Raw genomic sequence first — 72,089 nt, 5'->3', positions numbered from 1 at the left:
GTGTGCGAAGCAGCTTGAGATAGTACCTTAGGCATCCCCTACGGCCATTAACATATTAGGGGCTTATGTGCAGTCAGACAGTCAGACCTCATCCAGAGCCAGCATTTGCAGAAAGGCTACACCCCAGAGCTGTTTGATAGAGAGTTTCAATAATGCACCGCTCTTCCATTTTAAGGGAGTTGCTTCTGGTGCTGAAACACTGAGACAGAATTGAATAAAGTTTAGAAATAAGACTCAGTTACATTCAAACAACAGAAAAAAAATGTGCTTACATCTGTTTGTATATGGATATGCACGTGGAGGCACAGCTTCAAGCTCACAAACACTCACCAGCTCCGGAGTATTATCAGTAAACAGGCAACATCGGCTGCCTGGATTTATTTTGTTTAAAGACTTATTTTATAGAAAGTCTTCTTTATACCCAGAACACTAACAATACAGTTACTGACAGAAATGATTCAAAAGCAAAAACAAAACACAGCATGTTTAAGAAAGCTACTGCTCTGAATCATGTAGCTTAATTTTTCCCTAGTAGAAGAAATCAAGTGCACTTTTACATCTGCGGCCTTAAAAAAAGAAGAAGAAGACCTAAGAAGAAAATAATTAAAGTTTAAAGGATGTGATCATATTTTTAAAACATTTGCAGTTACCCTGGAGGGGTAACCAATCTGAATCTACAAAATGTAAAAGTTAACTAAAAAGGTCTTGACAACTCTGAAAGCTTCTAGGATGTGTGTGTGTGTGTGTGTGTGTGTGTGTGTGTGTGTGTGTGGTGTATTACATATAAATTTTGGACATGGGAGATGATGTTCAAAATCAAAGCGTACATCTCACTTGAAGCTTATTTAATTCACTTTAACCTGGCAACTGAAGCTTAAAATTCACTTTGCCCCACATTCTTCTTTTTCCAGCCTCCTGCTGATAAGCCACTGTACCCCTTTTGAACTGTACTCTGGCTGTTTGCTTGGCAAATAAATGCTGTTCCGCCCTATTAAACCTTTTAGGTAGTTTCATCTTCAGATTTCTCAAATACAGAGCTAATAAGGAGTTGCTTTGATGCTGTTTTACTTTCAAACTATAGCCCTGAGGCGTTAAAAGGCGCAAAAGGTAACTGGAAAAGTAAATTGCCACAAGCAAGGCACACCCTCCCTTTCAAAACCATCCTAACCCTCCTCAGTGCACTGGGTGGCAGAGAAAATCGTTCTGTTCCTGTGTGGATCTAGGTTTCCTTTGGCAGCCCCTGGGGTCCTGAAGTGGTGCCACTTTACCAAGAGTGTGAGGAAAGCAGAACCACTTTTAAGTTTTAAAACACTGGAATCCCATGGAGTGCAGGGAAGACAGAGGTAGAGACCGAAAATCTTTCCAAAAGTTGTTTCTAGGCAAAACATAAAAATAAATAAAATAAAATCAGGTGGAAAGTAAAGATTAGGAATCTAGAAACCCCGACTTGTTTAACCAACCAATAATAACCAAAACTTTTGCATTAGACGTGTCAGCAGTGCTTCAGAGTCCGTTCACAGGAAAAACTATTTTCAAATCTCGGATTCAGATTACATTTTGGAGAAAAGAATCCGGGAGCACTCACGCTTGGATTATACTTGTTCCCCGACGCCCCAAATAGGCGTGTGTACACACACACACACACACACATACACAAACGCGCGCGACCTTAGTTTAATGTAAGCAAATAAAACAATTGAAACATATCTGTTTTATTTAAAATTGGGACGAAATCGCCTGTCGCTCAAAGACTGCCTGTCACACAGTCCTCATTTAGGTATGTTTTGGGAAGAAATGCAAGCCTCCGGGACATACCTCAGCACGGCGTCAAATGCACACTACCTGCTCTTTTAAATGCTTGCATTTCCATTGCTAACCCATAAAACGCGTTTTTAATGTTGCGCAAAGCACAGGACACTTGAGCTCCGATGCCAGCCTCAGAGCCCCTGGTCGAATCCAGCTTCTCTTTCTTTCTCTTTCTTTCATCACGATTTGGTAAAGTCTCATAAGTGATCAAAATTAACATAAATCATTATTAGTTATTAGGATTTGCTCTAAATTACACTGTGAATCTCGCACCAGCCCCATCTGCCGCCCCTGCTCTCGCAGCAATAGATTGCAGATAAAATAAATGTCCTTACCCCATTAGAAGGTTCCTGTCTCTGTAGCCAAAAGCCAAACAAAAGCAATAAATACCGGGCTTTTCCTCTCCACTATTCAGCTGTGACTCTTTTCATCAGCTCTTCCTCTAGAAAAGCTCAATAGCTGCCTGAAAATATTGCATTTTATATCACCAAAGGGCGATTAATATTGCATTAACTGTATTTAACATTTTTTTAAGCGCGAGTAATCTACAATGAGTTAGTTTCTGTTAGTAAGTACAGGGGTTATCAAAACTACTCCAAACCACTTAAGATATCTAATGAACGTATTATTTGTCTCACACGTTGTATTTTTTTTTTAAATAATGTTAGAGTGTACCGCGCGATGTTTGAATTGAAAGAAGTGGAAGAAGCCGAGCTAATGGTCTGCTTAAAGTATTCTGACACTGTCTGGAGACAGCCAGGTCTCTGCCTTCATTAAATGTTTATTGTCAACACTTGGCGGGGGCGGAGAGTGGGAGAAAGAGACTGGCGTAAGTGAATTTTCCACGGCTGGAAATTGTCAACACTTTGTTTTATTCTGATCCACGTCTACAAAAGTTTGTATACATTATGCTGCACTGAGGCCAGGCGTTAGAGTTATCAAACAAACTTTTGTTTGTAATTCGTTTTACTTACTCTGTGCAAGAAGTCTCTTTCCCCTCCATCCCTCTTTTTGCCAAGTCTCCTTCCAGGCTCTCGGTTAACCCCTCCCGTTTCCCTTCACCTGTTCCTATCCGCTTCCTCTTCTAAAATCTGATAGAAGTGACCTGCAGCGAGTGCGGGTGGAAAAGCGAGCGATTTTCCGCCCCACCCTAGTGTTTGCGGAAGACACGGGTCTCCACACTTTTGCTGGCCGTCTTCTCTCAGACCCGAGATTGTCAACCTTCGCTTTGAGATTTAAAATTCCACTAAATTCCCTGGACGAAAACCTAGCAGCCAGCCAGCCAGCCAGCCCTCCCTTCGCCCCGATCTAAATCCTTGCCTGATAAATTCAAATCTGTAGCAGGGCTTTGGTGTTGTTGAATCTTAGCAACAAAACAAAACCAAGATTGTAATTCCTCTCAAATCTAAAAGGTGTAAACCAGTTTTGAAAGTTTTACTGCGTTCAAGGTGACTGTTGATTTAGGAAACCTGGGGATGTGGGAACTATTTTTAAACTCTGTGATATTTCGATCTGTTCCCTTTTCTCTCAGAACGTCCTCAGAGGCGCTTAGGAGTGGGAGGAGACCTCCGGCAGCGCCTAATTTTGAGCTGGGGAACTGCAACGCTCTCTCCTAAGGGACTTGGATCGCTCAACGCGCATGTGCAGACTGGGCGCGCTCCCCGCGCGCTGGGTGCGCGCCAAGCCCGTCGCAGCTCTCGGTGGTTGGCACCCGCGGACTACCCCTGCGCACGCGCGCGGGACGGGTCGGGCCATTAACCCACTTGGGTACTTCTGGACCTGGCCCAATCCTGATCAGGGCCAACAGGCCTGTGGCTATCCAGCCCTCTGAGCTAAGAAGCGACCTCAGGCAACTAGAAGCCACTGGGTTGCGAATTTCCCAACAGGCGGCAGAGGGGTGCAAACAAGGCACGCCACAGTGGCTTAGCCGCAGACCCAAGAGCCGCGCACACGGTGGCGCTGGGACCCACGGGTGGGTAGGTTTTTCGGTGGGAGAGCGAGAACCTTGCATGGGTGGTCCCCTCCCCTCCTGGCTGCAAATTCGACCCAATCAGCTCTGCCTGTGGTTTAAAACGGTACAGGCCAACCCAACCACCCCGAAGTCCAAAAGTTATGTGGGGGAGACCAGTTAGTTGCAGACAGCAGCTGCTGAGGACTAAGCAGCCTAGCGAAGTCGCCTGCTAAATAACTCCGGAGGAGCGCTTGGCAGTTAACGTCCGGACCAGTGCCCCGCCCTACGGATCCACCAGTTTTCAGCGAGGGAATCTGGGAGGGCTGTCTGTCTCCCATCAAGCTGACTTGACAACAATTACGAAAGTTTTTAATTAGCTTCTTGTTATCATTCATTTTATTAATTTCCAGAACTCTCAGGCCATGAATTATTCAAAGGGCAAGCCAATCCTAGTGAGGCGGCCGCGCGTCCCCACCGCACGTGCCCGGCTGGACTCTGGTCGTGCGGCTCGCCAGCTGCCCTGTGAGTCAGCCCCGCACTTGAAGCAGTAGTGGCGTGAAGGTTTGATCAAATATTAAATAACGTAATTTTTGCGACAAGGCTTATCTCGCAGGTGGAAAAGAGGTCCCCGTGAGAATTAGATTTCGGCTGCTATTTAAAAAAAAAAAAAATCAATTAAGCTTGTGGTCTCCTTTGAAACAGCCGGCAAGGATTGTGTGGTTCTCACGGTGGGGCTGAGACTGCGGCTGCAATAACACCAATGACAGAACCATGTCAATAACAATCGTAATCATCATCTTTATTATCCCTCTGGCCACCAAAGTCCTTAGAATGGGATGAAGAGCGCTGGTTTTAGGCAGAATCAGAAAGTCCAATTGCAACTTTAGGGACACTGAAAGCCCCTCAAATCTAAAAGATGTTTCATGCAGGTGAGACCAAGAGAGGCCCTGTCGGTGCAGCAAGGGCCAGGGCTGAAGGACTGAAAAGTGAGTCTTCCCAGCTTAGAGTGCTCTGTCCTCTCCCGGTGAGTCCCCATGTAGGACCTGGACCCAAGTTGTCTTAATATCACAAGAAAGCAAAAATCGATACAATCACGGCAGTAGGTGCCTACGGTTTATTTATGAGTATAATCGAAATTGAGAGCAATTTCAGAACACGCATTAAACAAATATCTATTCAGAAGTTAGTTGATGGATCTTGAGGACATCATTTGTTAGACCCACAGAAGAAGCAGGACCCCGTGCTTGGACAGGGGAAAAGACACAATTTAAGATGCATGGATTGCATTAATGAGACAGATGGACTTAATGCTCATGTTTCATGTTTCTTTTGCCTTTCCTACTCTGCCGCCTGGATTTCTGGAGAAATTGAAACAAACGGAGCTCAATTCTCCTACTCTCTTAAACTTATTTTGAAATTATTCTTTAAAAGAACTCAGCATCACACGTTTTATTTCCACCCACTGACAGGTGTGGAAACTACTTAAGGAGAAGTTCCTTTCTACCAGAACCAGAGAACTTTGAAAGGCCAAACTATCTCTGAATGGCAAGCCTTTGCATTCTCATTAGGAGGATTTTTTGTTTGTTTGCTTCTTCATTGGTTAACTGTAAAAGAATAGTCTTAGTATTTCTTCCAGTGGTACACAGGTTCATTCAACAGAAAACAAAACATGTTTTTTTTTTTTTTTGCACAGTTTCCTACTGAATAAAATAGGAAACTCTGCAAAGCATGTGTTTTCATGATGTTTTATTAACATAATAGTCTTCTTTTTACTTTGTAAGGATTTTACTTTATACAAAACAAATGCTTAAATTCTTATTGCATACATTACCAATTATCATTTAATACAAATGTATTTGCCTGCAACATTTTCATTTGGGCAGATTTAAAAAAAAAAAAAAAAAACTTGTAAATCTTTTGTTTGTTCATTCCTGGCTCTCCAACAATGAAATCTGGTCATACTTTTCTATAAAATAATGTGATTTTCTTTACAAATGCATTTTATTAGAAACTTTGATGATATTCACGTCAATAACAACAGAAACAAATGAATCTTGATGGAAGAGATCTATTTTTAAAAATATCTCTAGTGCTTTTTTTTTAAACATTAACAATTGTTTAAAATTACAGTTTTTAAAATGTACTATTCTTTTTTTGAACATCACGTATTTTGTTTCACAGATTTGCCGGTGAAATTAAAAGATTTAGCTAAAATAGAATGACTTCAGAAGATATAATCCCAGATATTAAGAAGCTTTGTACATTTGGCATCTGATCTTGTCCCAGATCACCAAGAAATAGATATATTTCTGGTCACTCTGGAGCAGTAGGTGGCACACTAAATTTTCCCAATGAACAGAAGCATTAAAAGGGTATTTGGACAGATCAGTGAATGGTTTTTAAATTTATTAACCTCCAAAGAAAAGTCACTCAGTTACAACAATTTTAGAAGTGTTTTTTAGGCAAGAACAACAAATACAAACTCCAAATGCGGCTGTTCCTGAGCCTCAATTTAAATGTTTTTGAGTGCCTGGTCATTTATTACCTTCCACCACTCTGATAGAGTAATGTAGTTTAAGAGTTTCTTCAGTTCAAAGAAAAACTTTGATAAACACAGGCAATTAATATAGAATTCATTTTATTCAGAGCACCACTTTTCACATGAATTATATGAAAGTGAATTCTCATTCCGGGGCGGGGTGGGAGAGAAAAAAGGGGGGAAAAAAAGAAAGAAAAATGCAAACATCATTCTCACCCTTTCTCTTCTTTTGATCCCCCTTTTGATATCCTCCCCTTCACCCCACTTTTATTTCTTTATTTGTTGTTGGTTGAATTTTTTGGTTGAATTATTTGTTGAACGACTGCCAGGACTTGGCTCAATATAAACACAAAAATGCACCCAAATCATAAAACTGCTCTTCTTTCAGTTATGTTTTATTTGTAAGTGTACTAGGACACATCCCCCTGTTGTATTTTGGTGCACAAAAATGGTTCTGATAGAAGTGGGGGAAGAGGCAGGTAGGAGAGCAATGACATAACCAAGGAGAAAGCTCAGCAGACATACATGGACAGTTAGCTCAATCCGTGAGACATTTCAGGATTAACACTGGCAGTTTGTAACCACTGTGTGTGTGTGTGTGTGTGTGTACATTAAATAAAATATTTACAATAATCTTCCTTTTTTCCTTTTCCTCTAAATACAAGAATATGACAAGAATGTTGTGTTTTCAGTGGAAATAGGCAGTAGACTGTGAAATCACACTATCCACAAAACGGTCTACCAGAAAGCTAGCCCAGTTTAGTGCTCAGTTTCAAATGCATAGAATGTTTGCGCTGCAAACAATGATATACAACGTAATTAAATAAATAATGCCTAACCAGAGTGAGACCTAATTGTGTTTCTTTCTGCACCTTTCAGATCATGCATGATTTCAGTATTGTTAAATGGCAGGGGCTTTTTCTTCCTTTTCTCATTTGTTCTGTAATATTTAGTTATGGTTTAAGGATGGTAATAAACCATCTCCACATGAGATCCAAAGAGTATTTTGTACACAAAGGCATTTTACCTAACCACCTTTAACTGTCTCATTTTCCCCCCAATCCATCAGCAGCTTGGAAGGTACCTTGATTATTACTATGGAATACTATACATGATTTTCTATTTGAGCAACTGATAGTGCAAATTAAAGTTCTTGCTATCCAACATTTATCCCCAGTAATAAATGACTCTTGGTTAATAGTAACAAAAAGGAAACAGTTGTTCTGCTTTCCCCCAGGGGAACATGCAGACTTTTTGGAAACAAATGAGTTGGGGGAAGACCTTTAAATCTGTTTTCCTCTCTTCTGGGATTTAGGTGATTTTCTCACAGCCAAGTCCTGCCCCAACTGAAAGCAGAAACTTCTCAACATTTCAACGACTTCAGGTTCTCCAAGAGAGGAAGAAAGGGGACCTAGAAGAGCAAGATGAGCCTTATTCAGTGATGAAAATGGAAAATGAAAGTATCTTTCCTAATATTTTCTACCCCCCGAAGTCTATTTAAATAAATAGGAGGGGGACCTCCCCCCCCCAAAAAAAGCAGATAGTTTGAAATAAAGCACACTCTGAAAAATAAAAGGGCAAGCTAAAGTATCCTAAGTGTGTGTGTTGGGGGAGCTTATTTTGAAATAGTCTGTTTTCTAGATCTTAGGAACAAAAATTAAAAGAGAAAAATCTTGCTATAATTGTTTTACTTTACTAGAATAAAATATTTACTTCAGAGACCCTAAATTCTGCCTTTTAGACAGCTCAAAGACAGTAATTCTCACTTTCTAAGACTTTCACCAGTCTGGGATAGACCACATGAAAGTAGCCACTGTGTGGAAACTTGGATTCCACCTAAACAGCCTTTGGACCTCAACCCTCTTTGAGCTGTGCTCCCACTCTCTTCCCTGGAGTGCAGCCTTTGGAGTCTCCTTGGAACAGGGAAAATAAAGAGGATATGGACAGGCTGGAGGTGAGACTTAAAGGGAAAAATTAAACACGCAGACAGAATAACTAGCTTCCCTACCCCAAATTTCACCTTTCCTTTCGTTTGGTTTTCTTTTTTGACTCAGTTCACGTGTGTAGGGTTGGGGCGGTGGTAATATTGGTAGTGCTCTTTTTCTCTTCCTTGGGGGTAAATGAAGCTGCAGATTATGGCTCTCCGAGTTAAATTTTTAAAGCATTTTCTTTGCTTTTGTTTTTGTTTTCTTTTATTTGTCTAATTTTTGGTGGTTGGTAGGGGTTTTTTTGTTTTGTTTTGAGTTTTTTTTTTTTTTTTTTCTTTTCTCTTTTTTGTACATAGTTCCTTGGTCCCCAGGAGATTTTGATAAGTGTCTCTGGTCAAAAACAGTCCATTTCCCAACCCTTCCCGTGTCGCCCCCCCATCCCCCTGAACCATCCTGCTTCTTAAAACTCCCCTGCTCCAGCCTAACTTTTTTAAACCCCCATTCCCTTGCTCATCTAAATGCTCCCTCCTCCCCTGCTGTCTTCTTTCTCTACACCCAGCACTCTTGTTTTCTAGGCTGGGGGAAGGTAAGGGCAGAGATAGAGTGGGGCCCAGGAAAGAGCAGGGAAGGACTCCCCAATTGCAAGCAGGATAACGGACACTTCAAAAGTGATGGGAAGCAGGTCAGAGGAAAGCCCCCTGAAATGCTCCCTCAGCTTCTCCTTCTGCCCCACCCGGCACCACCCAACCCCCTCAGTAAGTGGCGGAGAATTTCATCCGCTTCTGCTTCTGTCTCTGGTTGCAAAACCACACCCGCACCACGTTCTTTTTGAGGTCCAGTTTCTCAGCGATGGCTGCAATCTTCTCAGACGAGGGCCGGGGTTGTACAGCGAAGTAGGCCTCGAGGGAGCGCTTCTCTGGCGCAGCGATGGAAGTCCGCTTGCGCTTCTTCTCCCCGCCGTTGAAGAGCTCAGGCTTGTTCATTTTCTCGCGCTGGGCACCCTCGGCTTCCTCTAGCCAAGCCTGAAGGATGGGCTTGAGCGCAATCATGTTGTTGTGCGAGAGCGTGAGCGACTCGAACCTGCAGATGGTGCTCTGGCTGAGCGATCCCACGCCCGGGATCTTGAGGTTGGCCAGCGCGGAGCCCACGTCCGCCTGCGTCACGCCCAGCTTGATGCGCCTCTGCTTGAAGCGTTCAGCAAACGCTTCGAGCTCGCGCGGGTCCGTGTCCGAGTCGCAGATCGACGCCAGGCCCGCTGCGCCCACCACTGCCGCCGCCGCGGACGCTGCAGCCACCTGCCCAGCCGCTGCCGCTGCTGCTGCCGCTGCAGCGCCATGGTGCGCGGCCGCTGCCACCAGCCCGGGGTGAGGCAGCCCGGACGGCATGTTCATGGCAGCCGCCGCTGCCGGGTGCGACAGGTGGCCCAGGCCGTGCATGTGTGGATGAGGGTGTGCTGAGCCGCCTAGGAGCCCGCCACCCGGGCCGCCGCCACCGCCCCCTGGGCCACCACCGCCGCCGCCGCCCCCGGGGCCGCCGCCACCTGGGCCACCGCCGCCCCCGGGGCCGCCACCGCCCCCGGGGCCGTCGTGGGCGCCTCCACCACCACCCGCAGCGCCCGCGCCGCCAGCTCCAGCCATGAGCGCGAGCGAAGGGGACGAGATGTGGTCCAGCAGATCTCCTGGCTCTAATGCCTGGTGGTGGTGGTGATGGTGGTGGTGGTGCGCCAGCGGCACGGTGGATGTGGACGTGCATGGCACGCTGTTCATCGTGTGGTAGGTGGCGTCCGGCTTGAAAGGGTGGCTCTTGCCCTGGGACACCGCGATGTCCACGGCCGCCAGCGCCTCGGCACGCGCCAGCAGTGTCTCGTCCAGGCTGGCGAAGAGGTTGCTCTGCAGCTGCAGGCGACACAAACCAAACCAAAAAAACCACAAAACCAAAAAAGCAAAAACAAAACACACACACATACACACACACACAAGCCGGAAAGCACAACAAGCAAAAGGCAAACACAAAGCAACCAAAATAACGACGGGGGTGGGAAGAGTGGAGAACGGGAAAGACGGAATGGGGGACACAAGCAGGGGAACAGACGAGAAGGGAAAGGAGCGTAAAGAAGGGTACGGAAGCAGGGAGAAAGGGTGACACAGGAGCACATTCCGGGAACGGGCGTGGGAGACGAAAAAAGGAAGGGGGAAAGAAGAAGAAGAAATGGAAATGTAACTCGCAGCTGGGGACCAGTGTCACACACCCGGGCACGCATAGAGACCGCCTTTCTGAGGCGTGAAATTAGCAGAGAAAGTGGAGGGAAGTCGAGAGTCACGGCCCCAGAACTCCCCACTGGTCGCAGGCGCTCGATACAGAGGCAGAGGCAGACCGGAACACAACCTTAAGCACCGCTGAACAAAACGTGCCTCACAGCGGGATTTCTCTAAAAACCCCTGCCCGCGATCGCCCGCACCCGGACCTGCACACACCAGCACCCGACATGCAGAGTCTCCGAGAGGGGGAGGGGGCGGGCGCGCGGGCCGGGGCCACGGGCGCGGGGCGCTTACCGGCGGCGTGGGCAGGCAGGCCCGCCGGATGGCCTCCGAGCTGGAGTGCAGCGACGGATACTTGTGCTCAGGGAGGGTGGGATGCATGGCAAAGTGTGGCTGCTTGCTGTTCATGGACATCATCTTGACGGCTGGGCATGTAATCCACAAACACTCCGAAAGTCCGCGGGAAAGTGTGCTCGCCGGCTCCCCCGGCCTCCCCTCAGAGGCTGCAGCCGCGGCGGTAGCAGCGGCTGGCGGCGGCCGCGCCGCAGGCTGCTGCTGCTCCTGCTGCCGCCCGGCGCTCCCCTGACCGCGCAGAGCGCCGCGCGCCGGCCTCGCGGTGCCGCTTCTCCGAGAGCTCTAGCCTGGCGCGCCGACGGGATGCACTCTTCTTACACCTGAGCCCCACTTCTCGCGACCGGCCCGGGGAGCTCTCGCGAGAGCTTGCGGCCCCGCCGCGTTGACAGGCATCAGCTGTCCGTCTAGCGCGCGCTCTCCCTTTCGGCGGCGCCGTGCGTCTGCACGAGCGCGCGCTCGTCGAACCGCTATCGACGCGTGGGAGCCGCTCTTATAGTGACCACCAGCAAGGACAGCGCAGGTGATGCACCTGTAGCTACCGGGGCATGCGCACTGCACGCCTCACCTTTCCATCGCGGGTCTGGAAAGATCAGAAAGGCCAGCTATTGTCTAAGGATAGCCACCTTTTAGGAGGAAGAGGAGATGCACGCACGCCCCTCTGTGGGTTTTTCCTCTCCCCTTGCAAGTCCTGAATATATGCGCATTACTTAGGTACACCTCTCCAGGATGCCTAACAAGCTGTTATATAATGTATACAGCTGGGCATTTGTATGTTAAATTATGCCCGCGCATTCTTCTGTACACAGGGAAAAATAACAGCACAGAAATGTGGAAGGTGCTGTCTTTTGCTGCAAGAAACTGTTTCTTTCAAGGTTTATAAATAGGTTCCTGGAGAACAGTCGCGGTGACAGACATTTGTTTGAAGCAGTCAGACGCTATTGATTTTCACATAATTTAATTTCTTCCGCATACTTTGTTGTTGTTGTTGTTGTTGTGAATATAACTGTGTCAGGCACCACCAGTGACAGCCACTTAGCCACTAGGAGCATGTGCTTTCTACTCGGAAAGGCTGTTGAAATTGTGCGTTTCTCTTATTGTTTGTCTCCTTTAACCGTGTACAAACCTACGTTTCAAAGGAGCTCCTAGTGATCTGAGGCTCCTAGTAATCAAAAGGAGAAAGTAGTTAACAGGGTGTACTTGGGATCTTTTCCTCTTCTCTCTTCTCCCTTCTCTCTCTCTCTCTCTCTCTCTCTCTCTCTCTCTCTCTCTCACACACACACACACACACACTCGCACACACTCATTCACTCACATTTTATGCTGGAAACTCCTGGAAAAGAAAAGTGCTTCAGAGAAAAGGGATTACATGTGGAAAAAAAAGAACTTTCTTTTTCATCCTTTTGTTTCTTTGCCTCTTATATATTTTTCTTCAATAGGAGACAGAAGAAAGCTAACTTATAGGAAAGCATGATTCAAACTATTAATTCAAATCAATCTGAAAGAAAAGACGCAATCTCTGGTGCAGCTTTTCTTCTTACTGCAAAATCAAGATCTAAGAAGAATAAATCAATTAGCCAACCTGTTATATGGCCCTCGTGTGGCATGCAGATCAAGAGGAGCTGCAGTTCAGGTGTCCAAGTCCCTGGGGACACAGCACTTGCCCGAGTTGATAATAACTGCCCAGATATTATCATATATGCCACAAGAGAACTGGAAGCAGCAAGGGGCTACTTATGGGAAACTAGATAAATAATCTTTCAAGTCTCTCACACACCAAGGAGGTCTGTATTTCCACCAAAGAGCAGATCTCATTTCTGTAGACCTAAATTAGCATTTCTGTGGATTTTCTTTCCTTGCATTAGCATACCCACTCACCTATTCAGAGTCCAAGAAGAGCCCATAGAAGTCACCATGGCTTTTTCTTTCTTTTCTTTTCCGTCCTCCCACCCCCTACCTTCCTTCTAGCCCACAAGGGAAGTAAGAAGAATGTTCACTTGCTGGTGTGAGAAGAGCCACTGCTCCATCCATTATGCAGTCCCCTAGGAGCGCTAAATGCAACTTTATCTTAACAGGGAATGGACAATGAGCAGACATAGCTGGAGGGAAAAAGTGAGTCCAATGGTCATAGTCACTCCAGGTGTCCAGACTTTAACCTAATCTTTCCTGACATCCGTCCTGATAGATCCCAGTACTTTCCTGTGGTGGGTAAGAAAGGGCCCCTCCCTACCCCTGACTGGGGGCTGGTTCCTGCAGCACGCTTTCCACCCCACCCCACCCCACATTCATCCCTCCCTGCCCCAACCCCCACCTCTCACCCCACCCCAGAAAAGTTGGCCTTTAGGGACCCTGAAGGGTACAGGGCAGACAGAAAAGCAAACAAGCATGGGTTTGTGGCCAGGTGGGTCCACAGATAGGGAGTCCCTAAATACCCCCAGGTGAACCTTGATTTACCCCTCTGACCCTGGGAGGCCTTTGGAGTTCACCATCCCACTACCACTCCTTTCCTAACTCACTTCGCTCTGGACAACTGGAGTACCTTCCCACCTTTGGGTGAGGCCAGACCTATCCCCTCTTTTTGAGGGGAAATATGAGGACTGGGTACAATCCTTTCTTTTCCTTCTCCCATGTATCGGAAGCCCACCTGGTCACATGTGTTTTTCCACCAAGGCAGCTGTAAAAGAGTTCTATCAAGCAATAAACGTGTTTAGGAAGGAAGAGAGGTCAGTTGGGGAAAACGAGGAAGAAAAGGCAGGGAGAGTTCAACAAGCAAGGGCTGATTGGGGTTTGTGAGAAGCTCCTTGATTGGGTCTCTTTCAAAAGGAGTTGGAGCAGTGACTCAGTGTCCTTGAGTTCAATCCCCAGTATGCCCCACCAAAATAAAGGAGCTGGAGACTGGGCAGGAGAGGTGTGCCCCAGAGATGTAAATTTTTTATTCCAGCCTGTTGTTTTTCTGAGACCAATTGTTTCACCTTCCCTCATTTACCTGTGACCTTACCTTCCTCAAATTCTTGCTGAACCTTAGTCTAGGCAAGACATTAGAGATAAGAGGTATAAAATTAAGGGTACCTGTCCTCCAGGAGGTGACAGTCCATGAGCATGAGGAAGCTACAGAAGAAAGGCATTTAAAGTACAAGTTAATAGATGTGATGAGAGGGAGTTGAACAGAAATGCAAAGTGATGCTTGAAAAGTTATCTGGCATATTCCTGGACCTCAACTCCAGTCTAAAGAGTGAGGCACACTGGTGGATTTTTACTTATGATGGGTAAAAGGAAAGGGTTTCCGGCCTGGACTCAGCTCACCCATATGTCACTGCTTTGTTTTCCTGGCTTGGCAACTGCTGTAACTAGTTGGCCCCTGCCTGTGCTAATGATGCCCACATGGGGTCTAAGCCTTGGCATAGATTCCTGGGCAATTTCCCCCCACCTTCTTGTTTAATGACCCACACAGATCTCCCTCCTCCCCCACACACCATCTCATAGCTTTACATTTTATCAAGAGAGGGATAATGAATGCACAGCTATTGATTTCCAAGGAATTTCCGCCCCCAGGGACAGGGAGTCTATCATCTGGATCACAGACACATTTCTTTCCCTCATTAATTAATTTTCTCCTCCTCTTTTGGCAGGCCTCACTTCACATTTCCTCTAGTAGCTCCCCTGTCCCAAGCTCAGGAAGTGAACTCATTGGCTGGAGTGAGGAAAAGTGGGAGAGGCTCTATGAAAGAGCGGGCACTGTACCTGTCCCAGGTGTACCAGTCCCAGGCAAGGAGGAGCCTGACAGCAGCTGCCCATTTGGTCTGCCTTTCTCCTTCTAGTGGGGCACAGGGAAAAGTTAGTGTTTGACACGACAGTGGGCTACCTCCCGCCTCTCGTGTTGAACCCTAATTTCCGAGGTTTAGGGAATGGGGTTTTGTCCCGGAAAATGTCGACCTAAGTGCACGGTGGTTGTATACATACAGGTGGAGGGAGTCGGACCCCACACTTGTCAGAACCTGAGGGTCTGATCCCACCTGTAGGCCCTGCTACCTGGGTCCTGGAGGCTGAAGCCTGGTCTCTGCTCTTCGCAGACTCAGAGTGTCACGTATTTCTTAGATATTGGCAATTTTGAAACAAGGCACTTTTCACCACTCAAGCTAGCGCCCACCGTTCAGAGGAAGCCCCAGAGCCCAGATACTGCGGACTTCAGAAGCCGCCTAGCACTGTTGGGGCAAAGGGAGGAGCAGCCCGATGGGAGGGGTTTCGGATCAAAACACTGGCCGCACTGGGGCTGTCCCGGCTACCTCCTGCAGGGACACTCTCTCGGAAGTGTGAAACAGAGGAGGAACTGGTGCGGTGCTTTCCCTTCGCTTCTGCACCGCCTTCCCAGGGTCAAGCCTGGGCTGCTTTCATCGTTCGTCTCCCTCATTGCAACTCTTTGCGCATCCTGGCCCGGTAGCTCCCCCGGTGATTGCCACTGAGTTCCTCACGGATCTCTATAGTGGCCCTCTGACCACCTCTGGCAGCCCCCAAGGCTGCTGGCGCCAACCCCACCGGGTGCCCAGCAGGGGTCTTGCCCTTCGTGGCCAACGTAGCCCCTAGCTATAGACTGGAGTCGCGCTCTCGCTCTCGATTGCTACCGGCTCTGAGATTTCCTGGAGGCCACTGTCCTACTTCTTTACCCCGCTCTGCCTAGCACCCGCAGCCTCTTGCCTCCCTGGTTCCCCAGTCCCGGGTGGGTGAGGTATTGGGCCTCTCCGGACCTTCTCTCCTAAAGACTCCCAACTCAGCTGGCAGACTAGGCTCCAGCGGGCGACATTCTCTGTTTTTTTTTTTTTTTTTTTTTTTTTTTTTTTTTTTGTCTTTTTTTGGAACTGGGGGGTCGAACTCAGGGCTTTGCGAATGCAAGGCAGACGCTTTGCCACTGAGCTACATCCCAGCCCTCCTCTGGCTCTTAAACTCAAGTGTAATTTCCGTTGGGGACATTTTCCTGGATGTGGAACACTCCACCCGGAGATGTCGCTGATGACCTTGCGACCCTGAGGATACCTCTCAGTCAAGTTCATTGCCATTCATTCTCTCTGCATTACTATATAGAGATCTATATTTATAAATCTCCACCCTGGTCTGTCTGTGCATATAAAACCCACCTACCTTGTGAAAGCCCTACCAGTGATGCCTGACATCTATGTCTCTGTCCTATCAGGGATCGGCCTCCCCTGCCTGCCAGTTGCCGGAAACACTTTCGCAGCTCAAGTGAACAACATTGTATCACTTAACAAGGCCACAGGCCCCTACGATTTAGGTCCCGAGAGGAGCAAGGGCTCCCCTGCCCCATCCGCGCCGGCCCTTTCAAAACTGGAAGTGCGCACAGATCAGAAAAGGAGCTGCCAGCCACCGCCCACCCCGGGTTAAAACAACAAGCAAATCTCTAGAACAGCCAGCCAGCCCGTGACCCCACGCGATCAGATGTTGTCTTCCTTCTCCCAGACAGCCGCCTGTGGGTCGCTCGGACCTGGACACTTGCACGCCTTGACTGTAGGGAGCTCTATTGGAGGAAATAGAAAGCAGAGGACCCCCACCCAGTCCCGCAGGAGTGAGGTTCCGAGGACCGAGAGGCGGGCGTCGGTCGCCCTCCGCAGGCTCTCTTCTGCCTGCAGAAAGATCCTCAAGAGGGTCTGGAAGCCGCGGAGGAAACCGCGAGGCAGCGAGTCCAAGCCCGAGAGTGCGGAGCTGAGTCCTGTCGCCCGGCTCTAACGCTGGCGGGTGCCGCCGCTTGCCGCCCCTCCTCCCCGCCGCCCGCACAAATCAAAGCCCCTTGCGAGGGACTGGGAAATAGTTGCCTTGTCATGTAACACATTGCCCTGATTTATTATAAAATTTTAACGAAATCATGCATATTTTAACAGCCTTTAATCACTGCATGAAAATTTAATTCATGGACTGTAGCGCGTTTAAATAAATGAAGTGTTAATTCATTAGGATTAATTAATTTGTTAAAGGATTGTGTGCAAGGTTAAGGTGGAAAGAAAACTCTTTGTTGGCTTCGCGTCTTAATCGTCAGGTTTCCAGAGTGATAATAAAATGAAAGGAAACCGCAGAACACGCGGTAGGAGTAGGGCTGGAGAGGGACCAGCTGAGAGCACCCTCAAAAGCGCGGGAAACTCCGGCTGGAGAAGCAAGGAACGGTTTGTGCTCAGAAGTGACTGGGGAGGAGGGGGCGGAGGTTGGGGTTGGGGGAGACCGTAATGGTGGCGGGAATCGGGGAAAGCTGAGTTCTTTAGGGTCCGAGGGAGAAAGGGAAGCTCAGAGATAAGCTGGCGGGACAGATCCCACCTTTTCACCAAATTGACCCCATGGGTAAGGCAAGGTTGCCCCTTCCAGCCCTCAGAGGGCCAAGCCTCGACTTAATGGACAGTTGATGGACCAGCCCCGCCACCTGCTAAGATTTTTCAGCGCCAGGGGAGTCACTGTCTCGCCATCAGGCCGCCGGTCCTGGCGACTAGGGCAAGACCCAGAGCCTCGGGGGGATTATGACTGGAGGAGGAGCAAAGCCCAATTTGCAAAGCTCAGGCAGTAGCAATACGGGAAACCTCATTCAGTCAGGAACCCAGACTTTAGGATGGGGTTCCTTCAGCGCTTCTGAAACCGCTGATAAAAAGGTGCCCCCGCCAGCATAAGACAAAAGTCTTATGTGCCCAATTCTTTACTCAACCTTCAGAGACCTAGTAAGAACAGCACCTCCATGAAGCCACCAGATTTCCTCACAGTTCAAGCTCTCTGCAACGTGAACACTCTTCTATTCACCAATGTCAAGAATCAAAATGGACTAGTCTTACAGGATCCCTTCTCTAAGTCAGATCCTTACCCTTTGTGTAAAGCCCTTACACCCACAGATTATAAACACAAAAAGCCCACCTACACACTTGGCTTAACCCAACTAATATTATTAGAGAGGGTCTCCTCCCTATTAACACAGCAAACCTAAGAATCTACCTTGTTTCAAAAAGTGGACTTGGCAACTCAAAAGTATTCTAGACTGTTTCAGCCACATTAAACTGAAGATCACCCTAGCCTGTGCTCTAGATGGATTCTTAAATATGCATCTTAATAAATGCTTCCTCGCTATGAGTGGGGTTCCGAGAATTAGGCAATAAATGTTCACTATGCACTCTGAGATCATTGCTTAAAAGGTTTTCTCTCTGCCAAGTATTATTAAAGGGATCAGGTTACATTGTGATAGGCAAAGGCTGTATTGCAGGACTTCCACAAATAGGAAAGACAGACCTTCTTATGAGGTTTTGGAAACTCTTCTAACAGGCCACACACCATAAACTGTTAATTTGATGCTCTCTACAAATACCATCCACAGGCACAAAAGTGGAAAAAAAATCTCTTGTGCAGATTATTACTTTGAATAATTGCAAACCATTCAAGTATATGGAGACAAGTTCCTGAAACATATAGTTCAAGATCAGGTGCTCTTGTTTAGTGGTACCTTTGTTTCAAACTAATGTAGATACCAAAGAGATGACAGGAAAGCCAAGCAGGTTTGAAATTAAGAGACTTGAGTCTACCATTTTCAGTTTTGTTTTTTTTTTTTTTGTCAGCTGACTAAACCAACAAAAAGGACATAATTTTTAGATGTTTTTAAAATTAAAACTACTAAAGGTCATGACAACAAAACCCTAGCATCTAGTTATATTGCTATAGTCAGCAATTTAGAAAAATTAGCCTCAAAAGCTATTTTTATAAAAACATGAAGTGATATCACTAATATACTGTTTTCTAGCATAACTTTAGTGATATTAGCCAATAGCAAAAGAAAATTTAAATTTATAAAATGTCAGAGTCATTGTGAATCTTTAAAAGTATATAGTTCCTATATGGAAGCCGAGCCAAACATATAGTTTCTATATGGAAGCAGAGCCAAGACCAAGGAACACAGGCCAGGCAGGAAATAAATGTCACTTGTAAAGAATACATGAACACTCTCAAAATAATTTTAAAGGAACTCTTGGGAAATTCAAACCATTCATCCTTTGTTTCCAAATATGAACTCACACACAGGAATAGAAGAGCATAAGCTCTGGAACCAGAGACCCATTTTTAAAATATGGTTCTATCCAATTTCAGCTGTGGTAACTAATCCTCAAGTTGCTTTTCTGTAAATTAGGGAGAACTACATCTCTGTCCTATCAGGGATAGGCCTCCCATGCCTGCCAGTTGTCTTCCAGGATTTAAGAAAAAGGATTAGATGAGATATAGGGGAGTAAATATTTGGTCTCAATGTTGGCTTATGTATATATAGAAGACATATTTGAAAATCTGCTAGACTTCCTTATTTGTCATGACATTAGATTATGGTAAAGACATAAAAAGTAAGCATATGTGACCAAATTCAAATTCTGTACAAACAGGAACAGCATAGGTTGATGTATGAAATATTGCTTTAGGAAGGATGAAGAGCCTCTTGAAGGTAAGCAACTGGGAAGCACTCTAGACCAACAGATTAGTAAATAAGGCTACACACTTAGATTTGCAAGACACACTATCAGTATTTGGACTAAAATACACATTCTTGGTTACAGACAGAGTGAAGCCCCTTTTTCTTAGTTCATTTGAGCTGTTATAATAAAATACCTTAGATCAGCTAATTTATTAATAGAAATTTATTTTTCACAGTTCTGAGGCAGGGGAGTCCAAAGATCAAGGCCACGTTGTAGAAGGGGACAAAGAAGCTCTTTCAGGCCTGAGTATTAACCCCATTCACAAAGGCAGAGCCCTCATGACCTAATCGCTTCCCAAAGGCCCACCTCTTAATACACTACCTTGTAGGCTAGTTTTCAACACATTAATTGGGGACGGGGTGGGGGGTGGGGTGGACATACACATACACTTAGACCATACCATCCCTACATCTACTGACAAAATTTTTAGATTTCTTCATTTGAGTTCCTAATGGATAACCATATTATCAAAGATATTTAAACTGCTAATAGCTCTGAAAGTATCCATTAGCTTTAACATATTATATATTAGCTTTTTCTGGTTGTTACTTCTGAAATTGGAAAGCATAATTCTCCAAATCATAGAAGTGATTTTGTTATATTTTTATGGTTTCATTGAATCTTGAGTCTATTACAACAAGGATCAGCATTTTTTTCTGTAAAACAAGGCAGACTGTACATATTTCAAACTTTCTAATCTATATGGTCTCTGTTGTAGCTACTCAACTCTACTGCTGTATTGCAAAAGCAGCCATAGATAGTAGGTAATCAAGTGAATATAGCTATGTTACAGTAAGACTTTATTTTAGAAACTTTGAAATGTGAATTTCATGTAATTTTCTTGTGTCATGAAATATTAATTCTTTGGATTAAAAAAAACACTTAAAAAACTAAAATCCATTTTTTGCTTATAAGCCTTTCTAAAATCTGGTATAGACCAGATTTAGTCCATGGGCCAGAGTTGAATGACCCTGTATTATAAAAAATAATTACAAATAAATTTTCCTGGTCTTTACAGGCTAATTCAATATCTGAGACATCAAGACATACAGTGCTTATGACATTCTTTATTCAATTCACATAGAAAAGCATGCAGTATTAATGTAAAACAATAAGGTATTAATGTAAAATGTTAAGTGCACATTAGATAAACAAGTCATTAGCATACAAACCCATTTTTAAAGACGTTTATAGGCATACCAAACATGTTCAGAATAATATACTTTTTCAGAGCCTAAATTAAAACTTGTGCTTAGCTCTTACCTATCCTTATCCCCTAAACTCTTCATTTAGAAAAGTTGTCCTACATACTAGCCAACTGAAACTTCTTTTTTAAAAGAAGTTTAAAGAAATATTTTTTTAAGAAAATAGAGCAAGCAAAAATGCTGCCATGCATTTCCACAAAGAACAGTAACATGCAAAGAAGAACATTATCACTATGAAAATCCCTCCCCTATGATATAAGTGGATCAAAGAACTTGGTAAAGAGTGCTTCTGTACCTATACATCTGGAACAATGAAGCTGTGATGTTGAAGCTTCTTCAAATTCAACCATGCCTTCCTTCCAAATTATGCTCAATTTCTGATTTTATATAGACACATATAGATGAGCATATATAAGCTACCTGACACAGAATGAATACTTTCATAGAGAAAATATATTCTTTCACACTAGCAGAACATTTTCACAAAAACTGGACAAAGCACAATTGTAAAAAATGCAAACATATATGTAAAATCTAACAAAAAGTAAAAGAACATTGGACTGAAGTCAGAGTGCTATTTCTTCATTAAGGCCTTGCATAAAAGATAGGCCATCACAAAACATAAATAAAGAGGAACACACAAATAACCTACACCCTAGAAAAAGCTTTAAAGAAACTCTTATGAGCAGTATGTAGACAATACTAAAAGTTTTACTTAAGAATAGAGTATTGAAGACAACTGAGCCTCATTAATAAGATTCTGTATCTAACAGTTAAATAAAATTCAAGGAAACAAAACCAACCAACCCAGATACATATAATATTCACTAAAAATAAAACAATCAAACAAAAACTTTCTCACTACTTTCTCAGGTCCAAAAGATATCTAAATAAAAATAAAAAGACCAAAGTCTTTTTCAAAATGAAATAAGTACAGTGGATACAGGTTAAGTTACCATTCTGACCTGGCATCTGATTAAAGATCATCAATTCAAAACCGTCTAGGACTTTTATAAAGGGAAAAAAGTAACTTTTAAAAATTTTTATGTTCCTTTCAGGATAAAACCACAAATAACACCTCCCTAATCAGTCAACTTTTGGTTGCTTTTGATGGACTGGCATTGGAAAGGCTGCTCTGGATTTTTCTTTTTGTTGACTGATTCACATTTTTATTCCTCTTTTCAGGCACAAAGGAAGTAGACCAAGGAGACTGAAGGTGGTTATGAAGACTGTGCATTTCTGAAGACGTCTTAAATAATGATGACCCAAACCTTTGATCTTCAAATAGTCGATGTGAACTACTTAACAAAACACCCTGGGAAAATTCTGTCTGAAACAAACAGCTTGGGGGTTTGATATCATTAGTTCCTGAATTAGAAGTAGAATGGAGTGAAAAATCTTCATTCATTTCTTGGTCTGATGGAGAGAGGAGAAAAAAGGAAGTAGGTTTCCATTCATTTCCATTTTCTAACTGATCAGTAGTTAGAGAACTTTTGGAAAGGTTTAGCTTAGTTCTTTCTTCCAGCTTTTCAGATTCTTCAAGAAATTCACTGCCTTGAGAAGACTTTGATAACCCATCCAAATCCACAGACTTAAAACCATTATTACAAGGGCTCTTGCTATTGTCTGACTCTGACATCATTGAATCCAACTCAGAGATTTTGTCAAGGTAAGCAGCATCCATTGATGCTTCGCTGGATGTTCTTGTCCGATTCATTTCAAAAGAGCGAATACAATTCAGCCTCTTGGATAAACATGAGCCTGACTTCTCACTCAATTTTAATGATATTTCTCCGACAGAATTTGCTATTGTGTTCTCCTCTGAATTTTCAAAATCCAAGCTTTGGGCATAGCTTGTGGAGCAACAATCCCAAAATCCTGTCTTTGGGGAAGTAAAACATTCTGATTTTTTTTCATTTTCATTTCTACTTGTATCATCTTCTGAAGAATCTTTATTACAAACATTTTGAGAATCACAAAAATCATCAAACACCAATTTTCTGAGATGGTTTGAGTGCTTTTTAGAACTTCCTGCTTTGACCACAGAGCTTTCTCTATTTTCTGGTGTATTTAGCTGAAGGCAACTAAGGGACAAAGGAGTACAAGGGGCTGGAAGATCATAAAGCTCTTCATCTTTAAAGGGTACACAGTCATTTGGTTTATTACTCCACTCTCCTTCCAAATAAGTATCCATACTTGTATCTGTCACATCTAACATTATTTCTACTTGTTTTTGGTATATATCTTTGTTCTTAGGACAGTTTGATTCTGTTTTGCTAGTGTTTTCCTGTCGGGCAGAACTGGTGTCAGAGATTCGGCCACTGGAGGGCTTTGCCAGGTGGACAGTAATGGAGGCAGATGAGCCAGGTTGCTTTCTGGCACTATCACCTTGGTTCTTCGATGCCACATCCTCCTCACTACTTTTGCTCCCATTGCCATCTGCAGAAAGCGCTCTCTGGCAAATGGAATCCATAGTTTCCTTCTCTTCACTTGAATTTTTTAGTTGTGCAACTTGAGATTCTAGTTCCTCTATATACTTATCACTCCGTTCCAGGGCTTTCTTGAGGCGATTGGTTTCACGTTCATACTGTTCTACTTTGGACTGCAGAGCAGCAACTGTAAACCTTCCAAACCTAGAAGGAATGGAAGGATAATTAATCTCATAGTTCAAGCTGTTTTCTTTTCAAAGTTTAAAAGTGCAAACTGTCCCAGCACATTCTAATTTCACATAACAATGACATTTCAAGCCACTTAGTGAATAGAACAAAGCTATACCAGATATTATATCTTCAAAAATCATTTCCCCACCTATGTACTAATAAGCATATGATTATAGCAAAGATCTAAAAGGATATTGTAGTGGTAGAATCAGACTACTGGTAAGCAAGAGGCAGAAACTCACTGATGATTTCCTTTCCAAGAACTAATTCTATCAATTCAGTTCATATATGCATGAAGAGTTATCCCCTAAAACAATGGCAAAGATTTATGATAACATTTGAACAGTGGTCCACATCTTGAAATATTTACATTCAATCATTTTCCTATTGTAGAGCAGTGTTTTACAATACATTTCTTATACAATGTCACCTTGTCAAACATAAAACACCAATTTGAAATTCAGAAACTCAGAAGTCTGAGGAGGGGTGGTTTTAAATACTTATTTGGACCCTTTCAATTACAGCCACCCTCTGTATGAAGATTTTCTGTGGCCTTTCTGAGCAGTAGGCTTTAATTCATTTCAGCTTTACTTATTTTTGGCATTTTACAATTTAGGATATCAATCTCATTTCTTCCAACTCTGAAATACAAAGTCAGTCCTTATGGTTCCAAAATAGTATGCATAAAAACATTTTTACATTTTCTGAACAGGAACATTGTGGACACGGACTAGAAAGAACATATCAAAAATTTACTCTTTTTACCTGGTATTTTTTCCCATTGTTCTGTCAAGAACGGGTACTGGGTTCAGCTCAAAAAATAACTTTTGAGCACCTACTATAGGTTAAGAGGTCTATTTAAGGCGGACACACACATGAATGAAACTATTCCAATTCCAAGGAAGAGAAAATATCCAGCTTAAATTCTATCTGACCACTAAGGAAAATTCTATCTTTCAGGAAACTGTAAGAAATGAGTAAAAAAAATAAGCCCATAAAAAGTATTTTTCCTCTACCAAGATTATTGTCAAGAGCTTCAATCAACTTTTTGATGACATATATTGATCCACCTCTAAGAATTCAGGGATGACCTGTTTGCCGGAAGGTATTTGAAAAGGTAACTTCTAAATTTTGTTTTTATCTTTGGGTTTATCTTTGTATCCCCCCCCCCCATTATAAAAATAATTACAATTAAGAAAATTTATTAAGTATTAAAAAAAAACTATAAAGGAACACAAGGAGCCAACAGTAACTGCACCTCCTAGAATCAACCACACATTTTAGACAGTCCATCACCATCTATAACCCCTGGCCCAATTTACTCCCAGTTCAGCAACAACATGATCCTTGCTCTCTTGTTACTAAGGGAAAAAAGCAGAGGCAAAAGTAAATATAGAATCATAAAATCTCAGGATTAGAAAGGGCTTTAAAAGACATGATTGCTTAATATTGATCTATTCACTACAATTAACTGTGAACTCCCAGGGAGAGTGTACTCCCTTCAACTTTTAAAACACAAAGCAAAACCACGGGCTTAACTAAAACAAAAACAACTACTAAAACAAGTCTCTCCATCTTAAAAGACAAAGTTTACTACTATGAGTATCTGGTTAAGTAAATGACAGTTTTTCCTCTTTGTTTAAAATGTGTTAGCCCATAAATGTACTTGACAGGTGTACTTTTGTGAGAGAAGTATTAAAAAGTGGACAAAGATTAAGTGTATTTCACAAAAATGTTTGTCAGTTATTGACTTTTTCTGGCATAATCAAATAACCTACATGTTTTAAAATGGAAAAACCATGTAGCATGTTTATTTAATGCAAACAGCAAAAGTGACAGCCTTACATTTGCTTACCAAGATCAAATTTGTTCTTTTTTTTTTCAAAGTGCAGTGTTTTAATAAAGGTATCCTCATATGAAAAAAAAGAAAGAAATCAAATGATTTAAAATTAAATCATGCTACTAGATAGTAAGTCAGATGTTACCAAAAGATATAGCTGGGAACTCACAGACCTACATAAGGAATGATAAATGACAAATAAGAATATTTTTCAATAGCAATGTCTTGTTCCAGGTTTTAGCTTGGAATGTCAAACGTATTAAGACACTATTTTCCCCTACATTGTTTCTTTTCTTCTCTCTCTCTCTCTTTTTTTCCCCCCTATGGTGTTGGGAATAAAACTCAGGACCTTGAGCATGCTAGGCAGGTGCTCCATTACTGATCCACATCGCCAGCCTTATTTGTGTTTTTAAGACATAACAAAGAATTCTGTTTGAAATTATTGATATCCCTAACCAAATTTTTTTGTTATTTCAGACAGAAAGCTAAAGTGCTATGAGAACTAACAACAAAGGCCAGCAACAGAATGCACTCAAGAGGGACAAGCAAGTAGGAGTCACTGATGGAGTTAGAAATGTTTTTTCAAAGCTCACTGTCCCTAATTCTCCGAAGCTCCACTTCAACACTTTACAAGTCTATAATACTTAGTGATCAGATCTTTTTACCATGCTAATAAGAGACCCAGGCTGGTAGTCAAACTGACAGAAATATGTAATGAAAGCAATGAAATCAATCAATTAATTAATCAGTCTATGTAATTTATCTGTTTTCTAGCTCCATAAGAGTAGAAGTTTTAAGAGAGTAGGGAATTTGACTGTCTTACATTCACTATTAGATCCCTAGAATAATTCCAATTACACAGCTGTCCCTTATTAAATACTTCTTCAATAAATGTTACTCTCCTACTTTCACATACATGAGTGCCTTACATGAAGATGGTCAACACCACAGAATAAGTAAGCCTAAATAAAGGTCCTTGGTCCTATTTTACATAAGTATTATGAGAGTCACTATATTACTAAACCACATGTGCTTCAGACATTTGACTGTTTACTTTCTTTTATTATTGACACCAAGGAAACCACCCCAGACTAACATATACACAGTATCTGCTTTTTAATTGTACGTTTAACATTCTATAAAGGTCCATCCAAAAAACTTCTGTTTTTACCTTAATAAAAGAATACCAGATGAGACTATTTTTTAAATATATTTATAATTTTTTTTGTATGTGGTGCTGAGAATCAAACCTAGTGCCTTGCAAATGCTAGGCAAGCACTCTACCACTGATCCAGAACTCCAGCCCCTCTCACAGACTTTGTTTTTTTGACAGTACTGGGGATTGAACCCAAGGCCTTGTACATTCGAGGCAAGCAATCTACCAACTGAGCTACATCCTCAGTCCCCAGATGAGACTTTTGACAGTACCTGTATTAAATTTGACAAAGGGAAATTTATCACATAGAAATAACATTTAGGGATACATACATGATGTTGTACCTCCATGGAATAACAGTTAGGATAAAAGCTTATCTTTGGAGCCAGGCATGGGCACACACCTGTAATCCCAGAGGCTCAGGAGGCTGAGGCAGGAGGATCAAGAGTGTAAAGTCAGCCTCAGCAACGGTGAGGCACTAAGCAACTCAGTGAGACCCTGTCTCTAAATAAAATTAAAAAATAAGGCTGGGGAATGTGGCTCAGTGGTTGAGTACCCCTGAATTCAATGCCCAGTACCTCCTCTTTCCAAAAAATATTATCTTTGAGTTTTAAAAAATACTCATTTATTCATGTTAATTCCAGATATTTCCAGAGTACATAATATTAAATGAAACAATGCCAAGGCAAGCCAGAGGGATGGTGCTGGGGATCAAACCCAGGGCCTTGTGCATACAAGGCAAGCACTCTACCAACTGAGCTACAACCCCAACCCAGCCAGAGGGATTTCTAAGATCATTTATCATAATTCCTTTTCCTGAGCAAGTTTCAAAATGGGGTATTTTTATAAACATTTCATTAGAGATCTAAAGACTTTGATTTTGAAAGTAGCATGAGGGCCAAAGACTTCATTATGCCACAGAAACACTGTAGAGCAGTTTGGGGAAAGCAACTTCCAATGAAGCATATTCTGCCAGAATCTACAAGTATCAAGGATTTTTTCAGCTAGCAATGCTAACTGAGGCATACATTCTGGATGAGAAACAAAGGATGAGAGTTTGCCCTTGTCCAAACGACTACAGAGGCACAAGATTGTTCCTTCCCTGCTAGAAGTAAAAGAAATTACAAGTCCTACTTATTTGAACTTTGAAACACTGTAACTACAGTAAGAGCATCTCTAAAAAAATATGCTTAAGACCACATTTTTTTATAGCTCATTACATAGAAGGAACAAGATATGATTAAGAGGGGTTAGAACAAATGAAATAAAAGAGTAAATGTCAGAACTGAGCAATTTATTTGCTTTTTGACTCCTCCATTTGAACTGAAGCTCCAGGAGTGCAGGAAGTTTGATTATTATATTCATTGCTAGATACCTAGAATAATTCCAACTATACAGCAGTCCTTTGTAAATGTCTTGAATAAATATCATTCTCATACTTTAAAGACACAATGCTGCTATTAACTAGTTGTGAAAGTGTTGCCTCTCTGATTCTTAACCCCAGCAAATTCATTAATCCCAGTGATTACCCAAACTACCAAACTTCAGAAAGTAAATGGCAGCATAATATTCGCATAGTTCTGCACCTTGCTCTTTTCATGAAATTAGTATATCTCGGTCATTTTCCATATTAGTTCAAAAAGAACCCTAAAGAGTTTATTCATTTATTATTATTTATTACTATTTTATTGGTCCATTATACTTACACATAATCACAGGATTCACTCTGATATATTCATATGTAAATAGTGCATAATTTGATCTGTTTCATTCTCCAAATCCCCTTCTCTCTGCCCTCCTCCCTAGGAATCCTCTAGACTACTGGTTTCTCTTCTATTTTCATGTCATTTTCTTTCATTCTTTTTTTTACTTCCACACATGAAAGAGAGAGGGAAAAAATATAATTCTTGACTTTCTGAGTCTGGCTAATCTCAATAAGCATATGCAATGGAGTTCCAGTCAGCTGGAACAAAATTAGGTCATTTGCAGAAAGACCTTCTTGAGGAACAAGAGGGACACAGGAGAAGTGAACCCACTTATTCAATTTCATATCATTTCCTTACTTGTTAGCTGAGGTTATAGTAAAGCAAAGTAAAATTAATCTTTGGATCTGAAACAGCTTTTGTGATATGATCTACCAGACAGGTTTTCAGTGCTTATACCCTTGTTTAAAATGGTTATAAAATGCACAGATTTTATTCACCCTGGTTCAGTTAATAATACCAGTCACCAAACAACATGGGTCAGTTTTTAGTTGTTACATTATATTAACTGTGAGTATTATATTAGGTAAAGTCTTTACTTCTGAATTTTCAGTTCATAAAAAAGTTCAGAAATAACAGATGGGGATCATGGTCAGTAACCAATCAAAGTTTAACAGTAATTGGTTACTGGCATCTACTATGCAGTTAACAGCAAATAATATAGTTGTGCTACTTCCTTGTCTTCTACTGAAAACCCATATGACATTAAAAATAGACAAGCAAAAGACAGAATTGGCCAACAAGATGAAGGTGTAGCAGAGAAAAAAAAACTGTTAAAGCTGGAAGTGAAATTAGAATTGAACATAAATGTAGTTATGAAGAAACTGCTGATGGTTGGAATGTTATGACAATGATAGCCCATTGTCTCCTTAACACATTCAAGAGATTCTAGACATGCCAGAGAAACTTAAAAGAGGCAAACTTACTGACAGAGTTGAGAAAAATAGTTGTGGTAAAAGGATAAAGATATCTAGAGGAAATGCAGACAGACAAAAACAAAAAAAAATCACATTAAGCTTGAAGAGATATTTTACTACATTGAGAGCAGAGAGGATAAAATGTTGGAAGTTGAGGGCTGGGGTTGTGGCTCAGTGGCAGAGCGCTTGCCTCGCACATGTGAATCACTGGGTTCGATCCTCAGCACCACATAATAATAAATAAACAAAATAAAGATGTTGTATTCATCTATAACTAAAAAATATTTTTTAAAAATGTTGGAAGTTGGTGCAAATGTAGGAGTGATAATTCATCAAAGTATCCAAAAAATGCCATCATATCATAAGTTATATATATGATGACAAGGCAGATCCTACTGAAATATTCTCTGTAAGTTTTATACAAAGAAATAACATTTTAATTCTCAATGTTACATAAATATTAGTGCCCTACATACTAATTTAACTGTATTTTCATGTCCATATACTATAATTGACAGTAAGAACTAAAATTTTGACAGATACTATTAAAGACCATCAAACAATTGTAATTTTACCCATTAAGATCTCTTTGCATGGTTTTAGCTTGCATTAATCATTTTGCATTAACCATGCAAAGTAACAATTACTTATAACAATTGTTAATATGAATGAAAACCAATTACATTTATGTGAGCCTCAAAATTTTTTTCTTTAAAGAGTTACCAAATTACTCTAAGAAAGAATGACCCATCCATAGAGTATATGTTATAGTACAGTTGCCTGTCTTCATAACTATAATTGTGTATCTTTTCATTATCTGACTTTCAGAGTAAGTCAATCAAGTGTCTTATTTTAAACATACAGAGAAGTAAAATTTCAGAGAAAGGAGCTTTCCATTGTTCCTTTCCCTTTCCTAAGTTATCCTCTGGAAACACAATCTCCCAATTAAGGAGATTCAATGAGTTCACAAACTCCTCTTTTTGATTACAAATAACTTGGGTGAGTAGCCTATGCCATGAGCTCATTAAGAAATGATTGGAGTGGAAACAAAATGAGAAGTTCTGGTACTAAGTCTCTGCCCTGTGAGTATGTGCATAGAGTGGGGGTAAGTAGGCACATTTTATGTAAAGGGAGAACTAGGATTGTAGGAAACTCAAAACCATATTTGGTGGTCAGGGAGAGGGCTCAAATGCCCTGGCATCCTTTTTATCTCATCTGCTTCGTATGAGTTGTTTGCACATTACCCATATCTATTTCATGCTAGTATATGTGTTGGCAGGGCTGGGGAGAAGCACTGTCTTTTAAACTACTAGTGAAGCTCTGGGAAGTATCCCATGTATTTTGATCTGCTGCTGAGTTTTATGACTAGACAATAATTCCTCAAGAGTTTTCTCTTTTAAAAATTAAGCATTCAGTTACAAAAATATTACATTCCTAATTGATCATATGTTGGTTCCACAAAAATGTTACATAATGAGGCATACTGAGAGAAAACAGAAAAAACATATTTCCCTCCTGGAAATTCAAGACAGAAAATTTCTGTTCCTTGGCCCATCATTCAAAAAAACAAATGAAGGGCTGTGGCTGTGGCTCAGTTGTAGAGTGCTTACCCCATGTGTATGAGGCACTGAGTTCAATTCTCAGCACCACATATAAATAAATGAATACAATAAAGGTCCATCAACAACTAAAAGATATATTTAATAAAAAAGTGAAATTTTAGCTGGAATTTACCAAGAATAATTATAACAAATCTTTAACAGTAATATAAAGACTACTATTGACAATGATATTGACACTAAGAATAGCAGCAGCTACAATTTATTGTATATATATTTGGAGTCAAATACATTGCTATAATCTTAATGCTTATTATCCCATTTAATCAACATGTCAACTTTATAAAGCAAAACCCATTATTATTTTAAATATAAGAAATGAGAAGCTTACAAAGGTTAAAGCTCTTGTTCAAAGTTATATAATAGGTCAAGTAGCAGGAATCCAAGTCTCTTACTCTAAATGCCACCTCCAAAACCATGTGACCTTGAGATCCCTTTTTAAGTAATATCAGCACCTATTTACACCTGATTTAACTTTGTATCACTCTGTATCAAAAGTATCACACTTTGTATCAAATTTTATTGAGCATGAAGTCTACTACATGCACAGTCAATAAAATAACATGTTGTACTATTTATTGGTAAATACATTTCTACTACAAACATAGAAAACAAATAAGAAAACTGTAGGAATACATACAGATAGGTGTGTATGAGATCAATAAACATCTATATACTATTTATGTTCTAGGCACAAACTCAAGAATATTTTGAAACTTTCACAGATCATTTATTAAAGTGGCCTTTCAGGAAAGTATAGCATTGACAGATCTCCCTGGTACATACCAACCCATATATTTTAACCAGAGATATGAAGACAATGGAACAAAACCATGAACTAAAAACAATGTACTTAAATGTGCTAAGTATAAGAACCTGCCTGCCTATCTCAGGGCTATGGTTATAGCTCAGTGGTAAAGTACTCGCCTTGCATGTGGAAAGCACTGGGTTCGATCCTCAGCACCACATAAAAATAAAAAAAGGTATTGTGTCAATCTACAACTATTTTTTTTTTAAAAAAGAACCTGCCTATCTCATAAATAATCAGTATGTATCATTAACTATAAGAAAAAGATACTTCTCATATGAAATGCACAAAATCATAAATAAAAATTGCAAGGCCTAAACATATCATAGGTTACTTGTCTCAGGATCTAATTTGGGAGAATAAAAAAGCACAAGCTATGTTATATTGCATGTTGGTTTTATCACAAAAAAAAAGAAAGCATTTCAATATTTGTAAGAATAACAAAATGCAATTTCTTTCTTAAAGACAAGCTGACATAAACAAGGAAAACAGAGTCAGGCCCTTGAAGTAGTTCTTCCCTCCACCCTCCAAAAGTCCTGTTTAAAAAACAAGGTAGAGTCTGTTTTTCAAGTTTTCAAATGGAAAGCAGCATTTAAAAATAACAGGTCATATTAATAATACAATTTTAAATGAAAATCTTTTGTTTATTTTATTAAGCCAACCATGTATTTGTAGTTAAGGATTTGGTGTTGAAACTAGCAATCCTTAAAATAAACGATCTGAATGGTGGGTGGCAAATGTGAACTGAAAAGGAACAGACTAGTCCCATTTGTGCTAAGTCTTTAATAAGGACTGACCTGCACACAAAGGACTTAAGAAAGAGAACTAAACTGTTGTTTCATGCTAACTACTCCTCTTCCCTGCTTCTGGGTTGACTGAGACTTGGTCTCTGTCTCTTTGGAAACTGTAACTGGTTAGTCTCTATTTCCAAGGCTTCTTTCTTTTCTTCTCTCTGCCCAGCACACTGGAGAAAGCTGCCAAAAATAGGATGCCTAACTCTAAGTACTATTTTCTTCACACTGCCTGTGAGATAGACTACATTTCTTACTGTGACTAAATTTCATTCTGTTTGGTAAATATATTTCATTTCTATTCCATGGAGATATATCCTAATTTTCTCTCTCCTCCAAAAAAAGATTGGCCTTGAAGTCTGTATGACATCAATGGTATCCTAATCTTTCAACAGGACAGAATATTAAAATATTCTATTTATTATTCTTTTACAGCACTACCAGGAGTAAAGGACATATCTTTTCCCAAAATATAATAACAAAAAATCTCAATAGTGTAAAAGAGTTTGACTATTATTCAGTAACAAAATCACACACAAAAATCCTCTGGACTGTTTGTTTATGCATTTTCCACTATCTAAATATACACATTCTATCTCATATGATGAGCAATCTGAAATAAAATAAAACAAGAAAATTGTGATGCAGCTTTCCTGTAATTATTACTCAGGTGAGTTATAGAGGACTAATGTGTGCTGAGGGAGACTATAAGGAAGGAAAACAAAAGAAACAGAAGTCATCCCTATTCTCAAACAGTTCAAAATCTGACAATCATATGCTTCATTATTGGCATGCACTGTAGGTTCCTAAAATATTTTATCAATACAATAAAGACAAGTTGATAGAAAACTGTAGTAACTGTCTATCCCCAATTAGCTGAAAATCCAGAGAAGGGCCCCTCAGGTGGCTGGGGGGCCTGAGCACAACTGGCTGTCACAGTCTGGCCCCAGGGTATCATCAGGCTCACGGACAATCTACAAGTTCCCCTTCCGGGAAAACCAAAGGGCATAGCTAAATCAGTCATCAGATCAGGCTGGGGTCAAATACCAGAAATCATCGTATTTGTCAAAGTAAAATCATGAAAAACAAAAAAAGGCCAGATAGGTCAAGAAGGGGCAATAGCCAAAGTCAGACCAGCAGTGCTGATGACAGAGAAGGCTGGAAAGGCACTGGCATGTCTTGAGACACAGTTTAGGGAGAACAGACCTGTGAACTAGAACTAGGCCACAGTTTAGAGTCAGCATAGAGACAGGTAGGCCAGAAAAATCTGGTAAAGGAAAGAGACTCACACAAGACCAGAGCTGTGCAAGGTCTTAAATTGCCTCCTCTGTTCCCTTTTCTACTTCACAATCTCTGGTACAATTTAGAGAGAAAAACTTCAGGAAATTTCTTGTTTTCTTTATTTGGAGAAAATGCTAGGAACCTCTGATTTTTTCCCCTCTTAAAACTTCTGTATTTTAAGCTTCAAGGAAACTCAAAATCTTAACAACCTGGTTAGTTCCCTGAAAGTGCTAATACAGACCATTAGAGTATAAGGGCTCCTTCCTTCTTCCAGGCCCCAGCGAAGGAATACACACACATAATACACACACACACACACACACACATACACACACACATATGTATTTTGTGTAAAAAGAAACATATGTGCATTTAAAAAATATGCCTCAGTGGCAGTGAGCTGGCAGATTACCTCGGCATGACAGTCATAAAACTGATCAGTATACAACATAAATGTTAAAACAAAGGTTATGAGAATAATCAGAAGAATAAAGTGTTCCCTCTGGAAAAATCATAGAGGGTCTCACAGATAAATGACAACTGGGCTAGATTTTAAAGGATGTTTATGAATGAAACAGGAAGAATGAAAAAATAAAGGCACTGGAGAACACCAAAGAAAGCAAGGGAAAGGCAAGAACAAAGATAGAAAAGTACAGCATGACATGGGAAATGTAAGCCCAGTAGAAATTCATCATGGCCACAGCAGAGAACAGAAGGGGAAAGCTTAAGAGGCAAGAAGGTTAAGCTGAAAGTGATTTAGTCAAGAGCCTTGTTTACTATACTAAGAAACTGGGCTTTAATATGCAATCAAAGGAGGGAATCACCAAAGGTTATTTAATAGATGAGGGAGATGACCAGATTCATATTATGGAATTCAGGCAACAATAAACTACATGCTGAAGGTTTACCATGAAAAAGAAGGGTAAGCAGTCAGAGCTTATTAAGAAACGCTAAGCATGAAATAACGTAAATCTAAATTAGTGGGAATAAGAAGAAATGGATGACAAAAGCTTTAAAAGAAGTACATTACAAAGAACAAACGAAACAACCAGATGTGGGTGAGGGAAAATGGTGGAAAAACATAAGACTGAAGTTTTTATTTTTGGGGCTTGGCAGAAGGAAGGAGTCCTTATACTCTTTACTAGATGAGTAGTGAAGTCAATAAGCAGGAAAAATAAGCAAGAAATAAATAATAAGATAATAAATAATCAATAAGCAAAAAAATAAATATTTTTTTTTGGGGGGGGAATAATGGACACAATTATTTAGAGACAGACAGACACACACACACACATACACACACACACACACACACACACACAATTACCCCCTCCTACCTCCATCTCCTTTATTTTACAGATTGTGCTAAGACACAGGATTTTCTTACATAGTATTTCCTCTCAAGAATATACTGTCCACATTTAACATAAAGAAAATTATGGCTCTAAGAGGATAAGTAGTGTATCCAAAGTCAAATGGCCCCCTTTCACAGAACTTAGATAAGAAAAGTTGAAATACTTTTCCCCAAAATGACAGAGATAGTAGGTAGACAGAGCAATGTTCAATCCTAGGGTGTCTGGCTCCAGAGTCAGTTTTCAAAATCAACACAATCTACTTATTAACCATGATTTTATTATTTTGGCATAATAATAAGACAAAGTAAGTAAGTAAGTAGAAATCCTGAAGGATAGGCTGTTTTCAATTGAATGATTAGGAAAGGTTTCTCTCAACCTGGTAACTAAAGATCTAGAAGCAGAACATGCTAAACAGAGGAAGAATACTTTGTTCTTCCTCTGTTGAATGCAGTATGTTTTAGACACAGAAGAAGGCCAGTAGAGCTGGACAGAGATAAGCCAGGTGGGTGAGAATAAGATGAAAAAGAAAAGGCAGATATAGATTAGCTTGTCAACAGTCTAGATTTCATTTTAGGAAAATGAGCAATTTTACGCAAGAAGTTTAAATAACTTGATCTAAATTTTCCTAAAATATGGTGAAAAAATGAATTAGGTAGAGCTAAGACAGAGTGGAAGCAGCAAAATTTGAATCCAGGCAGTCTATTTCTAGAGCTAAGCTATTTACCACTATGCTTTGTGATGAATTTAAGGCACAGGATATCTGGTGACAGTACAAAATAGAAACATGTATCTGTAGTTCAGAAGAGAAGGTACAGCCAAAGATTTAGTTTTATTTTACAATTCTGATATACAGATATACAGGTAGGTGAGCACTAAGGCCATGAGAGTAGCTGAGATAGTTCAATACAATACAGCAAAAAGGGAAGAAAGCTCATGTCATAATCTATGAAGTCTAATCTTAAAAGAAATAGTACTACTGTCTCAAGAGTATCTAGAACCTTTATTATTCCTTAAAAGAAGTTAGCCCACTGATTAAGACTGGTTTAAAATGACAAGCCTTGGGACTGCTATGTAGTAAAATGAGCTGGAAGCATGAAGACATTATCAAATCCAAAGATCTCACTAAAGACAAAATAACAGAATGCAGAGCATTCTTAAATATATATTAATAGAAAGAGAAGCCTTTAATCCAATTAAACTAATTTTGATAAAAATGACCTGTAGAGTTTTGTACATGAAGCTTTACATACCATACTATTAAGGTGACTTAGCAGCTGAGGGCAAAAACAGTTCCTCTGCTAAAGACTCACACCTGGTGACATGGGCCAATCCCTGCCTGGAGTGGCTAGTGAAAATATAAATAAATAAATGAATGAATAAAAATGGTATAACTAATAGGGAAACCTGGGAAATAAGGTACAACATTTTCAAATGCTTTTCAAATGCTTTCTAAGTAAATTCCTTATACCTCTTTGACCTAAAAAAAATCACTAACAAATGCCTAACCCCATCAAGGACAGATATATCCATGTTTCCTGATTCAGTTTTGGGGGCAGTAACTGAAGTCTAGAGATTCAAGGAATATGAGAAATTCAATACCAAACTGTTGTCCCTTCAGTTTCTTTTCCTTATTGACATTTCCTACCATGAGAAGGTGTGATACTCTTTTGACATTCCCTACAATGTTTAGAGAAGACGATGGTGGATGTAGTGAGTCCTGCTAGCTGCCATGTTAAGTGGGGCGATGACGGTCACAATGGAGAGAGATGAAAATTACAGCATTTCTTCTCTGATAAATTTGAGGAGGAAGCCTCTGTTTCCTGAGCAGTAACATGATGCATGTCTACTACTGAAGAGCTATAGAGACCACTTAGTACTCCTTTCAGGCAGAAGTTGTTTCCTCTTGTTCAGATTGCTTCCTCCTCACTGAAATCTCCATGCTTCAAAGCTAGTCTTAAGTCCTGCCTTTTTGATGCAAAAGGCATCCCATTTGCCATTTTCTGAAGTCATATCACTATCTTCTATTTGGCTTAATATTTGTTTCATGGCTTTTTTTTTTTTTTTTTTGAGGGCAGGGATTGAACTCAGGGGCACTCTACCACTAAGCCTATTTTGTATTTCATTTAGAGACTGTCTCACTGAGTTACATAGTGCCTCACTTTTGCTAAGGCTGGCTTTGAACTCCTGCCTCAGCCTCCCAAGCCACTGGGATTATAGGCCTGTGCCACCATGCCTGGCTTGTTGCATGTATTTTTTATCTCTTGCTTTCATTACACTACAAGTTTCCTGGACCATATTTTGGTGGTTTTAATTTTTAATTATAAAAATTTTTAAACATTCAGAAGTAGAGAGAACAGTATAATTAACCACCATATACTCATCTCCAACATTCAACCATGATCAAGATTTTTGCCTCATTACCCTTATACATACATCTTTTTTTCTTTTGCTAAAAGTATTCTATTGTACTTTTTTTTTTTTCAGTAGGCATTTCTAAAACAAAATATGGTGCCACAGACCGAATGTTTGTATCCCTCCTCCAAATCCTATGTTATATTACATCCCTAAGATGATGGTATGTGGAGTTACGGCTTTTGCGGGGAAGAACCATTGGGGGCCTTCAGGTCATAAGAATGAATTCCTGAAGAATGGGATTAGTGCCCTTGAAAGAGGCTCCAGGTATGTGAAAACAAAGCCAAAATATAGCCTTCTATGAACCAGGATGCTGGTCCTTATAATACCTCAATTCTGCCAGCACTTTGATCTTAGACTTCCAGGATGCTGAAAGTGTAAGAAATAAATTTCTATTATTATGAGCCACACAGTGTGTGAGTATTTTGTTATAGCAGCCCAAATGGACTAAGATCAAGGTATATTTTCTTAAGTAGCCATGTTAACTAAACCAAATTAACACTTAATTCCTTGATACCATTCAATATCTGTTCCATAGTCAAATTTACCCAATTGCCTCAAAAATGTTTGACAATCAGTTTGTTATTAATCAGTATCCTAATAAGATGGGTTAAGATGTCTCTTCACACTTTTTGCGGGGAGGTACTAAGGATTGAATCCAGGAGCACTTAACCACGAGATATATCCCCAGCCCCTTTTGAATTTTTATTTTGAGACAGTGTTTTGCTAAGTTGCTTAGGGCCTTACTAAATCAATGAGGTTGGCCCCAAGTCCCTACTGATTTAATGAAGAAATTTACTTATTTTTTCTATTAGATGTACCACATTCTGGATTGATCTGTATGTTTCTTCATTGTCTTAGGAGCTATGTTTTGCTTTCACTTAGCTAATATGTACTAGGTCCAGCTCATGAGCCTCAACTGTATAAAATGCAGTAGATACAACAATGAATACAATAACTATAGTCCTGTTTCAAACAGTTCAAGAAAGTAATAAAAACAAATGTTAATTACTATCAGCTGTGATATGTGCTAAGAAGGGAAAGTATATAACAATAAGAGAAATTATAGCAAGAGAACCTAACCTACTTTAGATGTCAGGAGGAGTATTTATTTTATATAGTTTAAAGCCCCTTGTACACTGTTAAGTAAAAAACAATAAGGACAACAGTATTTCTGGGTTGGCTGGTGAGTTTTCTTCATATTATTAGCTTTGTAAACTAAAAGATATATCACCATCCCTTGAGTTTTGAACATCAGACCCTATTTTCTAAGAGTCTACATCTTCAGCTCTTTTCATTTTTTATTTTGAGACATGGTCTTGCTAAGTTGCTGAGACTGGCTTTGAACTTCTAATCCTCCTGCCTCAGTCTCCCAAGATTACAGGTATGTGCCACTGTATCTGGTCAGACAATCAATTTCTAAGAAAGAACAGATGGATGTTATTGAAACCTAGAGGCATATGCTCATTAGGCTATCTACTACACTTTCCTAATAGGGTTTTTAATTTAAAGTTGAGAAAGGAAAAATGCCCAGACACATTTTAAGATTTCATATAATGGAAGGCATAACACAGAAAAGACAGTAGCAGAGGAGTTAAATGACAATCCAGACCTTCATTTTAAAGGATTATAATACAGTTTTTTAAGATATTAAAAACAATACCATCTACTTAAGACCAATATACATATTGAAGTCCCCCTTAATTTATACTAGATTTAAGTCTACCTGTTTGGGAAATAGCATCATAGTTGTTTGAGTGTCTTGAAAAAAAAAAAAATACATTCTGCTATGGACTGTGGACTGAAGTGAATACTTCCAAAATTCATACATTGAAGTCCTAAACCCCAAAATGACTGTACTTGGGAACAGTTAAGATCAGTGTCCTTATAGGAAGATAAGAGACTAGAGTGTTTTCATTCTTCTATCCCTACTGTAGGGTGTTTTTTATCCCTGTGTAGGGTATTTTTTTAACGGAAGCCTAAGCTGACTAACATAACTTCCTAATTTTTTCCCTCTCTACAGTATCTAAGTCTTAAAGCTCTCTCTTCTGTAATGATTTGTAGAATACATCTGTTCAACTTGTAGGATACATTAGAGACTAAGACCATGTGTATAAAAAGTATTCCTTTATATCTAACCAAGCAGACAAGAGAAAAAATAAGGAATTAAAGCATTTTCTAACCTGAGGGAATGAAATGGAAGAGTGATTTTTGTTTGCATTTACTCTCAAATTCTTGAAATTTCATATTCTTTTCTGTAAAACTAGGAGCTCTCCTAAGGTAAACCATATCTGGATATTTTCAGCTGTGGTCAGCTTCTCTCCGAATCCCACTAGGGTTTGGTGATGCAAAGTAAACAAGGCTATAAATCAAATGCAATGCATTTAATACCTCAATGCATTTCAAATTGATCTGGAATAGGGTCAGCTTAAATCATTTTTCAAGGGAAACTGTTCCTTTCCATGAAGGAAGTTAAAGATGGCAAATCCAAAAATTATAGTGAGTGGATTCAGATGTGAGGCTGCTTATTTGAGAATGGAGGCAAGGTTGCCTCAGGTGAGATTCTTCGGTTATTTATCTGGTTGAAGGCATGGATATTTAAAAACACATCCTTGTGGCTGGCATTACATCTGAAATCTGGTGGGCAAATTTTCAAGAAATAAAAGCTACAAACAAATAGCTTCTGTTCCATTCAGCATGCTGTAGGAAATGGCTAATGGACAAGCATTACTATGACTGGCAAGGCGAGCTGCCAATAAATGATAGGAGCAGAGATTCAAACCACTACATAGCAACAACATTTCCTACACTTATTTCACTAATTTGTCAAAGTAGGACATTATCTGAAGTGAAAAGAAAAAATGGGATTGGCAAGCACAGGGAAAGGAATTATTTAAAAGTAAAAACCTTGCTTCTTTCTCTACTGGTTAGTGATCTCTGCTTTGCATAATTATGATTTACTTCAACTATTTTCTGTTACCACATTAGACTTTACTGAGGGTAACTTTTCCTCCTGTGTAAATAAAAAGCAAAGAGTTATTTCTTGTAGGGTAAATGCCCATTGTTTGCTTATTCCTGTCTTATCCTTTTCAGAAGATATGAAGTTCAGTCTCACAATAGGCAGGGGGTGAGGGAAGTGAGAGGTATTGAGATTCCCCAGATTGGGCAGGGGAAATGGGGGAATGGGAGGAGGGATGGGAATAGGAAAGAGGGTAGAATTTTCATGTATGAATACACTACCGGTATAACTTCACATCATGTTTATAACCCAACCACAAGAATGGGAAGTTATACTCCATGTATGTATGATATGTCAAAAAACATTCTACTGTCATGTATGATTAAAAAGAATGAATAAAACAACAACAACAAAATATATGAAGTTCAGTGGTTGGATGAGAAGAAAGGGCACAGTTATGAGAAGCTGCGTCAGAGAAGCTGCCAGACCTTTCAGGCCTTATTGTTTTCTGATTTGCCATTTTTTTTGCCCTAGAAAAGAACCACAAATACTATCTGCTATCTCTCTACTCAATCTTCAACTCTTAACTCCTCTAACTCCAATAATTTTAACAGACTGTTAAGCAGGTCAATTTGTGCAATCTTGTATCTTCTAAAATGGGATAAAAACTATTCCATCATAAAGGAAGAATAAATTCACATTTATTAGCTTCAACTCAGTCCAAAATTTCAAGAAAAATGCCATATATTCTATTTCACATAAGCATTTTTGTGTAATGATTGAGAGTATAGACTCTGGGGATAGACCACTTGAGTTCAAATGCTCACTAGCTGCACAGGTTTAAATTAATCTTTATATTTCTGTGTCTCTATTCTCTCATCTGTAAATACAAAATAATAATAGTTCTACATTATATTCTGTTGTACCTGGTAAGGAGAATATACTATATGAACACTTACTATTACTAGGATTATTTCAGAAAACAACTGAAGGGCATTATTTTAATCTCATTATTTATTAGTACTATTAAACAGTTATCTGTAAAATCAAGTGAAAGCTCAAATAAAATAAGTGTTCTATTATTAATCAGATAAGAAAAAAAGGTAAGTATAAAATCCTTTCTTCAAAATTAGCCTTAACAAAATTAACCTTAACTTAGATTTTACTAACAAAAGCATGCACTTGAGTTTTGGAAGCAAGACATTCTTAAAGAGAGTAGAGTGAAAACCATGTACTATCATATAAGACTAGTCTGAAAGACTGACATAATCTGAAATATTGCTCTCTGAACAAAATACATACTTCTGGGGTGATCTGTTGTCAACTTCCGCCTTTAGTCGCAAATTCTCCCTCACCAGGCCACCGTTTTCCAACTTCAATTTTTTATTTGCCTTAAAAAAAAAAAAAAAAAAAAAAAGTTGAAAATAACTATGCACAAGCTAAAACAAAAGTTTCTTGTAAAATTTATGACTTGAGCCATCTGTATTTTTTAGAGCAATAATATCAGAAAACTGAATACTAGAACATGGTCTTTGGAAACTGAAAATTACCACTGAGAATAACATCTGAAATGGTGAACACAACTAAGCATTTTTAATCCATATTCCCCAAGCACTCTGCCCATCTACTATCCAGGAAAATAAACAAAACTATATTTTAGCTAGATTAAAGTCATTAAAGAACTATACTAATGGCAAAAATGTGGGTTTTTTTCTTTTTTGCATAACTGAACATTCTAAGCAAAGTAACATTACAACACATGCAAGTATTTGCAAACAAATGCTGAAGAGTTAATTCTTGAGCTATAAGACTGATTTCTTCATTGCTAGTTAAACACATTTTTCTAGGGATAAATAAAATATGATTGAACTATTTGCTTGCTTTCTTCAAAAAGGCTTTACCAATTCTCTGACTGACAACTTCTGAGATCCTTTTTTAAAAATGGGTCAATATTTTCTGATTCCATGAATTCTAGACTTTGATTAAAAAGAATAAAAAAAATCTCCCAAGTATGATTTCTTTTCTTGAATTATAAAATACCTAAAAATTACCTAAGAAGACAATAATTACTAGAAAAATCTAGAGGTTCAATATTGACTATGGACAACCTGAAAAATAGTGCTTTTAATTTCAGAATCTTCTTAAAGCCACTTCCTTTAAATTCCTTAGTCATTACCTTTGTGTATTCCAAACAAAAATAAGATTGCCTAGACTAGCAACCAAACTCAATTCACATGGCAAGGGAAATTCTCTGCCTAGAACATTTATATTCACAGTTAATGGATCACAAGAACAAAATTAAATCAAGAAGTCCTAAAAACATATTTCAAAAATTTTACCTATGCTTTTGATTAATTTCCAAAACTTCTGTATTACCTACCCATCTATATACAAATGTGCATTTGAATGTGCATTCTCACGAAAGAAGTAGGGCAAAAGACATTTGGGGGGTATAAAACCTAATAATACCCTTACTTAAAGTCATCCAGGTTCCTTTTGAGATCTGAGCACTTGCTTATCTTCATGGCTACACGCCAACCAGGACCATGGAGGGTTAATTCTTTAAGTGACTGATAAACACTATTATTGCCCCTCTGAAGATATAAGAAAAGCCATTTACTTCCTCATACATATAGACAATGAATTAAGCTTTCAAGTATAGCACCATAAGGGGAGCACTTAGTGAATGCTTTCTGATGATGACTACAGCTTAAATTAGAAACTCATTTGATTTTCTTTCCTCATATCCAAATCCTCATACTGTATCACTATCATTGTTTCAAGGTCTCTCACCAATTCTGCAACTCTCTTAATATTTCTCATTATGAACAGGATAGGATCTTCAATTATCAGAGAGTAATGAAGACTAATAATGCAGCTAACTATTCTGCATTATCAACACTGGTTGGGTAATGATACTGCTCTCATAATTCAAAAGTTATGCAGTTCAGGAAACATCAAGAAAAAGTACACTTTGCTCATTCTATGAAGTATTTTATTTTGACTCTTTTATACCCCATATTTGATCTGTAGTATTTTATTACTTTATAATTTTACATTTTTGTCTCTGCACTCCATATTTTCTTATTCATTTTGCTCTGGAGATCCTCCTGCCTCAGTCTCCTGAGTTGCTAGAACAGGCATGAACCACTGTGCCCAGATGATTTATGTATTTTTTAAAAACAACCCCCACACCATTCTGAGCTCAGAGTAGTTCCCAATCAGAGATTCATGCTCTAAGAAGCATTTGTTGCAACATTTAAAAATTATGAAAGAGATCCTACAGATCACACTGATGGCTCAAGAAAAGGTATGGAAGCTAAAGGAAAAATTACAGATTGAAATATGTAATTTCTCAGCTATAATTCCTCTTGTCTTTTTTTTTCTTTCCTTTTTTTTTTTTTTTTTAATGGCAGCATGAATTGAACCCAGGAGCACTTAAACACTGAGCCATATCCATGGCCATTTTATTTTTTATTTTGAGACAGGGTCTCACTAAATTGCTTAGGTTCTTGCTAATTCGCTGAGGCTGTTTTTGAACTTGCAATCCTCCTGCCTCAGCCTACAGAGTCACTGGGATTTCAGGCATGCACCACCACACCTGGCTTCCTCTTGTCTTCTAACAATCCAGCATAACTAAGGTTGGCCAATAACACACAAAGAAACTATATATATCCCCTAAACTTGCAAAAAAAAAAAAAAAATCAGTGCAATTATATTTGTTGTTTATTTTTTTATCTGTAGCACTAAGTTTCCTTTTTCCTTTTATCTTGACCTTTTCTCAACCCAAACAGCATTTATTTTATATGTGGAAGATGGCTTACACTTAGTTGCAGATGATTCTCTGCTAACAGGATACCCTGGTAATTCTTTAAAATATCATATGGTCTCCATCAATTACTGTACAGGTAGTACTCAGTAATTCAACACAACACTAGTATTTTAAGTGAATGCAGATAGCTGAATGGGTGGTTGGAGACCTGAGTATAACAAAATTTCCATTTAGCACAACCAGACTCCAGGACAGATAAATCTTTTTTTTTTTAATATATATTTTTAGTTGTAGTTGGACACAATATCTATTTTATTTTTATGTGGTGCTGAGGATTGAACCCAGGGCCCCGCACATGCTAGGCAAGTGCTCTACCGTTGAGCCACAATCCCAGCCCCGATAAATCTTGAGTATAGTTAAAGGCTGGTCTTTGGTCAAGAAACCACTACCACACCTGACTATCACAGATAGTGCTGATGACAGGGAGAGTCTCTCCCTTCCTAGATTGGAAAATCCTAGAACTTTACCCTTTTCACCTATGTTCTCTCTACTTTGTTGGGTGGGTGGGAAAATAATTGAAAAAAGAATGAATCACAATCTTCTTTTTCATGGAGTAGTCTAAAGCAGCTCCTCACAGGTCTCTTATAATTTGTTATTCATCCTTTAACCATCTATTGATAATCAGGGAATCATGGTGCTAGAAAAGAGATGGTCAAAACCTTTCCTTTTATGGGCAAGAAATTGGGTATGCTTTTGTTTTCATGCACATAAGGCATAAGCTTAAGCAAACCACAAAGAGGGGAAAATAGAAATACATCCTTTAAATTGATGTTACTCTTCCAGAAGATGCAGTTTCATATAGAAGCATTACAGAGTCTCCACTTACAGTCACAAATGGAACCACCTGATATTTCTTGGCAGCTAATGATATTTAATGAGAAAAAGTCTTCCTATTGCATATAAATGCTCATCCAGCGATTCTGTTTTTCTCAAGTCATCTAGTGATAAGTCAAGGTAATATTGCTATTTATACTTTTGAAGGCACTTAAAATATTAAAGAATTTTGAAAACCACCTAACTTACCTCTTTTAATTTATCCACATCATCTTTTACTTTTTCATAGATTTCATTAGCTGTTCTAAGTTTTTTCTTCCATTCTGCTACAGTTTCTGGATTGATTTTACTTGGATTATCTACAACTGGATGTTTATCTTCATTTTGGCTGCCCTGCATCAAGGTTAAAGGATCCAGAATAGTCTTGATCTGTGATTCCAAGCTGAGATTCTTAGTTTTAAGCTCTTCTACCTCTTTCTGCAAACAATCTATTTCATCCTGAAAAAGCAACACATAGTCTTTAGGCAGATATAGGCACTAAACACGAAGAGATGCTAAACTAAAGCCAATATACTTTTGGATTTTATATTCAAATATCTGTAGATACACAGATTCTTAAGATACATCATAATAGCTTTGTAGGAAGACAGTTACATATGGTTTAAATTCTCAAAATGTATCATGATTCAATAAAATTTGACATTTATGTACTTGTACTTTAATTCAATGATAGTTCCGGTTTTAAAAAATAAAAATGTTAACTTTTATTTAAGATGTTATGCAGAAAATAAGAAAAGACACATGAATTTCAATAGGGAAGCAGATTTCATTTCAGAAGAAAAATCGGAGGCATATTTAATTTGCTTTAATGAGGCTAATTAAGTATAGATAAAGGTGATTGATTAGGGGTTTGTTTAATGTTTATATTTTTGCTTCTACATTTGAAGTAGGAATAATATCATATAGCCTTCCATTTTTCATTTCAGAATAATACCTGTAGTTAACTTTCAGCTTTTCTAGTTTTCTTCAATTACTACTATGACTATTGCCAAGAATTAGTTTTCTGACTCTGAAACTGCTTGGTATCTTAACTGCAGTCACTGAATATTTGGATTAGAAAACTTTTCTGTGATGCCATTTATTCATCCATAATAAACATGTCACCTTAAAATGAGGTTGTTAAAAATTCCGTTGTTAGAAAATAAGCTCCAAGTAGCCCCATATGCTGCTGCTATAATTTGAATGTCCTCTCCCAAACTCATGCTGAGATTTAATTGATATTGTGACACTACTAAAAGGTGGGTTGTTAAAAGGTGGGTTGCTAAAAGGTGATTAGGCCATTAGACCCTACTTTCATGAATGGAATAATGCTGTTATCATAGGAGTGGGTTAGTAATTGAGAGAGTAGGTTCTGATAAAAAGGGATGAATTCAAGTACCCTTCCCACTCTTCCTCTTGTCCTCTCTTGCTCCTTCTGTTTTCCACTATGGGACCATGCACCACAAAGGCCCTCACCAGATGCTGATACTGTGCTCCAAGAATTCCCAGCCTTAAGAATCATGACCAAAGAAATTTCTGTTCATTATAAATTACTCAATCTCAAGTAATATCAGCAAAACACAAGACTAAGACAGTCAGCGATCTCTCAAAAGTTACTCTAGTTAGTATTTTCATATAAATATAAAGTATGTAAAAATATAAAGTGTGTAAGAATTAAGAGTTACCATAGTACTAGTTACTATTTTAAATTGTAGTAACTAAATTTCTTTGCCTAATTTAATATTAATAAACAAATATATGTTCATGTATGTGTAAAAACATGGAGTCAGGCATGCTCTCATTGCATCATGATAGCATTGGAAAACGAATATCTAAATAAATATTTATTTAGTCATTTATTTATGCCCCATTACTTTAAAATAAATTGAGGCAGCTGAGATAGTTTAACTTAAAGATATTTTGTGTCAAGCCCAGCAAGAGCTTACACCTATAATCCCAGCAACTCAGGAGGCTGAAGCAGGAGGATCTCAAGTTTGAGGCCAGCCTAGGCAAGCAAGTTAGTGACAACTGTTGCAAAATAAAAAATGAAAAGCACTGGGGATGCAGCTCCGTGGTCAAGCACCCCTAGGTTCAAACCCCAAACCCCAGTACCAAACCAAACCAAACCAAAACCAAAAAAAAACTCAACAGGTATCAAAAGAGATTAATAATATCTCCCCCTCTTTAGTCAACATAAACAACAAGTTGACTTAATACCTACTACTCAAAAGTATGTGTATTTCTGACTGGAGTGAGATCAAATCTTAAAGTAGTTTTAATTTGCATTTCTCTACTTATTAGAAATGTTGAACATTTTTTCATATTTTTGTTAAATTAATTGTATATCTTCTTCTGAGAAGTGTCTGTCTGTTCAGTTCCTTAGCCCATTTATCGATTGGGTTATTTGTTTGTCTGGTATTAAGTATTTTGAGTTATTTATATATCCTAGAAATTAGTGCTCTATCTAATGTACATGTGGTAAAAATGTGCTCCCATTCTGTAGCTTCTCTCTTCACCTCACTGATTGTTTCTTTTGCTGAGAAGAAGCTTTTTAGTTTGAATCCACCTCATTTATTGATTCTTTATTTTATTTCTTGTGCTTTAGTAGTCTTGTTAAAGAAATCGGGGCCTAATCTGACATGACAAAGATTTGGGCCTACTTTTTCTTCTATTAGGTGCAGGGTCTCTGGTCTAATTACTAGGTCCTTGATCCACTTTGAGTTGAGTTTTGTGCAGGGGGAGAGATAGGAGCTTAATTTCATTTTGTTATATATGAATTTCCAAGCATCATTTGTTAAAGAGGCTGTCTTTTCACCAATATATGTTTTTGGCACCCTTGTCTAATAAGAGATAACTGTATTTATGTGGGTTTGTCTCTGTGTCCTCTATTCTCTACCATTGATCTGTAAGTCTATTTTGGTGCCAATACCATGCCATTTTTGTTACTATTGCTCTATAGTATAGTTTAAGGTCTGGTAATAGCAGTTATCAAAAATACAAGCAACAATAAGTGTTGGCAAGGATGTGGGGGAAAAGGCACATTCTTACATTGCTGGTGGGACTGCAAATTGGTGTAACCAATATGAAAAGCAGTATGGGGATTCCTCAGAAAACTTGAAATGGAACCACCATTTGACCCAGCTATTCCACTCCTTGGTCTATACCCAAAGGATTTAAAAATAGCATACTACAGTGACACAGCCACACTAATGTTTATAGCAGCACAATTCACAATAGCTAAACTGTGGCATCAACCTAGATGCCCTTATAAAGATGAATGTATAAAGAAACTGTGGTATATATACACAATGGAATAATACTCAGCATTAAAAGAGAATAAACAATGGCATTTGCAGATAAATGGATGGATTTGAAGAATATAATGCTAACTGAAATTAGCCAATCGCAAAAAAACAAAGGCCGAATGCTTTCTCTGATATGTGGATGCTGATCACATAGGGGTTGGGGGAAAGAGAGGAACTTTGGATAGGGCAAAGGGGAGGAAGGGGAAGGGAGGGGGAAAGGGGGTAGGAAAGATGGTGGAATGAGGTAGACATCATTACCCTAAGTATGGGTATGAAGACACGAATGTCTTCATGTACAACTTGAAGAATACTTCATGTACAACCAGAAAAATGAAAATTTGTGCTCCATTTGTGTACTACGAATTGAAATGCATTCTGCTGTCATGTATAACTAGAACAAATAAATAAATATTTTTAAAAATCCAGGAAAAGCAACACTATATCTTCTATGCCCCTCCCCACCAACCACCACCTCCCCCCGCCACACCCCTATATACTGTTTTAGTCCATTTGGAATGATGAATAAAATATAAAAATATCAGACTGGGTGGATTATTAAAAAAATTATTTTCACTGTTTTGGAGGCTGAGAAGTTTAGGATCAAAGCACAGGCACATTCACTATTGAATGAGAGCCCATTTCCTTGTTCAAATATTATGGTTTGGATATGGGATGTCCCCCAAAAGCTCCTATGCTAATGCATGACATGAAATGATTAGATTATGTGTGTTGTGACAAAATCGGTTGATAGGCCTGTTTGATGGATTCATAATTTGAATGTATTACTGGGTGGTAACTGTGGTGTGGCTGGAGGAAGTGAAGTGAATCATTGGGATGTGTTTTGAGGATTTTCTATTTTGCTACTGCCTCCTTATACTGGTTGTCTGTTTCGTGGCTGCCATGAGCCAAGGAGCTCTCCTTTCTAGGTGCTTCTGCCGTATTTAGCCTCAACTTGGGCCCAGAGCAAGGGAGACAGTCAACCATGAAATGAACCTGTGAAACCATGAGCCAAAATAAACTTTTCCTGCTCTAAAAAATAAAAAAAGACTGTGTACTTCGTTAGCAATGAATTTCTTTGGAAATTCTCCACTACTGTGGTAAATCAGAATGCTCATTCACCTTTACACAAGAATCAGAAAACAGCATTTCACACTAAAATTTCTGTGCTAATAGTTGCCATAAAGCATGGTGATAAAAATTGGTTGAGCTTGTAATTATCAGTGAATTTATAGGCAAAAATAAAAGTTAATTGTGGATTCAGGAGGACTTTCAAATGATGGTTTCTTTTTCTCCCAACTTCTTAAGGGAAATAGAGGTTTTAATTTTAACTTGTCTATAGAGGTATAAATTTTAAATTAAAAAATGGTGGGGGAATGCTTTCTGCTTTCATATCTTCCTTTCCCTTGGAATCCTTTTCTTCTCCTTTCTTCCCTTACTTGGTACTTACATAAAATTAAAAAAAAAAAATTTTTAAATCTTCCTTATTTAAAATAGAAAAAGGAAAAAGAAAAAGAATTTGCCAAACAAGTTATTATTACTATTATTTTTTCAGTACCAGGGATTGAACTCAGGACACTTAACCACTAAGCCCCATCCTTCACTCTTTTTTTTTTTTTGAGACAGGGTCTCGCTAAATTGCTTAGGGCCTCACTAAGTTGCTGAGGCTGGTTTTAAATTTGCAATCTTCCTGCCTCAGCCTCCTAAGCCACTGAGATACAGGCGTGCACCACTTCGCCTGGCTAAATAAAGTATATTTTTCTAACTGGAATTCAAAAGAACGGTTCACTGGATATTTATTCTAAGAAGTCTGAGGACTGAGGTATTTCAATTTTACTTCAAATTCACTGCTGACATAATTTTAAAATTCAATTAATGTTTACCTCATATTCTTTATGGAGTAATTCAAGTCTAGTTTTCCGAAGGTGCTTCCTGACTGTATGAGTTAGCATAGGTTCACTTTCACTTGTTCCTCCTATAAGGAAAAAAAAAAAAAAGAAAAAAATCCTTTTTTAAAAAATTCTGATTTTGGCAAAATGAAAATGAACCTTTTTCTTATTTTATATAGTTCACCAGTTTAATATCTACATTTTCTCTTTCACACCAATTTTGGGCTGCCATCTAGGCCTATTCTCTATCTTAATTCTGGGAAAAACAAATAATCAAATAACACCATAATAAATGCCTTCAGTAAAATATCATATTGTGTTTGTTTATCTATATGTCATACTAGAAAAAACTCAGTAGGGAAAAGGACTATGTGTTATTAATTTTCACATTTGGACTACTGAAAACCTGAAAGCTAGAAAACTGTTAAATAATAATAAAACCAATTACTATACTTTGTCAACGATTAAATATATGTTTGTATAAATAATTATAACCAAGGTATTCAAACATGCTTGGTTACTGGTAACACAACTGAAAAAATTAATGCATATTTTTCACTGATTCTAATAATGTACTTACAATGGATTATGAGTCACAGCATTAATTATATGCATGACTTGTTAGAAATATATACAATATGAATTCTAGGAGTTTTTCATTTCTGCTGTGGTTACCTTCCTTGCTTTTTAGTGTCATGACAGTGAAGGCATTTTATGGATGTTCTTTTTCAAGACATTCTATCAAATCAATGATGGATCAACTATTTTACTTGAGAAAATTTACAAAATATCACTGAGATATGAATGAATAAAGGAAGGAGGAGGCCTGTGTAGAAAAGCTGAGGGTTAAAAGCATTCAGATTATTTTAATTATCAAAACTCATATTCTGGGTCTGTAGTTCAGCGGCAGAGCACTTCCCTAGCATGTGTGAGGCAGTGGGTTGGATCCTTAGCACTACATAAAAATGAAAAAAATGAAGGCATTCTGTCTGTCTACAACTACAAAAAAATTTAAAAAACACAACTTATATTCTGTAAGAAAAGACCTGATTCCTCGGTGAAGTTCAGTAGGTAAATACATAGAGAAGGAAAAATTTAACCCCACAAAATGCAACATAGCAGAGAATTAGTCATCTGCCATGTTTTATAAGGTAGGAAAGAAATCTTGGAGCCAACTTTGATTCTTTCTTTGGATCTTTATTGCCAAAGTCCTACCAGTTCTTCTTTTGCTGTCCAGCATATATCTTCCTTTCCATTTTCACTGTAAAAATCTTATTTAAAGTCAATTTTCCCTAACTTAGGACTATTACAATGACTTAAGCTTTCTGAAAAATGCTTTCTATATGTGGATAATTATAGATTGACTTTAAATGTTTCCTAAAGCAAACAAAAATTATTTTAATTTTTATAATCTAAAAGAAATAACATATATGGAAAAAAAAAAACTACCAAACACCAAAAGGCCCTTTAAATTATTTCTTTCTCTTCTCTTCTCTCTCACACTCTCTCTTTTTCTCTTTATTTCTCCCTACCTTCTCCTTCCTTCCTATTTTAATGGGGACTGAACTCAGGGGTGTTTTGCCCTTTTCTCCCTTCTTCCCACCCAGGTCCTTGATTTAGCTGTCACTTGAGTTCCTCTACACTAGTCTCAATTTACTTTTTCAATCTTATTTCACTAGTCAGATCCAAACTAAATTACTGATCATTTCCAAAAACAGGCTTATTATTCTATATTGTTCATGTCACTGCATGAAATGCTCTCCTATGCCTCACTTAATTTTCATTAGTTGAAATTTTACACATCCTTAAATGTCCAACTACTTCATGAAGCCTTCTTCAATGTTGCTAACTGAATGTTCCTGCCAAAACTCTTCAGGCCTTATATTATTTTTTGGACCTTAGCATCTGCTTTGCTGCTTTAAATGATTAATATTTTGGTCCACATGCACAGTCTTTACTGGTAAGTCCCATGAAGCTCCAAGAGTTATTTCTCCTAGCATCTCTCATAGTGCTTTGTGCCCTTCAGTTGCTCCACATATACATTATACAAATTACTAATTTATCTAGTATGATGTTGGCTAAATAACACCATTGAAAACTATTTCAATCTTCTCCCAAATATACATAACTTGGAAAACATTTCAAATCTATTCCTCGGTGTATAAAATAGGTCCTTACCGATAATCTCCTTGCAAGGATTTTCAGGAGTAATAGGGACTCGGCAAGCTGGACACTGGCTATTATTCTTCAACCACAAATCAATACAAATAGAACAAAACACATGGTTGTTGATGCAAATGACAGGCTGGCGTACCTTTGAAAAAAGAGACATTACTTTTAGTATAGGCAACAGTCATAACTAGATTCCCTATATAGTTTAGTGCAAAGCAAACAAATTGCTTCTTTAGAGTATAGAACAGTGAGTGTTTAGCAGGGAATATCTAGGACTTCAAAATGCTGATTATCTTGGCCATATCATTTCTTATATATGCATAACAGATGCTAGCTAAAATAGTTGGTTATAGCAGATGAAATTCTTGACATATTTATGAGATGCATTATTCTATACTTAACCACATTCATGGTAAAACAAAAAAAAATTGAATATTTTTTGTTTTTTGGTTCCACTAAGGTTAGGACATTTTTTCCTCAGACTATTTTATTTTACATGTGTATTTACACGAAATACACAAATTCCTGACTCCATTTAAATGTGGACATACCTTACATTTACATAGTCATATTTTATGAAGGGCTTCCACATGTACATTCTGTCTCTTTCTGTTGTTTACAAACCACAGCTGTATGAACTAAATATAGTAAATATATGTTACAAGTAAGGAAGACAAAGTATGAAGAAATTAGGTAGCTTGTGCTGAGTTACTGGAGTATTTTGAATGTTGCAGTTTTGTCAAAGGAAAAAGAGAAAAGTAGAGTATATTCTTGCAACAGATGGCTGCTTTTTGTGTGCCACTTCTTTTTCTCTAGTAATGAACTGTATATAGCCTTATACACGATGGAGCAGGGCATTCTAAACCAACTTGGGTCCAGAATGCTGCCTGTTCTAGAACCATTTTCTTACTCAAATAAACTTTGTTAACTCAAACTTTTTTTTTTTAAGTCAGTGATCTTTGAGCATCATTTTACTCACTTTTTTTTTAAGAAAGAGAGAGAGAGAGAGAGAGAGAAAGAGAGAGAGAGAGAGAGAATTTTTTAATATTTATTTTTCAGTTTTCGGTGGACACAACATCTTTATTTTATGTGGTGCTGAGGATGGAACCCAGCGCCCCCGCATTACCGCTTGAGCCACATCCCTTTTTTAACTTTACTCATATCAGATTTTTCTTTACCAGTCTCATTCATCCCTAAATTGCTGGTACCTATAAGTTAGATAAGTACTTAGTAGGTACTCAATAAATATTGGTTTAATTGATTTATTTAATGAATTAATTACTATTAAGGCAGTAATTTTATTAGTTGATGAACTCGCCACAAGGGAATCATGACTTAATATTTTTCAAATAGCATTAATTTAACAATAAAAACAAAAACAGCACAGAAAGACTTAGGCTTTCATTTGATCAACATGATATTTCCACTATAGGATTCAAAATATTCTGCAGCCATTTTCAATATTTTCTTGTTCTAATAATAACAATACCAGTAATAAGGTCTTCTGCACTGGGGAGGAGACTAGAAGATTAAGGGAAAGCAGAATTAGAGGGAGAATGAAGATAGAGTATTACCACAAACCACTTTCCTTGTGCCACTGTGTCTGCCCTAAAAGACTACTGAGTATTTATTCATTTGGAATGGGTCTACACAGCCAAAACAAAATCACGGGCAGGCAGGTAATCATTTTAGTCTCATTGCAAAGATCTGTCTGGTTTCAGTCTGGCTTTCCAAACACTTTGCTACTCCCTTGATTATAAACACGAATCCAAGAAAACTAAATAGAGAAGATTATTGAAGATGAATTTAAACTTGCTCTTGGAGAAATCTAATTCATTCAATTCAAAGGGTTTGACAAGATTCCTTTAAAAAAACAAACAAACAAACAAACCATGAAGTACCATGTCTAAAACTCTTGTTTCGAAAATGCTCCTAGCAGCAGCCACGCATAAAATCTGTGAGGCATTCTCTGGTTAATATGAAGTGGCTGGCAAATCTGAACTTTGGTTGCATTTTTTTTTCCTTAAAAATTCAGGCGATTTTAAAGTCTACATTATAATGTGTTCATGCATGTTTTAATTTCATTTGCATATCATGAAATTTTTTGGAAGTACAAAAGCCCAAACTAAATACCAGGAAGGTAATGTCATATCTATTCTGTCACCCTTCCTGGACCTATAATATTCCTAGTAGTACCCTATATTATTCCTAGTAGTACCTTATTCCCCCCAAATTACAAAGCTCAGTTAAGGAAGAAAGAGTTATCTCCTTGAACTGGTAGCTATTTTTATAATGGTGACTTAATTTACTTTTATGTCATAAACTCATCTAAAAATGGATGAAATCCAATGTTTAAGATATAAAATTACACATTATAAAAAGGGCTTTAAAATGCTACTCCCTACGAGAAATACGTTCAAAAGCATTCAGTATTTTATATGTATTTGTTCCCCTCAAAAATTTCAGTGGCTCACCAATCTTAAAAATGGTTTTAAGCTCCTCAGTGGTTGGTGTTATCATTTACTAAGGTTCCAAAGATGAAGGAGCAAGTTTCATACATGGTAAAAATCAAGAATTTGGTTTCAGTCATGTGAAATTTGTGATGCCAACCCCATAATTTAGTGTATAAGTCTCAGCTGGGTGTGATGATGCATGCCTGTAATCCCAGAAGCTCAGGAAGCTGAGGCAGGAGGATCAAGAGTTCAAAGCCACCTCAGCAATGGTGAGGCACTAAGTAACTCAGTGAGACCCTGTCTCTAAATAAAATACAAAATATGGCTGGGAATATGGCTCAGTGGTCGAATGCCCCTGAGTTCAATCCCCTGTACACCCCCCACCATGAAAAAAAATTAAGTGCATAAGTCTAGTCTTGCCTTGGTAAGTTTTGAGAGTCAGTGGTATAAAAGATAATGGCATTTAAAGTCACTGGAGCAGGTGCCCAATATGGACAAAACAGCAGGGATGGGGGACATTTCACTAAGTAGAGAAAAAGAAGGAATAAGGAGCAAAAGAAACTGGGAGAAGGGGGCCCTGTCATATCAGAAACAGAAAACAGTATCATAGAAGTTAAGATAAGAATGTGTTAAGAGGGAGACAGTGTCCAAATATGTAAAATATTGATGAGATATTGAGTTTGATGTGAACTGAGATGAGACTATAGGATTTAACTGCATGGAAGTCACTGTGATCTGTTGCTAAAAAGCCCTGTTTCAGCAACTGGTGGGGATGGAAATCTGGATGTTGAGAGACAATGATAAGATGAATACAGACAATTCTTTCATATTCTGATGCAAAGGAGAGAGCAAACTAATTCATTAGACCACAGTCAGGAAAGCCAAAGGGAATGATACAGTAAAAAGGGAATATCAGTAGTGAAGGGGAGAAGGAATCTTGCAGTAGAGACAGAAAAATTTCTGTGTAAAGGAGAATGGAATTTAAAGCACAAGAGGAGATTTTGTCTTTTTAGGAGTGAGCAACTGTCTTCCTTTTTAATGGAAGGGAAAGCAGGAAGTGTGAGAACAAATAGTAAGGGACTAAAGATCTATTAATGGGAAAGACGAGGGAATTTATTCATATTCCAACTGTCCCAGTTGTTTATATTTTGTCATTAAATGTGAAGTGAGGATATCGGCTGAAAGTGAGAAGGGAGATGGGATATAGATTTGAAAAAAAGGAGAATAAAGCAGTTATTTTGAAAATGAGAAAGTTTATTAGAGACATGTAGCAGGACTTCTTTACATTGTTGAGTTCCTATTTAAGGTCTGTGGTTTTGAATGCAAAGTAAGACTAATTAGCACAGGTGTTTATTTTTCTTAGCAATATTTAGCTGCTTAGTTCAGGCAGGAAATTAGATAATTAGTTCAGTTTACCCAGAGTTGAGATTTTGCCAAGGAGAAATGGAGAGAAAAAGGACTAATAATAATAGATGACCACAAATAATAAGTGAACTGAGTATTTAAGTGGTAATGATGATAGTGAAAAGTGATAGAGTCAATGGATACATTTCAATAAGGCTGGAGTAATGCTGGAGAGTATAATGGAAACAGAATCAGAGAGTAAAATGCATACAGTCAAGATACTGAGGTGGCACAATTACTTTTCCTAACATTTTTCCCAGGCCATCTTATCTGATACTCATGCATGCCTGCCCCTCTCTCCCTCCCTCCCCCCTCTCTTATTTTTCTTAATCTCATGTGCCACATGGCATTAATATCAGCTTTATGTAACAACTCAACTTCTCTATAACTGGACCTTGATAAGAAACAGAGCTTAGGCTTCTACAAACAAACCTGGAGACAACTCCATCTCTCTCATTTACTGAGTTATGCTACCTTGGGTAAGCACTTTTATTATTCTGAGCATCAATTTTTGCCTCTGAAAATTAGGTACCCTTTTCATTTAGGTGTGGTTTAAAAACAAATAATGGATGGTAGCCCAGATACTTTCACATAGCAATCCCTCCTCCCTGAATACAGACAAAATAGCAAGTCTATTAACTATATAACTCAAGAGCCAAATCATTATGAGGATCCTACAGCTTCCTCTGCCATTACATGTTCAAAATAAACCTTGATCTCCTCCACACACTCTTCTTCCTGCACCTGCACAACTTCCTAAGTTGATGGCATCACCACTTTTTTACTTGGGCTAAAAAAGAGCTGCCTTTTACTAACCTCTTTTACCTATCCTCATTATCCAATTCATCACCAAATTCTATATTATATATTAGGTGTAAGAAGGTATACATTCTTAAGTTTCACCAATATTTTATGTACCACTAAGAGAAAAGAATGAAAAACATTGCTGATTACAATTACAAGATACAATCACTCACTTGCAAGATGCAACTAGATTTCAGACATATTAGAATAAGGGGAAAATGTACACCTCAGAATAGCCGTTGCATGGCAAATTTATACCCAAACGTTCTTCACCCCAATAATGAGTTTAGGTTCTCATTCTTTTATATCTGATCTATTACAATGATCTTCTCCCATAAATGTTCACATCTGTCCACCTTTCACACTGATTCCAGAGCTACCTTTCTAAGTATAAATCAATAGCTTTCACTGCTCTCTAGCAAGATAGCAAGGAGTTTTCCCTACTTATAATTTTAAGTATAGCATAAGAAGAATATATCTAGTTCTTAAAAAGGCATTTCCCTTGATCTGCCATTTCAGTATTTGATACAAGGTACATTTCAACAACACAGATCTACTTGATGTTCACAAAAATAGACAGTAGAGGCTCCTATTTATGGAGCTCTCCTTTTTTAGCTTGTTATGTCTTATTGGCCTCTCCATCCTCCCGAGAAAACCAAAATAAAATCCCTCTCACCTTTTAAATATAAATCAAATGATAACTCCTCTGCAAAGCCTTCACTAATGATTTTTAGGATTAACCATAACTTCAGTTTAGAAAAGTGTCCCCCAAAAGGTCCATATGTTAAAGTTTGGTCACCAGTCTGGAAATATTGGAAGGTGCTAAAACCTTTAAGAAGTAGGCACTAGGGGGAATTAGATCACTTGAATGGGACCTGAAGGAGACATTGGGACCCCAGACCCTTCTTCTCTCTCTGCTTCCCAGCTGCTATGAGGAGCGCAGCTTGCTCCACTGAGCACAATATACAATATGTTGCCTTGCCCAAGCAACACAGCCAACCAATCATGAACAGAAACTTCCATAACTATATGCCAAAATAAACCCTCCCTCCTTTTAAGCAGATTATCTCACATATTTTGTTACAGTAATGGAAAACTGACTAACACATAAAGTCAGTACCAAATGTGGGTTCATTGCTGTGACTATATATGTTGATGATGTGGTTCAGAAATCTTTGGAACTGGTTTGTATAAGGAGTTTGGAAAAGTTTGAAGGAGCAGGCTAGAAAAAGCATAGAAAGCTGTAAGTGGAGCTTACTGTGAGATTCAGAAGACCAGAATGCTGATAGAAATGTACAAGTAAAGAACTGTGATAGTAAAGGTTATGTTTATGAGCTTTCAGAGAGAAATAAAAACTTTATTAGGAATTGGACTAAAGGCTACCTTTTTTACTTTGTAGCAAAGAATTTGGCTATACTGTATATGTACAGACTTTGTAGGAGGTGGAGTTTAAAGATGATGGTCTAGATGTGCTCAATGGTTCATGCCTGTAATCCCAGCGGCTTCAGAGGCTAAGGCAAGAGGATCACGACTTCAAAGCCAACTTCAATGTAATTCATCACACCAATAGACTTAAAGATAAGACTCTCATGATCATCTCAATACATGCAGAAAAAGCATTCAACGAAATACAGCAGCCCTTCATGTTCAAAACACTAGAAAAACTAGGGATAACAGGAATATATCTCAACATTGTAAAAGCTATCTATGCTAGGCCCCACCACAACATCATTCTAAATGGAGAAAAAGTGAAAGCATTCCCTCTAAAAACTGGAACAAGACAGGGATGCGCTCTTTCACCACTTCTATTTAACATAGTTCTTGAAACTCTAGCCAGAGCAATTAGACAGATGAAAGAAATTAAAAGGATACAAATAGGAAAGAAGAACTCAAACTATCACTATCTGCCAATGACATGATTCTACACCTAGAGGATCAAAAAAAAAAAAATGCTACCAAAAACTTCTAGAACTAATAAATAAATTCAGCAAAATAGCAGGATATAAAACCAATACCCATAAATCAAAGGCATTTATGTACATCAGTGACAAATCCTCTGAAAGAGAAACTAGGAAAACCACCCCATTTACAATAGCCTCAAAAAAATGTAAATACTTTGGAGTCAATGCAAGAGTGAAAGACCTCTACAATAAAAAACTACACAATGAAATATTACTCAGCACTAAAAAGGAATAAAATCATGGCATTTGCAGGTAAATGGATGGAGTTGGAGAATACTATGCTAAGTGAAGTATGCCAATCCCATAAAACCAAAGGCCAAATGTTTTCTCTGATACGTGGATGCTAATCCATAATGGGGATGGAGGGGGGCGCATGAGAGGAATGGAGGAACTTTAGATAGGGCAAGGGGGGGGGGGGGAGAGAAAGGGAAGGGGCAAGGGGGTAGGAAAGATGGTGGAATGAGGTTGACATCATTAACTTAAGTATGGGTATGAAGACACGAATGGTGTGACTCTACTTTGTGAACAACCAGAGATATGAAAAATTGTGTTCTATATGTGTACTATGTATTAAAATGCAATCTGCTGCCATGAATAACAAATTAGAATAAATACATTTTTTTAAAAAGCCAGCATCAGCAAAAAAGCAAGATGCTAAGCAACTCAGTGAGACCCTGTCTCTAAGTAAAATACAAAATAGGGCTGAGGATGTGACTCAGTGGACGAATGCCCCTGAGTTCAAACCCCAGTAACCTCCACCCCCCAAAAAGATGATGGTCTAGTTTATTTGGCAGAGGAAATTTTTAAGGCAGTACAGCATTCAGGCGGCAGCATAGGTATTACCACCTGCTTTTAAGCAAATATCGTGGGAATCAAGAGGAAAGAACAGAACCGAAGAATTTGGAAGATGTAGTTTGCCCAGAAAAGGAGGACTTTTAAAGGTGCTGCCAAGTAAGGTACAGTTGCTAAAAGATAAGCACCATTAAAAAGTAGTCCAGTATTTCACACTGAGAATATGAAAGATACCATGAAGGCATCTCAGGCATCAGCAAGATGCCACCCATCATGGGCTAAAAGGCATAAATGTGCAAACTTGTTTCAACGACTGTAAGAGGGTTAGGGTGCCCTGCTCACACAGAGCCACCTACAGAATTGTTTTACCAGAATTTGTTTCCCCTTTTTCAGCTGTCAAGGCACTCTGAGACTACTGCAGCTGTGTTTGGAGCAGCAACAGGTCCTAGCATCATCCAAATGATACTAGTTTTTTAGGTATGCAGAATTTAAGAGTAAGCGTGTCTGTAGAGGCTTCCACAAAGATTTCAAAGGAAAGCCTAGGAAGCCAGGCAGTGTTTTAGCCCCCTACATGTAGGACCTGAAAGGGAGATGTGTGAAGCTGCAATAAAGTTCCTGGAAAATTAGAGATGCCAGGAACAAGAAATACCTGCCCAGGAAAGCTATAGGCAGTGAGCAGAACCAGCCCAAGAGAATGATTGATTATATGGGCTGCACCCAGCAAGGTCATAAGAACTGGGCTGCCCAAGCTTTTGGAGCTCATACTCTACCACAGTGTGCCCATTCAGAATGTTAGACGTGGACCATTAGGACTTAATGTGAAATATGGAGCATTAGAACTTAACTCTACTAGGTTTTGTGTCGCTTTAATCAAATCCTTCCTTTCTATGACCCTATTCCTTGCTTTTGGAATGGTAGTGTTCCCCATGCCATTGTATCTTGGAAGTATGCAATATTTAATTTTTTTTCTTTACAGGGGCTCATAGATGAGTCTGCCTTGAGCCTAGGAGGAGACTTTGGATTTGAAAGGTTTGGAGCATTTAAGCAATGCTGTAACAGTTAAGATTCTGGAGACTCTTAGAGATAGGTTGAATGCATTTTACACTGAGACAGACATGCACCTTGGGAACCAGGGGTGGAATGCTACAGTTTGGATCATGCATAGCTCCCAAATACCCACATATTAAAGGCTTAGTCCCAAGCTCATAGTGCTACTGGGAGGTGGCAGAACCTATAGGAGGTGGGATGCAGTGAAAGGAAGTTAGTTCCGTAGGATAATGCCCTTGAAAGGGACATTGGGACCCCAGCTCTTCCTCCTTCTCTCTTTGCTTACTGGATGCCATGGGGTTAGCAACTTCCTCTACCATAAGCTTCTCTCATGATGTACTGTGCTGCCTGCCATAGGTTCAAAGCACCAAGGCCAGTCATAGACTGAAATCTCTAGAACTGTAGGAGCAAAATAAGCTTTTCTTACTTATAAGCTTATTATTTCAGGTATTTTGTCACAGTAACAGAAAGAAGCTAATATAACTGTGTCTAATAGGGTACTCGCTAACTTACTTAATGTTTACTTCTTTCTGCATTGTGCCTTGCTTAGAAAATTGTTTATATTCTGCCTTCCCCACTAGATTTCAGACTCCTTGGGGACAGTGGCAATGTCCTACTCTATCTACATGGAGCATCTGGTACAATGCTTTGCAAACTGTAAGACTAATAAAAGTGAATTATGATGTACTAAAATGAAAAGCTGAGATAATATTCCCAAAAAGTATCCCAAGAAGCAAAAAAATCAATGGCCACTGATAAACTGTGCAAAGAGAAGGGAGTTTAATTTCTCCATTTAACATGCTAAAATGATACAGAAGAACAACCACAGACAAGACTAGTTGGCTCTGTATACTAAAGGCCATTAACAATGTCACTCATAAGATAATCATTTGCACTGTTGGATACCTAGTATTATCACTGTCATTGTGCTGGATTTTTGAAACAGTTTACTAGTTGATTTCCTTGCATGGGGTATTTATCATACAATGATTTCTAGACAATGGTATAAATTTAGCTTAGAACTGAAAGAAAGCATAATGAACTATTAAAACAAGTTACTAGTCATTTGTTTGACTGTAGCTTGCATAACAAAATACAAAGAATGTATCCCTCCCTTAATTCTCCTCCAATAAAATACTCTCAATTGAAATAATCATCATATCTATCCAATTTACTCTTAAATGGGATCTGTGGGAAAAAAAACGGCACTGGTAGGAAATAAAAATGCAAGACCACATTTCATTTTTATTTACACCTGCATGCAAGTGATATATATAATCCCAAATTCATCTAGAGAAAGCATGCTGAAATGATATTTTAAGGTAATGTTTCATAAGACTGGTGAGAAAGAAGAAGAGGAAGAGTTAAAACAGCAAGGTATAAAACGTGGACTCTTCACACGAAGTAGACCAGAGGGTGCTGTCCTTGGTGCAAAAAAAAAAAAAAAAAAATCAACCCTATAATCTGTTTTCCTATTATGTCATTTTATTTCTTTTATATGAATCTTTTCCATCTTAAGAGAGATTATGACCAAAACCTTTCTTAGAACATCAAATATACTTGGAAAAGTCACAACTAAAGTTGTTGTCGATTAATATCCATATCATCCTAGGCTCAGCTACTAGGAATTATACAGTCATTTAGGACAGGCTTTCTCATCTTGGGCACCACTGACTAAAGAATTTTTTGTTGTAGGGGGAAGTCCTGTATATATTGTAGGATGTTTAGATAGCAGAATCCCTGGGTTTCACCAAGTAGATACCAGTAGCAGCCTCCTATGAACAATAAGAAATGTCTTCAGACATTAACAAATGTCAGAGATAGGTCAAAATCTCCCTCCACCCTACTGAGAACTATTGGTCTAGGATATCCAAATCAATCTTCCTAACAAGTTAATGGAGTTGTAAACTGAGACTCAAAGAAATAATGATTCATGTTATGATGACAGATCCTGAATTTGCATTAAGCGTTATTCCACTTTAAAATCACATACTCTTTTTAGTTAAAAAACAGTTCTTCCTTCCTTGCAGCAAGGTTCACAAACAAGAATCTGAGAATAAAAAATAGGGGATATGTGCCTGAAAGAAGAGACTGTGCACTAATAAGAGATGATAAGAGTAAAGAAATTGTAGATCAGCTTGATCAACTAGTCTGGCAATCATACTTAATATCAATTCCTCTGCCTCTTTGGCATCCTTGCTAGGGACAAGAGTCAACCTAATCTCCCGAAATACTATTGTTCTTGTCACATCTTGTTTCCCTAACAAAGACCTAGAATGATAAGGCTGTGGTGTAGCAATGACTATGGTAGGGGCCCCACTACTTGAGAATTTGGAAACTTCAAAATAAAGTTCCTGCATTGTTCTTGCTATGTTGTAAGAAACCTCTGGGTCTGAGCCAGAATTTATATTCTAGAACTTTAAAACCACATGAAATAAGTCAGTTAATAATATGTACTTATTGAGGTCCTCATTCCTACCTACCCTCTTTCCCCTTTCCTACCTTCATTCCTAACAGAAATGCTTTATAGATAAACTGGAATCCTATTAATAAATACATCAGCTGTTATATACCAACCCTGATAATTACTGGGCTCTATCAACACTTTTTGAGTTTATCTTTTTATTATACTATAAGTATCTAAAAACAATATTATCAAATGACTATATTCTTCAAACTTAATTTGGAAAAGAGAAAAAAAATGTAGAACTTGTATTCCAGATGGCAAATTACTTGTGACAATAATACACAAGTCTCATAAACCCACTCTTGGGAGCTTTGAGGAAATTAGGATTCAAACATGGGCTCAATCTACTAAGGTGGATGAATGACTTACTCGCCAATCAGCAATCCCCAGTGAACAATGATAAATGAATTTTTGCAACCCAAAGTGAAGACTCCAAGTTGCATTAGATTCTTGTCCCTAGTCCTATCTTTTCAAAAATTTAAATCAACAATATGGGTGAAGAGCAAAGCATGCAGTACTTGATGAAACAGGATCCTTTTGATAGTATTCCTAGCAAAAAAAGTCCACACTATTATTGGACACTGTGAGAAGCTGGAACCCCCTCATTGTAGGTAACTCGGTTTCATTTCTGGTTACTTCAGTCAAAAAATTTGCCCTTCACATTAAGCAGAACTTTTAATACTATGGAGTTAGACCAAAATAGATTTCTTTCCAAATGAAAAATACTTTATTTATTTAGTACCCCAGAAATATTATATGTGTGGAAGAATAGGCAGCACAAGCAGATTGGATTAGAAAAGTCAACAGTCACATGGAACCAGTTAAAATCCCTGTATGTACTGTGGCAATTTCCAGAAGTGCAATGGACTCAAAAAGCAACTGGAAGGAATAGTCACTGGAAAAGAATGATTTTTCTCAGTTTGAGGGCCTATTTCAATGCCCAGAATAAAAGTTAATAGTTACTGAATATTACTATGTACCAGATTTTATAACAGCATTTATGTTTGATTTTATTCTTCCCAAAACATATGGATGAGAGTTGATACTATTACCATTCCCATTTTACAGATAAGGAAACTGAGGCCAGAGAGTAATTTTTACAAGACCATATAACCATAAGTGGCAGAACCTAGATTAGAACCCAACTAGTCTGAAGAACTCAGTCACTCAGGCCCACACCTTTCTGCTTCTGTAACAGAAAATATGCCTGTTTACAAATTGCTAATCTTTAATTTTTATTATCTGATTCTTATTTTAGAATAAAACTAACCACTACTGGGTGGGAGTGGGGGAAAACCCATCTAAAGTGTTTGGTGGCATGGATGAGGTCAGGTGTTTTTGTATTCTACTGAAGACAGAAGTTACACTACTGGAGATTCTAAGCTTTTGTTTCTTTATTTAAAAAAAAAAAAAAAAAAGAAAACCAACCCTCATCTATCTCAGAGCATTAGTGTGAGAAGTAAACAAAATAAATATATTCAAAAGCATTCTATAATCTGCAAAGCACTATTCTATTTGATATCAATTTGGTTAAACACAAAAAGCATAGATTTGGTAAGTGTAAACCAGGCAACTCAATGCAATTTTAAAAGTCAGCTTACTAACAGAAACTAGGTATACCATGTACAATGAAGACCAAAAGAAAGTCACCTCCCTATATTTTTCTGTCAGTTTTAAGACTATGATTGGAAATTCATTCAGAATTTAACAGGTACTTCTGGGAAATTTATCAGAAATCAAATATACAGGACTGAAGCAAATAGAAAAATCACTTCCTCCTTTCACCAGCCTGGCAAGCTGGCAGTGGTGGCAAATGCCAGCTCAAACACCATCCGTGCCCAGGTCATCCTTGACTTCTCTAATCAGAATTGATCAAGCCATCCATTATGTCCTCTCACAGCACGTCTGGCTGCTTCTCTTGGCATTTCTTTAGGACTGGTATCAAGAGTTATCAGTTGCTTCCAATCCTGACTTCCTTCTACTTCCTGAACTCAGCACAATGAACCGCAAACTAGAACTGGCTGGCACTCAAATCTTTGCTTCATTAAGTTCGCAGAGTCAATTCTAAGCCTGGGGGTGTAGTCTGCCTACACTGTGGGGAGAAATTCAACCCAGCCACGCTACAAACATCAAAAACCATTCAGGGTGGAAAAAAACTCATTGTGTCAGTATCTTCCCCCTTCTTGATCCACGAGATTAAAAAAAAAAAAAAAAAAAAAAAAAGGTTCTTTAAAAATCCGAATGGGATGCAAAAACGAAAAAGAGAGGGGAGACCAAGGCCTGAGAACATTCAAAACTCCGTTTCTAATTCGTAAGTACTTTCTCCCACAGTTTCACAAATACATTAGGCACCTACTGCATGACAAAGAGAGAGGATTCTATCTGGCCAAGGATCCCCTGTTGGAGTTAAAGGCCATCCCTCTTATTTTAAATACCACCCAGGGACATCAACTATTTACTTTTCTTATTTTGACCCGGGAGCAAAGACCAACCTGGAGGCCAGAATAAGAAAAGACCTTAAAATGGACCACATTCTCCAAATAGCACAGCAGGCCCCGGAGCACTAACACTCTGGTTGTACAGGGGTCTAATGAACCTGAGATGAGGCTACGAGGAAATGTGCTTTCAAGGGTCATTCTCCACTCGGGGTTGCAAAAGGGGTAAAATGCCACAGCGGAGCAATTCCGCTGCGGCCCCTCCAAGGCCGGCGTCGGCCCCAGTGAGGCCTCCGGCGCTGTGCAGCCTCACTGCCTGGCCCCGGGACGCTGTCATCCCCCTTTACAAGGCTTCCAGATGAACCCACTAATCACCGCATGCTCCGCTGGGCCCCGGGACACGGCCTCCCGCCGCGTGAGGAGAACGCGGGTGAGCGTCTTCTCCCTGCGCGGCGCCTCACGCCCCATCCCCGCCCAGCATCGAGACCGCTCCCGGCGCCGGAGGGCACTTCATACCCAACCGCGTTTCGTAGCTGTGCCCGGAATCAACCTTTACCTTCCCCAAGCAAATGTGGCACGTGATGGGCAGAGTGAGAGACAATGTAACGTTCTGCACGGTCTGAGCCATGGCAGCGTTCAGAATCCCGCCAACACGGAAGTCCCGCCGACAGCGGCTCCTCACCACCACCAAGGACGCGCGAGGCCGGCTACGGCGGCCCGGCAGGGCCTGCCCGGGAGAGGAAACGAAAACGCGCTTTCGCCCGGGCTTTTTCCGTTTCATTAAAAGGTAAAGAAAAACTTCCCCCAGTTCAGGTGATGCAAGATTCCTAAGAATGAGAAGAAAAGTGTGTTTCTACACGTATCGATGATCTTGAAAATTTAAGGGCAAGTGTAATAGTAGAAGGCAGTACATGGATCAGCGATTTTAACTCCCCAGATTTTTCCCCGGAGAGTTTTATTGGGATGGGGGAAATTGCTTGAAGATGAAACCCCTCACAATAAACTGGACGCAGTCGAGAGACTCGAATAAAAAAAGACGTTATCTATACATTTTAAGTTTCCCAAACAACTTTTCCACCCTTTTCAGTTCCTTTTCCATTCTGAAGTGATACCATGTGCTTGCTTCCAAGGGGGCATGATAATTTGCTTTAAAAACAGTAATTTTTCTCCTTATCTTCTGTATCCAAAAATAACCTGGATACGTTAATCTCAGTTCTCCTTGAAGACAAGACTCTCACTATGACTGCTACCAAAAGTAGATTTAAGGATTCCATCCAGGAGCCTCATTCACATCCATAAGTGAGAAAGCTGCAAATGGTGTGAGCCATGATCTTGTGCAATGCATTTTAACTCTTTCAAGTGCATCCTTGGATGTGAAGTGTACCACCTTCTTGTGGAACTCCATGGAAGAATTTCTGTGGTTATAAATTAGCATTTCCCAACTGTGAAAAAGAAAAAAAAAACTTAAAAGTTTCTCAATGAATCTTAAATATTAACAGATTTGGAATTTAACTGCACCTGATTTAAGTGAAGAAGAGCTGATGTGATGTATTATGCAAACAAATATAATCTGTGAGTTGGGAGATTTAGAAACTTTTTTTTTTTTACAGATGCCTTTATTTTATTTGTTTATTTGTATGTGGTGCTGAGGATCAAACGAGTGCCTCACTCATGCTAGGCAAGTGCTCTGCCACTGAGCTACAGCCCCAGCCCTAGAAACAATATTAAAGGAACATATTTTATTAATCTTTCTGAAAAGGAGACAATACATAGCAAAAAGCAGCCTCGGGGTTAAGAGTAAGGATTTCTGGACCTAGACAACTGAAATAGAAATCTCTGCCCTCAACAACTTCCTGTGATCTCAGGCAACTTATTTAATCTTTGCCTCTTAGTGTTTTACGTGTGTGTGTGTGTGTGTGTGTGTGTGTGTGTGTGTGTGTGTGTTTTAAATGAGGGCAATTTATGCTTAGTATGATGTGTATAAAAAGGGCCAGGCAATAGTGCAATGGGAACAGATAGTAGTTCACTTGAAGAATCCCAAATCTATCTCAAAATGGCTTACAAGTGGCAGTGAGAGTTCTTTCAAATAGTTTAGCAACTTTATTCTCTAGCAGTCAGAGACCATAATATGCTTGCAATTGGAGAGCTGAGCAAAATAATCATACTGATTCTGTTTAATGTAAACTTTTTCAGAATGTCTGGCATAAGTCATCCAATTTGGTGATTTCCTTAAAAAGTCATATTTATATGAGGTCCAGAATTCTCCTGTTCTGCTAATTTATCTTTCAAGTCCCTGGCCGTGAAGCTCCAGATCATCACCTACTGTCATTCTGGTTTCATCTTTTCCCATCTTAATGTTTTCTTTTGCCTAGGCTTGTTAACATGATATTTCAGGGCCTCCTTCTACAGCTTCTGAATGGGGCATAGGAGTAAGAATGTTCAGTCTCTGACATCCATCCCTGGAAACAGTGTATCAGAAAGACATATTGAAGACACTTCTTTTTAAAAAGACTTTTCCTTCACTTACCAGGCAAGTTAATTTCTTATATATTATCCCTGTGATTGGTGTCAATATCTAGTAACAAAAATCAATTTAACACATTATTGCTTCCATTTTAAGTAGAAAATTAAAATCTAAACTATTTCCAACATCTTCTTTCACATTTATTACTGTTATCATAGTTTCTGAGTGCTATTTTAGTGCTCTGACCATACAACTATTTCTATGCTGATCACATTCTATTATAGTTGATTATGTGTTTACCACCACAATAGACTATGTTTCTCGAGGCTAGGGATTGCATCTAATTTATCCAGTATCTGGTACTAAGTGAATATTCCACAAATAGCCTTAGCCATCGCCTCCATTTTTTTTATAAGCCCAAGCTGTTTTATTTTAAACATGTTTACTTGTTTTTACCTCAAAACAGAAGACCATGTTACTCTTGAGAATTATAAAAATAATACAGACTAATTTTTTTAAAAATTAAGAGTTTAAAAATATATCAAATATTAAGCAAAATTTCCTCTATTCTTTTGCCACATCTCTCTAAATCTTTGTGGTGTTCACTAATAACATTCTAGCACATGTCCTTGCAAACATTTTAGTTAATATGTTACTATATGCATTAGCACAAATATAATCATACTGCAACATAGACACTTTGTATATTAATGCTTTGTGGATAGATACCAAAACACACACACACACACACACACACACACATACACACAAATAATATTGCTAGCAGTACATGTTGATCAGGACTCTCTCAAGGTCCAGACTGATTCCAGTTTATTTTCTCTTTTTTTTAATATTTATTTTTTAGTTGTAGTTGGACATAATACCTTTATTTATTCATTTTTATGTGGTGCTGAGAATCAAACCCAGTGCCTCACACGCGCTAGGCGAATGCTCTACTGCTGAGCCACAACCCCAGCCCCATTCCAGGTCATTTTCTAGGCTTTGCTTTTAATAATGCAAGTGAGTCAAGATCAAGAACTATCTCTTCTCTCTATTCTATGAAGGGAATTTCCTAGTTTTTTGATAAATCATGTTCTAAATAGACATTGTTTAGTTCGAATAGTGTGATGATGCTATAATTACTCTAAAAGGAAGATAAAGATCACATGGCTCATTGACTTTCTGCTTGATTTCTATTTCACCTTCTTAACAGCCTCATATGAGAAATCCTGTGACTGGAGGAATTCAGTTATGTATGACATCCAGAATAGGCTAAGGCCTCCTAAACTATTTTTTACACATCTGTAGACCTACAGAGGCTTTGGGGGGTCATCATGAAGTCCTTTCCTTTTATATATGAGGAAATTGAGGCAAGGATAAGGTAAACCACTGGATAATAGTTAGAGTTGAAGTTAAATCCTAGATCACACTTGATGGATTCTCTCAGATTGTTGGCCCAATGCCTTCATGTAAGTGCAAGATGTATTATTATTAATAAAGTAGTTCAGTAATAAAAAGTCAGTCATAATTGAATTTCTTTGCTAAGAAAACCATCAAATAGCTGTGGAACACCTTTTACCCCTTGTTTAAATCAGATTCATTTTAATGATAAATTATTTAAAAGCAAGTTTAAAAAAATATAAAATCTTAAGTGCTATTAAAAATTGATTAGGAATGCATTATTCTTTCATTGACCCAGTTCAGATTGTTTTTTAATTTTTTTGGTCAAAGCTAATAAATTTGAGTAGATGTTTCAGACAGACGTTTTGTAATCATTTGGTCATCAGTCAATTAATCACAACTTCATAAATATTGATTTCAGATTACATTTATTTTTCATTCCTGAATGACAATTTTTTGTTTGTTTTAAATTCATACACCCCCACATGGATTGTGGTTAAAACTGAGAAAACTCATAAAAATTGCATTAAAAATTTATGAGAGGTGCTAGCCCAGTTGCACAGACGTCAGGTGTGGTACCATCCTCTCAAAAGCTTGGGAATCCTGAGTTAAAATATACCAAGATGGTGGTAGCAAAGATGTTTTACTGCAGCAGAAAAACTTGGGTTTCTTGTGCGTAGTAGCTTTTGTTTTTATTTATTTTTAGAATATATGATACCTGTTATCCATGTTCATTGCAAAACAATTCACTCTTTTAATGCATGTTTATTAAGTGTTAAGAAACAACTCACTCAAAGTTCTACTTAATGGAGTTTACATTCCAATGGGTAAGTCACACTGCCCTAGCTTGAAACTAAACCTGTCTTCTCAAGTAGCAATAGAGGGTTTAATATTAAACCTGCACATCAAGTTGAAATGTAATCACAAGATAGTTATTGTGGAATAAATAAATGTAATTTGTTATTTATTTCTTCATCCTACAACATTTAAATACTTTTTATGTGCCACACATCACTCTAAGGGCTGGGTATATAGATGTGAATCAAACAAACAAGATCCCTGCCTTAATTTATTCATTCAACAAATATTTTAATGACTAACAGTAATGTTCCAGCCACTCTACTATTAATGAGCCACTTTAGAAACGGAATAACAGAGTCCAACTATTCTATTTCATCCAAAAAAAATGCCAATTTTTACAGTAATTTTTGTTCTGGATGCTCTTGTTATTGGTTCACCCCAGCCATTGTGACATAGCAAGTTATAATTTTAAATATATTAAAATGTTGCAAGTTGGGCAATAGTTTTAAATTAAGTCATCTTTAAGAGAATAGGTTAGTTCCACTCAAGGCTAAGTGTTGCTTCACAATGTTTGTTGAATACTAGAATACTAGAGAATAAATGAAGAGGGCTGGGGATATAGTTCATTTGGTAGAGTGCTTCCCTTGCAGGCACAAGGCCCTGGGTACAATCCCCAGCAACACACACACACACACACACACACACACACACGAGTAAGTGAAGAAAATACTATCTCCAGAAAGATTGTAACACAACCACCTGGGCAGAGAGATTATAGGACTTGCCAAAGTAACAGAACAGAGAATTCAACTTAAAGATTCTGACTGCTTTTGACTTTAAGTTGCCCATAGGAGAACATGTGTTTCCTTTTTGCACTCATTTTAGGTGTGAGCAAAATCTCCAAGGGATGCTCCTCCATAGGAACTCAAAGCCAGGGCCCTTTAAGTAAAACTAATGTTTCTATACTATTTACCAATGATCCATAAATAATTGCATTTTGTTTGAGGGTACCTACCCCACAATGGCATCCTGAACTTGGTCATGGTGTCCTTATCAGCTGGCCAGGACTTGCCAGGATGTTTTTTCTGAAAATAGGGCCCAACACCTCCTTTACACACTCAAATGTTCTCAGTTATTGTTTAAGCAATCATTTATTTTAAGTGTTATTTTTGATATGACTTCATTTCCCTAGATCAGAATCTCTTTCAACTCTGGCTTCACTTTCTTTGTCCCCTCCCACCATTCATTTTGGCCACTGCATATACATTTGATACGTGGTAATCTCAACAACAAATGCTTTGGACATCAAGGTAGGTAGAAGATAATTCTGTCACTGCAGCTTACCTGCCTGTGTGATGGAGGGCAAACCACTGCACCTCTGTGGATATCAGACCTCTCATCTGCATGTTAGGAGGATCAGGCAAAATGACCTCAGAAGAGGTTGCTTAAATAATGTCTAAAATGTTATCTAATTATAGTATAAAATAGCTAACAAATACAGAACTTCCATATACGGTTCTAGGGAAGCATAAGTGGTTGCTGCATCCCCAGGGACCAGGGACCAGTTAGCCACCTAGGAGATCCATGAAATTGACAGAGGCACCTGAAGAAGCTGTGAACTGTGCCATAGAGCTTCACAGGTGGTATTATTTTGATGAACTTAGTTTGTTTTGGGTTTTGCTCCAAGCCTTAAAAGGCTAGAAAATGGAATGTACCAGGGGAATCAGTACTCATCAGATTCACCTGAATCAGACTCACCTATATGATAAACATGAAGAAGAATGCAAATTCATGAATTCACAAAGAGGGAATTTTGTGATTGTATCTTTCACTGGGCAACCATTATTTTGAAGCAATGGAAAGTGGAGTGTCTGGAGGGTCGTGGCTCCTTGGCCATGTGAATGCTAGAGAGAGATCTCTGAAAAAGCTCCTCTCTGCTGTTTGTAGTCAGGCTCTCTGTTGGA

The 72,089-nt window shown here is 38.7% G+C and overlaps 2 protein-coding genes across 2 annotated transcripts; both read right to left on the bottom strand.

The window, feature by feature from the left end:
• Positions 1–8,676: 8,676 nt before the first annotated feature.
• On the bottom strand, positions 8,677–10,899 carry Pou4f1 (POU class 4 homeobox 1). The gene is made up of 2 exons (XM_027941584.3): positions 10,777–10,899; positions 8,677–10,119 (listed from the first exon to the last, which is right to left on the bottom strand). Exons 1-2 carry the CDS (start codon positions 10,897–10,899, stop codon positions 8,977–8,979), a joined length of 1,266 nt encoding a protein of 421 aa, XP_027797385.1. The 3' UTR covers positions 8,677–8,976.
• Positions 10,900–19,466: 8,567 nt separating this feature from the next.
• On the bottom strand, positions 19,467–66,118 carry Obi1 (ORC ubiquitin ligase 1). The gene is made up of 6 exons (XM_027941614.2): positions 66,016–66,118; positions 52,103–52,238; positions 49,919–50,010; positions 44,944–45,192; positions 41,391–41,479; positions 19,467–23,160 (listed from the first exon to the last, which is right to left on the bottom strand). Exons 1-6 carry the CDS (start codon positions 66,085–66,087, stop codon positions 21,618–21,620), a joined length of 2,181 nt encoding a protein of 726 aa, XP_027797415.2. The 5' UTR covers positions 66,088–66,118; the 3' UTR covers positions 19,467–21,617.
• Positions 66,119–72,089: the final 5,971 nt, after the last annotated feature.

Source organism: Marmota flaviventris, chromosome 4 (assembly GCF_047511675.1).
Source record: "Marmota flaviventris isolate mMarFla1 chromosome 4, mMarFla1.hap1, whole genome shotgun sequence".
Taxonomy (NCBI): Eukaryota; Metazoa; Chordata; class Mammalia; order Rodentia; family Sciuridae; genus Marmota; species Marmota flaviventris.
The sequence above is the reverse complement of the archived record's forward strand: the minus strand, read 5'-3'. Positions and strand labels throughout refer to the sequence as shown.

What these genes read in the sequence shown, in the direction of transcription:
- Pou4f1 (XM_027941584.3), bottom strand. Translation starts at nt 10,899, where the DNA reads ATGATGTCCATGAACAGCAAGCAGCCACACTTTGCCATGCATCCCACC. An exon ending in CCTGCCTGCCCACGCCGCCG is followed by an intron (nt 10,120 to 10,776) that starts GTAAGCGCCCCG and finishes TGTCGCCTGCAG; the next exon opens with CTGCAGAGCAACCTCTTCGC.
- Obi1 (XM_027941614.2), bottom strand. Translation starts at nt 66,087, where the DNA reads ATGGCTCAGACCGTGCAGAACGTTACATTGTCTCTCACTCTGCCCATC. An exon ending in TACTCCATAAAGAATATGAG is followed by an intron (nt 45,193 to 49,918) that starts GTAAACATTAAT and finishes TTGCTTTTTCAG; the next exon opens with GATGAAATAGATTGTTTGCA. An exon ending in ATGTGGATAAATTAAAAGAG is followed by an intron (nt 41,480 to 44,943) that starts GTAAGTTAGGTG and finishes TTTTTTTTTAAG; the next exon opens with GCAAATAAAAAATTGAAGTT.